The sequence below is a fragment of the Sander vitreus genome, chromosome 1, assembly GCF_031162955.1.
Source record: "Sander vitreus isolate 19-12246 chromosome 1, sanVit1, whole genome shotgun sequence".
Classification (NCBI taxonomy): Eukaryota; Metazoa; Chordata; class Actinopteri; order Perciformes; family Percidae; genus Sander; species Sander vitreus.
In genome coordinates this window covers 10,676,668-10,748,421 of record NC_135855.1, presented here as the reverse complement: position 1 = coordinate 10,748,421, position 71,754 = coordinate 10,676,668, and the positions used below count along the sequence as shown (strand labels likewise).

Genomic DNA, 71,754 nt, shown 5'->3' with positions numbered 1-71,754 from the left:
TGTTAGCAGGTACCAGGGACTTTTTTTCGTAATGGAAAACCAAAAACCGGACTGGTATCAAATGGGATATCGGATGAAGCCCATGTTGAGTTCCGATGTTGAGGGCGAAGAACGTGCATCGACTGTAGAATTGGAAGATCAAAACTTATCTGTTAAGGAGTGGAAAAAAGTTGGATGACGAAAAGCTTTATCAGTTGTTATCACTATCAAAGATATGTTGCAGTAGGGCCCCACTCTACCTCCTAGTTGGCTCAGCAGACCGTAATCATCCATCAGTAAATTGGATCACCCATCCGTGTCAATATACTGATGCTCAGAGCAACTGCTCGACCACAGCGCTGTAAGATGACGTGTACGAGCGCCAATGTCTAGGAGTAGTATTAAAAAGACCAAAACTCTGCATAAGACTTTAACCCAGGAGTGCGTGGTTTGAGACCCGTGTAAAACCTATATGTAAACATCAAGATTTTTTAAGTTACGTAGGCTGCGTAAGTTTGGTTTCTTATATAGCGTTCTTAACTAACGCACAAACGTTAGTATAAATAAGGATTATAAATGGAAGCCATAACACTTTCACTATTCTTGTAGAGATGAATGGGACTATTTTATAACACAAACGCTCCATTTTATGCACGCACGTGAATACACAGACACTGAGAATATACAGGAAACATTCAGAGGCTTCTCCACTTTCCATTTTCACATTGATTTGTTGTTGTTTCGCAGTAAACTTTTGAACTCCCAGAGAATTATCTTGAGAGTTTGAGCACAATCCTACATTTTTAGATCTAAGTTTTACCTCTGGCAATGAGGTTATGCTTCTACCCATTTAATTAGTCTCCATCTGTCAATATACTATCTCCAAAACATTTGACTTCTATTCAGTGACATTTGGCAGACATGTAGGCCTTTGGGTGAGAAACAACTCATTAAAGTATATTATTTTTTGGGGCTTTTCCCTTTATTATAGTGACAGTGGATAGACAGGAAAGGGGGAGAGAGATGGGTGATGACACACAGCAAAGGGCTGCAGGTTGGATTTGAACCCAGGCTGCTGTAGGACTCAGCCAACATGGGGTGCACACTCTACTGGGTGAGCTAGAGGCCGCCCCAACTCATTCACGTTTGGTGTTAATCTGTGATTTCTGCCATTAGACAAAAAAATATATAAAACTATGAGTGACTAACACAGATAAAAAACAATGACATGATTCTAAATCCTGAGGGGGCGTTTCAGGAGAAGAAATCAATTTAACTGAGATGTTGTTTTTCAGTGTAACAGCATGTTAGGATATTGTCCAGCACCGGCCAATGTTTCTGCTGTAGTGCTTTTTAGTTTGATTTGTCTTTCTGTAGCCTCCTCCACATACCTATGGGTGTTTTTTTCCTACTTTAGCTCAACAGTGCTGCTGGGATCAAACTGTATAAATGATTCAGGTTTTTTCTATAGCTCTCAATCCAAACCCTGCTTCTTATTCCCACAACACCCTTTGCACAAAAAACAGCTTCATAAAAACACTCTCAGGCACTCATGAACACACAGCACTACCCAAAATAACTGCATTCACTATTTAGAAGGTACCAAAGGTGCTTGCATGCCTTTGTAGAACATGAAATACTGTCCCAAAATGGAAGTGGCTTTAAAGCAAGAATGTGGAGAAAACTTCATAATCTTAATCTATTTTTGTTGTTGTTGTTGTTGTTGTTGTTGTTGGAACCTACTGAGTTTTTGCAATGTGGGTCAACAGTTCCTTTACTAAAATGGAGAACCAAGTTACTGTTTTTTATGTATTACTGTACCTAAATTCAAAGTTCTACAAACAAAATCTAGAAATGTTTTTGGTAAAGCATTTGAGCAAATACCGTGTAACCTTTCTTCTGTAACTACTTTCTAATGAACATATCTCCCTGATCCATTACTTATAAAGACACATTCTGTGCACATTCATTCTCCCTTGAGAAAGAAACCCATTGCTTTTTGAAACCCCATGACCTTTCTTCCACCGTAAGCCCACACTTTGACTGTTTTGGTATAGCTATTTTGTGATATAGTTGACAGTAAATGTAATGGCGAACTGGGAGACTATTACAGTTTTTGCCAATTGCTTACACACTGAAATCAAAAGTATTACACAATTATCAAAACCTTACTCTCAATTGGCCAAAGCACTCAATTGGCCAAAGCAAGCAAAACACTGGCCCAGATGTGCACCACTATAAGCACAATGTCAGCCTCACACTTTTTGCACACTTTTTTTCTTCAACCAAAATGAAAGGAGTCAGAAGAAGAGGGAGGATGAAAGGGGGAATCCACAGAGTAGGAGAAGGAGGTAGAGGAAGAGGTAACCCTCATTCAGGCCATGGAGGACGCCTGTGAACAGGTTGACTTGCAGCTGTGCAAGGATGGATTCGACATTCAAGACGGTAATTCCCACGTTGTCTTGCCAATGAGGATATATCGCCTGTGATGTTGATGAAATTCTCTTGCCAGATCCAGCTAGGCGGAGAGATAATGTCTAGTATTTTCTGTAATTGTAACCTGTACTGGATATATTATTTTATGTTTGTCTGTTGTTTGCTGAGCTAACAGTGTTATGCACACTACTGTAGTAGCTGTATGAAAACTGGGACATGTTTTGTTGTGATTCTCTATGTTGACATGTTGACTGATTTTGGTATATGGAGAGAAATTAATTGTATTTTCCTTTAATCGTATAGTCTGCAGCATTGGTCTTGTGTAGTGTTTGGTGAACTTATTGTATATTTGCACGTTCTCTGTGTACTTCATTTACAGTACTCTAATCACTAAGAAGTAGAACTGCTAAAAGTGTTTTAGGTGAGCAACAGCAGTGTGTGACTGGTTCAAACAGAATTAAGTCATATGAAACGCGTGTGTTTCATATGGTAACAAAATATGTTTTTTTAGAAATTAGTGTATAGTTTTTGCAAGAGTGTTTCATTTTGCAAAGGGTCTGAGGTGTTCTGCTAATTGGGTGTGTGGTTGTGCTAATTGTGTTTAGTGTTTTGAAAAACCGGTCTCTCTTTTCAAAATAGTGCTTTAGCAAAAACTGTAAGCATTGATGAAAGTCTAAACCCGACTGAGTGTTTCTATGAATCAGCCTATAATCTATACAGTCAAACATTTTCTTTTGTAACCTAGAAATGGTAAAAAAAAAAAAATGTAATGTGGGAAATTACCTAAGACATCTCAGGGGAACACAAGTTTCCATAAAACCTGTAGTGTATTATGTGTATTGTTCAATGTCAGCCATTCTGACTTCTGGTCATTGCACATGAGAAATGGGAATGTGATAGAATGGGGGAAGGACCCAGGGGCCTATGTTGTGAAACCAGCAGGATAATTCATCTGTACCTGTTGTTGGGATATTTTAGATTGGTTTGTGTTTGTGTGTGTGTGTGTGTGTGTGTGTGCGTGCGTGCGTGCGTGCGTGCGTGCGTGCGTGCGTGCGTGTGTGTGTCACTTAGAAAAGAATAAGGGAGCATTAGTTCCATGTGTTGACAGAATGTTGTGCGGAGAGAAATTATAAATCAATATGTCCTCCTATCATCCATGCTGTTCTTCCTTCCCTTTCATCACAAGCAGTGGTGACCATTGACCTCTAGAAACTGTTCATCATGAGATGCCAGGGAGAAAAAGTCCCAAGAAACACTGAATCGACCTTGATATTTTTTTTTTTCTTTTTTTTTTTTTTTACATTAGATGATGGATGGAACTGGCCATTAACTGAGAAATTGTATTAATCACAATAGAACTCAAACCAATAATCAACAGTTTCATAATCCCAGGTTTGAACCAGGGAGGTTAAAACACCTGTTCTTTGTCATTTCAGGATGTCTGTTTCAAGGATGATTAGTGTAAAGGGGATTAAATGATCTTCTATACAGTTATGTAATACAAAAGAGGATTTGGGTTGTCTCTCACAGTGGAAACTTTCTGTACTGTATAATGATGAAGGCACTCCGACTGTTGCACAAGAACTCCACAACAATCTGACAGCCTCAAAGATCTGATATAGAAATTCCTCATATACTATGGCTTGGCTTCACAAAGTTGAAATGGCTTTTGCCTTTTTTACATCTTCATGATGACACCTTGAGCCACTTAGTCTTACCCGGGCCCAGACTGGCCATCTGGTGCACCGGAGGAATTCCCCTCAGGCCTAGTCAGCTGATTGGCCTGGAGTGTCAGACCAGTGTTAACCCTTAGAAACCTGTGGGGCCGCTAGCGATTTCGACTGACATTACTGTCCCACGAGACTGCAATTGGGTATGACTGGAAACCTGACAATCTACAGACCAAGGGCATTCAGAGGATGTATTGCTTTGCTATGCTATTCTTGCAGACATATCCAAATGTTAAAGGTTTTTTAAACAAAATCCCAGCATGCGTGGTGTTCCTTGAGGTCTTGGTGTCTTAATGTGATATTTTGTAGGGATGTCTGACCTTTTTTAATTCAAGTGATAAAAATTTTTTTTTAAAGTCTGCATCATATGTGTGTAACAACTTAAAAGACACAATTGAGCATGAGAATGGCTATCATATAAACAGAAAAAAAGTAAACAGAAAAAAGTAACAGCAGGCTACGTAAATGTGTGGGTACTGGCCTTGACTGCGGTTACGTTCCTGGCCTGAATTATTATCTCTGTGCAGCCCTAGTCGGATCTGCTGCCTTTTTTACTGCCACCATTTTGTTCTGGATTCACTGACTTTAAGTTACCTCATCAATATTAATTTTGTGCAATTTTGAGTTTGTTTTGAGTATACCGTTTTATTGCATTTACAACATCTGTGTAGGTACAGTATGTGCAGGGTGCGAAATCCCCCTTCCAATATCACGGGTATAGTCGATCGGCCATGCCAAAACACTTATGCACTTTAATAGTCAATGGAAAAATAATCTCAAAATGAAATACCACAACGTGATGTTGACATAAAACACAGTGTGTTCAAGCTAGAGCTGAATATCTCTGCCCGAATCCAACGGGGACCCGACGGGTTCGGTCGGGTTCGGTCTTAATTTCTATCATTTTACACGGGCTCAGGCCGGGCTTGGGCTTGCGCTCCGTGGTGCGCGGTAAATGAGCGGTCAGGTGATGCGTTTCGATTAGTGTGTAAATGGATGCTGAGGAGGTGAAACAGACGCTGGCCTCTGTAGGACTTATTTTATTTCTTTGTTCCAACTTCCAAGTGGCCTATAGCCTACGTTAGTCATGAATAAATTATGTTAAAGAATGTATAAATGACTCATTCTTGATGAAAGACAAAAGAGCTGTGTGCGTGCGGCGCAGTCTCTTTTTTCTTTCTCTCCCCTTTCCGCCGAGGGGTGCGTGTGCCCGCCAGCGGTGTAAAGGGCGTCTCCGCGCTATTCTCCGACATGGACTCTAATCACTGCTGATAGACGGTCTTTTGTACAGTCGGGCTGTAAACAGGTTCGGGCTTTTAAAAAGCTGTCAATCAAAATGTACTTGTCGGGCTCGGGCCGAATTCTGTCGGGCTCGGTCCTCTTCGGTGCGAACTTTTAAGGCCCGATTACAGCTCTAGTTCAAGCCGGGGGAGCGGAGTTTACTAAAGGCGGCGAAAACGAAATTCTTTCACCCAGGAAACTCTCGTTCGTACCTCGGGAGTGTTTCAATCCAAATCCGATCTATTTCCTAAACTTAGCTAGTCATTTTGGTGCCTAAACTTAACTGTCAGAGCCGCATGACGCTCACTTTTTCTGCCGAAACTCCACTACCACGGCCCCTGAAAGGACTGTCATCTGGCGGTGTCTGTAGCCGACTCACAGTCACCTGTTGGCGGCTGAACAACTGCCGCTGGTAGCCGGCGTCCCGGAACTCTGTAGCAGCTAAATACAACTAGCAACTGCTGCTCGGATTGTATCGTTCTATGGCACTATGTTCACATTACGAGATTTACTTAGTTTAAAATTCTTCTATTTTAGGTATATAATTAACATATGGTCTAGGCTATAGGTGAAGTAGCATTGATCACTTTGCGGGGGGGATATATTTAGTCCCCACCGGGATAATTTTAAGATGCATAGGTAGGGAATGATAACAGTAAATTGCTCAACATATTGAAGGCTTGTTTTAAAAAAATGCAGCATTTATTATATTTGTTATCTAAACCTCTGAAAGAAAAAAAACCCGCATCCCTACAGTATATTAAGTACAAAAAGCTCTAATAGGTTTTTAGTAATAGATTAAAAAATATATATGATCAATGGAGCTTTGGTGGTGCCATTGATGTGATCTTCTGTCATCACCCAGTGGACATTCAAGTGCAGACAACATGAAATATGCATGAAAATATTGGCAAGCACAATGATTTGGTTCTGTGATCAAAGTCCGGAATTTAACAACAGCATTATGCAAAAAGCCTTTCAAGTCTTCAACTGAGTCTTTGTAGGTGTCACTGCATTCTTCAGCATTTAGATTTTTGTTTTTATAAATATTTATTAATGTACTGTATTTGTCCCCTTTCATAATCCTGTTATTTTACTTGATTTACTTGACATTTCTCACATGGTGATGCAACACATGCATCACCATGTGAGAAATGTCAGCACCCCGAGCAGTTAGGGGTTCGTTGCCTTGCTCATGGGCACCTAAGCAGTGCCCATGTGGTGAACTGGCATCTCTCCAGCTACCAGTCCACACTTCATACTTGAACCGGCTACTCTCTGGTTCACAAGCTAGGTCTCCCACAGACTGAGCTACTGCGGCCCCAAACAGCTGCAAAAAATTTTACTTCTTAACATGTCGTTCCTGCTCACAAAATGATTGTGTATCAAATATCGCTGTTATTACGTCACCGAAGTTTCATACTAATAATAAAGTATGGCAACTAAGCAATCCTCATCAACTGAGAAAGCCTGTAGAAAGTGGTTGAAAGCTTCTAAAAAAGCTAGTTAGTGGACCTTGTGGTACAGTTTTTTAAGCAGCTTTACATATATTTCAAATAGAGTTAGTATTCAGAATAATGGCAGTAGATTTGAAATGCAAAAGGCATTGTTGCAACTCTAGGGTTTGCTGTATTCATTAAACATGCAGTGAGTGATCATCGCATAGCGTGTGTGATTCTGTGAAATCTGTATGATCGGTATGAATATGTATCTTGCAAAAATGATTTTGGTGCAAGTGAAAGGAGGACATGAAAAATGCAACATAGATGTTATTTTTTTATCATCATCAATGACTAAAACAATGCAGTGGGAAAACAATGACACTGCAGAATGTATCAATATGGTTGTCCTTAAAGTAACACTAAGTAACAGTTGATTACAACATGCTCCAATATTTTGCAATGATCATGTTGATAAATTCATTTAAGTGACCATAACTGATACAATTTAATTAGTATTTTGTGTGAAAGCAACTAGAACATGTACAACTCATGCTGTAAGTATTTTCAGATGAACTCATTGTGAAAATGTATGTCAACATTTGATTTGGTGACTCTTGGGATGCTTGTATTTGGAAAGTTGTGATGTATTATTTGTTTATTTTATAATAGTTTCCCTATAACCTGTATCATGTAAATCATACTGCAACCCACAGTGTGCAGTCCAAAAGCTCCAGCTCCAGCTCCAGCTCCAGCAGTGAACCAGTGTCATCTAGTGGACATATTCTGACATGGCACATATGTAGTATTTTTAAAATTCCTATAAACTGATTAGGTTGTGCAGGTATACCTAATAAAGTGGCCACTGAGTGTAGTTACATGATGGGTTACTGTCCAATGCTGATGCTATGAATGATATGCTCTGATACCGGTAACACTTTATTTAGATAGTCAATCTGTAGATGCTCTACAAATGTATCAACAGATTATCAGTACATTTCTCAACTGAATGTTTGCAGTTTTTTAACAATTAATCTGTAGATGGTCTACAAACTATCAACAAAATATTGTACCTTCATAACTGAATGTCTGTAGACATTCTCAACTGAATATCTGCAGACATTCGAAAAACAATTTTCATTGTGATAATCTATAATATATCTATAGATATAAAACAGCACATTTGTAGTTCATCAGTAACATTAATATATATGTATAGGTCTCAACAACTTTGCTACAACACATTTGTAGCTTATCAGTAGTGTCTCGAAAGTATTTTTACCATTTACATCTACCACAAATCGCTAAAAGTCTATTAGCAGCATCACTAATGCATCTGTAACACTTTTACAACACATGTGATGTGTCATTTAAGTAACTATCTGTAGGTATGCTTTGTGACTATCCAAAAAAAGTGAAACATATGAAACTTAGTGGACTGTTTATGGCTTATCTACTTCAAATTAACAAAATATATATTGATCAACATGTTCAGTGCATTCAAAAACTCTAGAAATAATCTATAGATTTGCCTTATGACTATGCAAATAAAGTGAAACACAAGTGAAGCTTGGTTGACTGTCTACTGCTTGTGTACATTTAATTACAGTATGTGCAACTGGGTCACTAGGGTAAATACATTAAAATCAACTATTCAAATTATTGTGTGGTTGTAATGAACAGCATTGTATAAATCTTATACAAAAATCAGAGCCTCGTATACAAATGACACAGCTCTTCCACAACATTGCTGAACATGATTTAAAGCTATAGTGCGTAGTTTCTGTTGGCCCCATGAGGAATTCTAACTAATGACAACAAAACTGTTGCCGTGTCCACATGATACAAGCCTTCCGTGACCTGAAATAGTGTCAAAAAACGTTAGCTGACGTTGTTGTTCAGTAGCTAGTTCAGAGATTATCGGCTAATGAAATTACTGCAGGGGGCGGGTTAACACCTTTGCAAGGCAATGTATCCGTGTCACATTCTCATTAGGGGCTGAGCCCCCCTAAAGGTCTGATCCTAGAATCGCCCCTGCTTTCCATCAGTGTGTATTCATGTCCCAGTAATGCATGTTACTAACTTAGCCACCGTGTGTGATTGTGTGTGTGCGCGCGTCGCGGGGGGAACTTAGCAACCCCGCCCACTGCAGAGAGCCGACAGGATTGAAACAGCAGCAGCTTTCAGCAACTTTAGAGGGAAAAAACGTAACAGCGTACATTTATGTTAAAATGTATACAGGTTGGCAGGACGGTCTGAAATGTTTTGCATGGTCTTTCGCTGTACGTTTTGCTGGTAAATGTGAGATGTTCAAGTCAGTCACACATGTCTTGTCTTCATCAGAAACAAGGAAATGATCAACCCGTGGCCGTTCTCGCTCCCGCTTCCGCTCGGTCATTGGCTCTCAGAGTCACATAATGACGGCACGTGGCACTGCTGGGATTGGGTGAAGTCACGGGAAACTTGAGGTTATTGGTCAAATTTGCAGAAAAGTTGCGGTGATTGGTCAAAATTGCGAGTCGCACTAAATTCTCGGTGATTGGTTGAATTTGCGTGAATTGGCGCGATCGCGGCATCGCGAAATCCTGGAGGGACTGTTAAATAGTATAATCTTCAACTTTATCTGTAAGGCTTGTTTGGATCTAATATATAGTTCTGTTAAATCTTATCATATAGGTCTGGTATATCAAAGCTGTTCCCGAGTGCCGTAATGCCTACCGTTTTGGACTCATTATAGGTAGTCTATAGATCAGGTTTTCCTACACTGTGCGAGAACAAGCCGCCAGTCGTCATGATTCGGCATAATGAAAGAACAACTGCCAGGGTCATTAACGTACTGATCAGCATTCATTAGGAGCTTTGCATTGACTATTTATGGTTAGAAATTGCCATGTACAGGGCGGGATAAGAGGCTGATTCACGTACGCACACTTGTGGGTAATCTGTGATTTATGAAGGGAACATTGCTTACAGATGTACCGGTACGTGTCCACGGTTTTATAAATCAGAATTTTTTTTTTTGCCGTACGTACAATTTTATTAAGGATCCTACGCACAGTTTTATAAATCAGACCCCAGAACTGTGGAGCTGAACTGCAGAGTCGGGGATAATTCTGTCATCATGAGCAACCTCTTTCACATTACATGTTGTCATTTGATCCATTGATATTGATTGAGCAGGTTTACATAACTTTAAATGTCTTATTGATTAGATTTTTATAGAGATAATTAAAAATAAAGACACCCGCAGAGCTTTTAGAAAGGTGCATAATAAAACTATTGCTTTTACGAAAGAAAAATAATTGTGATTTCCTTTAAAAACAATGTTGATGGGTCCAAAATACACTACTCATAAAAAGTGAGCGATATCTGGCTTTCGGGTGAAATTCATGGAAAATGTAAAAAGTTCAAGCTACGGTGGTATAATATCATAAAAGTAGGGCATTTAAGTAGAAGCATGCAATGGTGATTTCCTCATCTCAAAAAAAGTATTGAAACAAAAGCCAACAACAGTGGTGGGTATAACGCAACACATGTGCCCTTGAGCATCAATTACAGCTTTACAACGTCTCATGATGTCCACAAGTCGAGTTATTGTCTGCTGAGGCATGGCATCCCACTCTTCTTGAAGGGCAGCCCTCAGGTCAGTGAGGTTCTGGGGTACAGAGTTACGGGCCTCAACACGGCGACTCAGCTGATCCCATAGGTTTTCTAGAGGATTCAGGTCTGGACAAAGTGCGGGCCACTCCATTTGAGGTACCCCAGTCTCCAGCAGCCGTTCCCTAATGATGCAACCTCGATGAGCTGGAGCATTGTCGTCCATGAAGATGAAATTAGGCCTGTGTTGTTCATGCAGGGGCACAATGACTGGATTAATGATGTTATTCAGGTAATATGGGCTTGTCACTGTACCATTCACAAAGTGTAGGGCAGCTCTGTATTGACTAGACACACCTGCCCACACTGTAACACCACCACCACCAGCGGCTGATGCATAGCGTTCTCATAGCACACCCCCTGCTGGCAGGAGCTGGATTTTATATTTTTTAAATAATTACTAATTCGCTGTCTGACATTATTTATATTTTTGTATATCAAAGAATGAGCAAACAAGGGTTATGGATAGGTTTGAATATAGACTACTAAAAAATTAACTGTTATAGCTGCTATAGAGGTCAAAGTGAAAGTGAGTCAAGTGACGTGACTCGCTGAGAAGCGACCAGGCTGAGACTAGTTGACTGGAACGTTAGTTGTAGAGAAGAATTTGTCGCAGAAAAGGATACAAGAGTATTTCTTCCAAGATAGTAAAGCTAAAATTAGCAAGATTTCATCTGTAGATGTTACAGTTGATGTTTCCTCGTCCACCGCCGAGGCAAACTCTGTCTGGGCAGCTGAAGAGCCTGAGTCTGAAATAACATTAGCAACCAACTCAGCTAACTTTAGCAGCACCATCATAGCATCGCACGATAACTTTACAGAAGGATTCGAAAAGCCCAGTCAGCCAAGCAACTTCAGTTATCCTGGAAGGAGGTTTGGGACAGAAATTTTTCAACGGTCTTTTCAGCTGAGAGGAGAATGAACGATAAGCCGTTTCTTGTGTCATTTGTTGCGTTAGAGTGCCATCTACTGAGCACAATTGGTAATTATCCTGAAATACGGGAATATGTTCAGCTTACTTCCTGTTCATGTGTGGAAAAGAACTACGGTTTACATGCTGGTTCAGTGTCTCCTGAAACTTTGGTTATTCTGCAAAAAATAAGTTGCTTTAAAGATAATTCTGTTCCCTGTGATGCCTGTAAGTACGATTGTTTTCATCGCATACGTTTTGTGTAACAGAAACCGCTGTGACGTGGTTAGGACACATTTGCTGTGGAGAAGGCACAAGTTAGGAAGTTGTTGGCGAGGTCATTGCAGCCTGATTATTAGCATATATTTTCAAGCCAAACATCTCTGGTGTGGTTTTGACGATCAGAAAAGTAATTTACCGTAGCTATATACTGAAACAGGCTAACGATGTGCGCTTCTGTGGGGTTGGGGTGCACGCAGTGGAGTCGGAGTGGCGAGTGCTGTCGCATAATTGTGGAACAGTGGAATTTGTGGCTGCACAGGACTTTTCTAAAACTTCTCACTCTCACCCATACACTGCGCTAAAATGACGTATTTAGCTGTCAAAATCCGAAACATTTCCTGGGGGGAGAAATCCTCAGACATCCATTATTTTGTTATTCAGCACCCCTGGTCAAAAATAGGTTCCCGCGCACCTGACTCTGTGACACTCTAAACTCAGTGGCCACTTCCGTCTGAGAACATCCTGTTTGAAGCCTCGCAATGGCGAGGTACTGTTGATCAATTGTTAGGTGTCGTCTTGGTCTCATGATGTCAAAATGTGAACAGCACAATGAGGAGGACTGTTTAAATACCAATTCTAATTGAACCAGGAAATGTATTGGTCGATTCATGGATCAAACACCTGTTGTGAATTTTGCCGTTAAGCTCCTTGTTAGAGAACAGCGAGTTGTGCAGAAAGTACTGAAACATTGAACTGTTGGACACGCACATTCAAAAGTTTAGAGGTGGTCACATTAAGTTCACCTGTAAAGGTAATAGTGGATTTTAGGTTCATCCTGAAATGTCACCCGAAAGCCGAATATCCCTGACTTTTTGTGAGTAGTGTAATGGTTTTGTTTATGTCGGATGTCTGCTTCCAGCTTCTAACAAGGCTTGTGAGCCAATAGTATAAGTGACTGTAAGTAGTTGCATAGAAGGGGGAGGGGGAGTGAAACATCTAGGGGCTAAATGCGATCAATTGCACCTAAATATGACCAATGGGTCTGGACTTGGTGGTAAGACAGTTTGTTCTACTGTAGTGAAAGAAATGAAGGGAACACACGTTTGCAGCACATTCTGCTATTCCTCCTTGATTGTACATGACATTAGCAGATTTCAACATTCATCTGCTAGAAAGTGACATAAAACCAAAAGAAAATGTTTCACAGTGTAAAGCATGTTTGCATTATCTCTTATACAAAGACACAGGACATCATGTATTCTACAAGCGTTCAGAAGCAGAGAAAGAAAAGTGATCAGTTATCACTACAGGAGCATTTGGAGCTCTGAATGAACCCCCAGGCTGTAGTTGTAGTGGACTTGGACCTATGACTGATTTTCAGCTTGCCAAAACAGAACAGGAAAGTGTTTTTTAGTGGCTGAGGCTTTGGCAGTTCAACAGATGGACTGATTCATGAAGACACTGCTCACAGGCACAACATGTAACCTTAGGACAGAACCACATTTCTAACAGCGCCCCACTGTGACACGAGTGGAAATAACAACTGCACATGTGACATTTTAAAATAACTGTATTCAAAAACAACAACCCTGATATATGTCTCCATAACCAGTGTTCATCTTTCTGTCAACAGGAAAACATGTTAAGCACAATATATATTACACATAGAAATTAACACTTGAGGCAAACAGTTCAGGCAGTTTATGAGTGCAACGATTATCAAATTCATTCCACATAAGGCAAAGTGTCATAGTTTTTTTAAAGCAAAGCAGCCAAGTACAATCCATGTACAGGTCATTATCAAAATATTGCTTCATCTGTTAAATAAAAATATTTTCAGTTGACTCGCTGATTGACTGTTGAGGTCCATAAAAAAAATTGAAGAAAGTCCTGTGAAATGCTGAAGAGTGAGAGAAAGTGTTGAAGTGTGGTGTCATTGGTCGGTGTCAGATCCCTGCTCCTGCACCTCCAGCTCCTCAGCACTCACCATGGCAGGACTGATGGCAGCGTATCTCGTCCCGTGGAACTGACGCAGGTGAATCTGTGCAGGAAAACACAAGCAGCATCATAAAGAGAAGGAGGGACTGAGGAAAGCCGTCCACAAACTCCTGGGCAGTTCAGTGCTTGTGTTTTAAAACCGTCTTGTGGCAGAGATAGAGGCAGCGATGTTACGCGTTATGTACGGGACTCTCACACCGCCTCAAAAGACAGCGGCGTTGGTGCGTGATCACGGAAGTCTTGTATCATGTGGATGCGCTGACAGTTTTGTTGTCATTACTTAGAATTCCTCATGGGGGAGACAGAAACTACACAATATAGCTTTAAGAGTATTTATTTATTTAGCTTAATCTTGCCTTTTCTTAAAGTGGAATACTTTGGGTCTTTATATTTTAAGTTTGTTTAAATTACATTTTTTGTATGTTGTTCGAAATAAAACTATTCACTCATTCATTCATGGTCATTCATTCGCATGGTGAAAAGTAGTGAATATCACCAACTCTACTAAAACAACAGCTGTTGAATTTTGGCAGCTTTTCCCTTTGATTCTTCGACTCTCTTTAAATAAAATGCCAGCTCACTACGGACTGAATCCATCTGGGATTGTTCACCTGGAGGATCAACATGTGTCCTCTGCAGACAGCAGCTGATAGTTGATAGTAAAAGAGAAACCAGAGCACACCTGTATGTAGAGGTTGACCTCAGCACTCCTGCACAGGTACGGGAAGTTGCCTCCTGTTTTCAGATGAGCCCGTCTGGCGTTAGGATACAGTTTATACATCTCCTCCTTGGCCTCCAGTGACAGAGCACTCTGATCAAACACCTCCACAGAGAAAGCATGTCTTTCAGGTTATGGCAGTAGACACATACATGGATGTAATCGACACTGGTATACCTGATGGAGAGAGATGGTTCAACACTTACATCTATAATGGTCACAGCAACATCTTTGATTTTGTGCGGCTCCACGTAAGAGTTCTGACAGTTGAGTGTTAGCCGCGATGCTAACTCACTTTGGTTCAGACTCTCCAACTACAGCACATGGAGGGCAGAGGTAACATTTAAACAAGGAGACATACCAATCAATCAATCAATCAATCAATCAATCAAGCTTTATTTGTCATTGCATGAATACAGTGTATTAACGAAATTCAAAGTGGCGCTCCAGATCAGTGCTTTTAAAAAGATAAATTAGTAAAATATCTAACAAACACCCCCCATCCCCTACATACATTCCACTCTCTCTTTTCTCTCTCCCACACACACTCACCCACCCACAATTGACTGACACCCTCCCATCCCTCCCAGACAACACACACCCCCCTGCACACATATGCATAAGATAGCATCAGGTTTCAGCATAAGAAGAGAAGAAAAGTTTGCAGATGGTAGGTAGTGAGGTTGGTCATGACAGGGGATGGGAGATGGCTTGGGGTGGGAAATGGCCATTTATTGCACAGGGTTATTGTTTGTTCAGTGTACGTATGGCCCAGGGGAAAAAGCTGTTTGTTAGTCTGGCGGTGCGTGCTTTCATTGACCTATGGCGCCTGCCAGAGGGAAGCAGGTTGAACAGGTGGTGAGCAGGGTGGGCAGTGTCTTTGAGAATGGATCTGGTTCTGTTGAGGCAGCGTGACGGACATTACATATGTATACTTAAAAAGGAACAAAGTGGTCACCTGGTTGGACAGAGTAGTTTAACATTTTGGGAAACACATTTATTTGATACATTTCCAAGACAGAGTTTCTGCAGGTTTCACCAAGTGAAATTTAAGACCTTTATCACAACGTCAACTAAGCCCTAAGTTCAGTTTTTTTAAGTATCGCTAAAGAATAAAAACGGTTTAATGTCTGTGGTAAGCTATAATCCGAAAGAGACTCGCGCCAATAAGCCGATTGGCTGCAATATAAGTTGCATGTGGGTCTCATTTGTAGTCGTAATACAGCGAAATTATATTTGGACTAGCGAAAGAAAGACCTACAACACCACGGAATTAAAAAAAAGAGCATAAGAGTTAGCGTTGCATGGACGTAGGAAAATTAAGACCTGTTAAAATTATTTAATACCTAGAACACAAAATAGCGAATTTGAGACTTTTTAAAGACCCAAAATTTTGATTTTGAAATTTGTGACCGTTTAAGAGTTTGTCTAAAATGTCAACACATTTCTTTGACTCATTTCTTCACTTCACGTCCTTTCCTCACATCTTAGCCCCTCCCACTGAAGATGTGAGGCGAGAGAAAAGACATATCACAGGCAATGACCCCCAACAGCTGTCCACGAACGCCCCCTCGCTCTGACATCGCTCCATTAATAGTGCCTTCCATTTGTACTCGGGAGTCAGACTTTCCGAGGTCAAACTCGGACAACCACCGCGTACGCCGAGCTCAAAATCCGACATGGCTGCCCCGTGCATCAACACCAGTGAAAGCTGTAGTAACACACAGTTATTAGCACTTCTGTCTGATTTGTGTCTCACTAAATCAGTTGTACACAGTCCTGTCCAACTTCCTCCCGGGTCTCAGCATCAGTTTGAGTGATGCAGGAGTTATTTTCCAGATGTGTTAGGGCCGTGGAGATGGTGGGTAGTGGAGTTCCCTTGGTCTGAGATGGGTTAACTTGGCTCTTATCCCTGATCGCTAACCTATCTTCCTGCACATGCTTCTGTTGTAGTGTGATCATCACACTCACATGCAACACTGTGAATGCACTTCTGATAGCATATCATTTAGCATTACTGATACTAATATTTAGCTTCACGACAAATCCAATCAAGATAAGTAAGTAATTAAAATGTATTCATATAGTGCTTTTCACAAATAAAAATCACAAAGTGCATTACAGAAAACATACAATAACAGTGCACAATTGAAATCACAAAGTAATATATAACAAAAAAATTTTTATAATAAGTTTGGACAGGTCAACCAAACGCCTGTTTAAAAAAGTAGGTCTTTTCACTGATGTCTCCACAGAGACAGCAGATCATATTAGAGGAGGCAGAGCGTTCCAAACGTCTCTGTGCTACCAACTGGAAGGCTCTGTCACCACGAGTCCTAAGCCGGGTGCGAGGAACAGTTAATACATTTGACATAGTATACCTTAGAGGGCGCGCTGTCAAATGAGGTTCCAGTAGGTCGGCCACATATGCAGGAAATGGCACAGTCCGTGCAATGATCTGTATGTTAATTAGGGGTGCACGATACTGAGAAAATGTGATATTGCGATATCGATAATGAATATTGCGATATCGATATTAATTTCGATATTTTTAAACATATGTAAAATTACCAAAGTTATGGGAAAACGTATCAAAATAGATTTATAACAAATAAAACAAGTTTTCTTACAACACAAGGTTTATTTCAACTGACGGTCATATTGGACTGGTACAACACGTGTCTACAGAACAGGACATGTTGTACTGGTTGGACAGTATAAAAAAAATAAATAAAGAGCATGTCTATAGAACAGGACATGTTGTACTGGTTATATATACACACACTACAGTATAAAAAACAATGCAATGCACATCTGTTGGCTTAAAGCCAAAGTATTTCCAAGCTACCGAGGAGGAGGCATTACCCTACAGTCACATTAGCTACAAGAGACAGAGACAAAGTGACAGGCTACCATTCATTTTCAATGGGAGTGGCCAGAGCCATACAGATATAAATGTCAGAGATTATAAATATATAATGTCTTTCTCTATCACTCTGGGAGTGGCCATTTGGCCACGAGCGACTGCCAATCAGAGTGAAGGCAGCGTGAGGGCAGCGTGACGTATGTCAGAGGCTCGAGCGAGTCGAAGAAAATAATTCAAGATGGCGGAAAACGCTTCAGGACATCGTGTTTATGTATATATCTGATATGTTTGGCATTTAATCTCATATATTGTGTTACTTTTATCGAGAAATAAATACTTTTAAATCCAAAAACATCGTTCTTGTGACTTAACAATACCTCTGAAGTAACGTTTAAGACGTGGTTTAAGGTAGCACCGGAGAATTTCTGTTTACTGTTGCCAAGCAGCCAGGGGTAGGCTAGGCACGCCCAGGAGCGCCCATAAGCGAGTGCGTGTCGCTCTCTTTTATAGCTAATGTGACTGTAGGGTTACTTTTGGCCTCTAAAGTTTCCTTTCAATCTCTGTTATTTCGTCGTCTCCCAGAGCAACACTCATTTTCTCACTTTTGTGTTCTTTTTGCTCCACTCTTCGCTCTCTCTCTTTAGCTCCTTTCTTTTCTGTCGCTTCGTTTTACGGTTCTGCGGAGGCGCCACGCAGCTGATGTTTATACGTGCTCTGGTGTGTGCGTCGAGCCGGCATGTGTGTGTGTGCGTGGTAGAGCGAGGAAGAAGAGAGAGAGTGACGCCGATTAGCTTCGGAGTGAGTTGCGACTCTAGAGTCCTAGTGAGAGAAACAAAGGGTCTCCCCTGTTCTTTCTGACCACGGTGGGAAACCTGGAGCAGGAAAAGTTAACCCTCTCCTTGATTTCATGTTGTTTATGGAGAAGGAGAACCAGGAAATGAGTCGGGGGAAATACAACGCTACCAAGTGATGTGTATTTTTCGAGAGGTGCATCAAAGAGTATAGACGTAACAAGAGGGGAAACTCAATGGAACTGCAGCTCCGCTCAACGTTCTATTGAGATTCGCCTCTTGTTACTTCTATACTTCTATACTCTTTGGGTACACGTCGGGTGGGATGCAACGCAAACAAAATATTGCGTAATTATCGCGAGACTTTCGGTATATCGCGCAACGTGATATCGCGATAACGATATTGAGTCGATATATCGTGCACCCCTAATGTTAATGCGAGACTCTTAAATGGAATCCTATATTTGACAGGGAGCCAGTGCAGAGACTTGAGTACAGGGGTGATGTGAGACTGTCTAGTTGACCTTGTCTCACACACACACACACACACACACACACACACACACTTACCCTGTCAACCATGAAGTCGATTGCATCTGCCATTTTAGGGTCCACAGGTCCTTTAGCAAAGTTCCCCAAAACAATCTTCTTCAACATGAAAGCTGGCATCAACCAGAAACTGAGAATGGAAGATGGAAAGGAAACATTATTGAGGAATGTAAACATTGAGAGGACAGTCTGTGATGGAATCATTAAAAAGCACCTGTTGGCTGTCCACGTCTGATTAAAGATGGAGGTATCACTGAAGGAATTACACAGTATCAGCGAGTGCACTCTGGGAGACTTGTGTGTGCACTCTGCAAACTTCTGAGCCAAGAATCCCCCCAGGGATGCACCGAACAGATGGACCTGGAAGTTCAAGTAACAGAGGATCATCATTTGATAAGAGAAAAAAGGGTGATCAGGCCCACAGTGCAATTCTTTCACTGTCCCAGGGGAGTTTGTATTGGCTAGTAAGCAGCCAGTGCAGAAACAAAACTTGCAGTTGTTTGTCTCCATGTCTGTCCAAACTCATAAAATAAACAGTTAAGACCAGTGTTGGGTGTAACGCGTTACTTTGTAACGTAACTACTTTTTGCGGGTAAAAAGTAGTGTAACGCGCTACTACTGAACATTTGGTAACGAAATGTAGTTCCTTTTTCAATTCGCCGCAACATTACTTTTCCCAGGGACAGATTTGACAGCGACAATGCCTTCTCAGCTGCGCGCTCACAAGCTCCACACGGGACGTGACAGAGGCTGGTAGCAGAGCAATCATGGCAAGCGAGAAGCAGCCAAAGCTAACTTTTGAGAGCGTTTTAAGCTTCGTGGCTTTTTGCTGGACGGCGCTCTGAGTCAGGCAGACACAAAGCTGACAACCTCACAGATGGATGCGGTGGAGATGGCCTCATACATACACGCAGCGGACACGCAAGGATTTCCAGAAAAGAGGCTGCGTGTGTCTACGACAATGCACGGACCATCGTGGCTGCGCGACCGGTACAAGTCGATACAGACATTACATAGTATACACTAACACAGTGTAACGCCGATGACCTGCTGGTGTGCATTCAACCCGCGCTGGACTCGTTCGTACACTCTGTGAGTAGAGAATCCAGTCTGCAGTGTAGTTCAGACACTTCACTGATCAACCATAGATTGGCTTTATGGTCAAAGATAGTTTTCGTATAATTAACTTCAGTCTCTGCCAGAGACGCCTGCTTTTAAAAGTAACATAAAAGTAACAAGTAAAAAGTTACTTTCCATAGGGGGTAACTAAGTAAAGTAACGGATTACTTTTTTAAGAAGTAACGAGTAACGAGCAAACACTACTTTTTAAAAGTAACTTCCCCAACACTAGTTAAGACTGAGGAAATAAAAAATTTAAAAAAAAAAGGTATTAAGTGTATTTTTTGGCGAAATGTGGATGCTTCACCCACATCTTCAACCCGGCAGCACAGAAGATCTTAACAACCACCACAGTTTCACTATCCGACAAAAAGTCTCCCCTTCTGTTCCGGAGTTAAGGTCTCAAATTCAGTTCCGGTACCCAACAGTGCCCTTTTTCTGTACTTTCTCTCTGCAATAACAAAAAATTATTTCAGCTGTAAAAATAACTCCAAACCTTTTTATCCCATTTACTTAGACCAACTTGTTATTTATTTAGAACATTTTACACTCCACACAAAACAACACACCTCCCGCTTTCCTCCCAAACCCGACCCTATAAACTATTAAATCAAATAATTAGTCATTTCTTACACTGCACTGGAACTTTTATTCTTGTATTTGAATATTATCTCTTTTTAATTGCTCTTTAATGTTTTATGTAAAGCACTTTGAATTGCCTTGTTGCTGAAATGTGCTATAGAAATAAAGTTAAATACAGGGCCAGTATAATAGTAATAATTAAGGTGGATTCATCATCAAATTGCTTAATCTGAATGAATTTTCATGACCTTTAAGTGTTTTTTGTGATTTTTCCTTTGGATTATTAATAAGAATTTGCATACGCTTGTATACATTTGTTGTGTTAATACTGTATCTTACAGCCTTTTTATACAGCTTGCCGTTGTTTCATTTTCTGTGTGTGTGTGTGTGTGTGTGTGTGTGTGTGTGTTGCTGGCTGCTGCCGGGCCTGGCTGTCACGTGACGGTACAACATCAAATCACAAGAGGGGGGGAGGAGCAAAGTGTGCCTGCTCTGCGCTGTGACAGGAGCTGCACAGACACAGACAGCCAGGTCGCCTCTTTGATGAAACTGCAGCGGCGCATACTGGAGACAAACTGAAACTAAAGTATCGACTAGTATGTCGTATTGACTACACTGGTATTGATCAATATCAATACCAACGTAGGGTTGGGCGATGTCCCCTAAATTGGCAGTTGACGAGTTTACAGTAAAACATCGCGATGGACGATGATATCGTCATATATTTACTATAATAGTTAAAACTAATCAAAATAACAATTGAAATTCGAATGGTATTATAGGCGTGTGGGTGCTCCGGAGCTGCAGCACCCACGGAAAATACTGAGCATCCACATGTGCCAGACTGCCAGTAGGCTACATTCATTTAAAATTAAACATTGCAGTTGTTGCTAACGTGCCTGTTAAACTTCTCATCTCCAGTCCTATCTGTATTTGTGAGAAGTGGCGCTGTCCTGAGTTGAAAGATAGCCTGCTTTACGGCTTTATTATCGAGTTAATAGGCGTGTGTGTTCGTGTCGGCCGCTGTCCATTTCCTAAGGTTCTGAAATGCAAACATTTTTTGACTACTTTTTTTGGGGGCGTGCGCCCGTGAGCACCTACGGAGGAAAACATAAATTGGTACCTATGAGAGAGGAAGACTGACAGCTCTAATATAGATATTATAATTTATTTACAAGACTGTCAAAGGGAGACGGGTATCTCTCTGCCCTGTCACACGCTGCTCTCCCACGCCTCTGCCTGCTCCGTGGCCGGTGTGTGTGACAGCCCGGTCAGCGAGCTCGTTACGTTACGCCCGCACTCTCTTGTGGTGCATTATAACTTCGAAAAACCACAGGTTCCAGTTAATCTTATAATGGATAGGTGTGTTGTATTATTTAAACAAACGATCAGGGAACTAAACGCCTCTTGTCCGCGAGTCTCCTGATAGAGCTCCAGCCAGCTCACAGCGGGTCTGTGAAGGTGGACAGGCCGCCCGGCAGGCACCGGCTGGCTGTCACGTCAAACTGTGGAGCTTCTGAAATCCAACACAGTCGGACCAAATTTGCAATTGGCCATACATTTTCGTAAAACGGCCCATATTTGAGCCGTACATAGTTGATTTATCGCATAAAAAAAGTCTCAGAAGATAATTTAGTGATGAAATAGCAGACGAACAATGTATAAAGTTTCCAGTTGTTGGCCACAACAGCAATCCATGGTTGTTGTGATTGTTGCGGCGCTTTGCACATCAACACATTTGACTTTGAATTTCTGATTGGGCGGGCCAGCTGTCAGTGTGGGCGGGCCCAGGACCGCCCACTAGGGGTGTGTAATTCAAGCTCTACCGATTCAAAATCAATTCATACAAATTTCAAAAATCGATTCATTCATTTTAAAAAAAAATTTTTTAATTGTATGTCTACTGCAATCACATGGGGAAAGTAACTACATTTACATACTGTGAATATTTTTCTTTTTTTTTAAGTTTTTGAATCAAAAATCAATTTTGAATTGAATCTTGAGCCTAAAAATCGATATTGAATCGTGACATTTTCTGAATCGTGCACCCCTACCACCCACAGCTCCGCACCTGCCTGCAAAGTTTTTAGGTTAGCTATAGAAGAGACTAGGATTATTGTGTGTCTGACAAGGTGGAGGGCCCCCCACCGTCCACCCCCATCGTCCATCGGCACAACCCTATACCAACGGTGGTATCGATATTATTGATATTTGGATCGATCGGCCCACCACTACGCGCCACGGCTGCTTTCAGCTCGCCATTATATTATATCGCAGTGAACGCCGTCTGCGTGGAGTTTTGAAAACTCTAACCACACTTGCAGCTGCATTTGGTCTGTAGCCAACCCCAATGGCCACAAACATTATGTCGTCACAGTGAAGTTGACCTTTGACCGTTTTGGGTGTACACGTCATCATTTCATCCTGTTAGACATTTCTGTGAAATAGTGTCTTTTTTTCAATTCAAAACAAACACCACAGTATATACAGAGCAGTTGCAGTGTAGAAGACAGTGGACATGTATGGTCATGTAACTCGTCAGTCCGTTAAGCAGCGTGAGAGTCCCAGGAAACATCGCTGCCATAAACAAGTTAAAAAAGAAAACACAAGCACTCAACTGCCAAGGAGTTTGGGTAACAACAGGTGACTGTTTACTGCAACAAGCAAGCAAAGAGACTTCTCTTTTCTCTCTCTCTGTGACATGAAGCTGTGGTCGGAAATGTTGAACACCAATGCTTACAGTAGGATTTACAAATGTATTTTAGGATTTATACACAAAAATATTTGTCAATGCACAGAAAAATAGTTATTGTTGTACGAATGTGAAACAAATAAAATATGGTTCACAAATGTATTTAGGACAAAAATGATTTCTTTGTTGGTGTGGTTGTTTATCATCATTAACTTAATACATTTGCGCGTATGCGTGCGTGTGTGTGTGTACTGTACTTTTTCAACAGGAAGTATCTGTAGCCAATCAGATGTCTCCTTCTGTTTCTAGTAAGCATAGATAATATGTTTTGATTTGAATGCTATGATTTAATGGAATCACATAACGTCTGCGCAGTCTGCAGTAATGACCTCACTCTGTATATACAGGAAATGTGAGCGTGCATGATTACATATGTCTGAGGGGTCAATGTGTCACTCCCAAAGCTTTTTACTCATTGTGGTTTGCTTCCCTCTGTTACTGTATAATATAATAATAATAATACAGATTGCGGTTACGTGCATGTGTGTAATTCCTGGGAGTACTTTTAGATGTTAAGTTGGCCACTCATGGGGGAAGAAAACACTGCATGCTCAGCTCTGAAGCAAAAGGGAAAAAAAACGCACACACTTACTTTATCCAACTGCAGGTGATCGAGAAGCTTCCTGAAGCCGTCGCAGAACTCCATGAGATCCCAGTACACCGGATACTGCAGCTGGAAACCACACATTGACCCTGGAATCAGGCTAGGCTTCTACTCAGGCCAATATGCTAGTTAAGTAATGGATTAATCAATGGGTCTATTAGCAGAAACTCGTGATTTGATAAGCACCAGTCTCCGGTGGTGTCTATCACAGGAAACAGAACAAGACGCCACCTTGAGCTCTGAGAAACTGAAGGTAGGCATGTTAAGCTTTCAAACATTTTTTTAGAGAAAACTTATAACAGTAACAATATGAACAGAGAAAGGCAGATTAATCCAGAATTAAAATAAGCGTTAGCTGCAGCCCTATTCAACCTGAAGCAGTAGAAACAGAAGATGTGACACGCTGAAGCTGCAGTGTGTCTGCAGTGTCGAGCTCACCGAGATGACTCGGTAGCCCCATCCCGTCAGAGCCAGCACCTGCTGGAAGAACACCTCGGCTGTCCCACTGACTGGAGGGAGCAAGATGATGGGGCAGCGGATGCTCTTTGGGCCGGCGTCGTACAGCGACCACACCTTACTGTCATCGTCATCAACAATAATCTGGCGGAGACAAAAACACAACGTGAGAAAACAGCATCCTGCAAACTAATCATGGCCCTGAAGTTTCTTTCACACTGGATTTCCAAACAGGCCGCGGGGCGCATATGGAACTATTTGACCTGAAGACTGAAATACACGCGTAACAAGTTCAAGGAGTTCTTTATATGCATTTAATAATGGAGACCAAACATGCAATGGTTGCGGCAAAGCTTTCCAGGAGAGACGTAATCAAACCAACTGTTAAAGTCTTGAAACTTTAATAAAGTCTAGGACACACACACACACACACACACACACACACACACACACACACACACACACACACACACACCTTTTACTCCCTTCTAGGCATGACAGAAAATGAACCAGTAAAGGTTTAGATAATCAAGTTAAGTCTAACAGAAGTTACTGTTTCCAGACAAGTACAAATCAGAAAACAGAGTGACTGAAAGAGGATGGGATACTGGACAACAACTTAGAGTTTAGGCAAGAGTGCAGAAAAAAAGAACACACAAAAATGGCCAAAACACATATAGGCTGTTCATCTACTTTATCACATTACATCTGACCGCCTCATGTTTCGTGATCGAAGAAGCCAATTATCTTGTGGCCTGCGTATTCACAACGAGTACAAATAGCAATGCAGATTAAGACTAGACGATTTCCTAGGCAGATATTGACTTGGGACTATATTGGGTGGAAGTAGGCCACAGCCGAGGCACTGCTATTCGGGTGCAGAGATGTCACGCAGCACCTGAAAATCCCCAACTTCCGTCAACATACCGGCGTGAATATTAGCTGGCTATTTTTCCTACAGTAGACAGTGAATGGCAATGAACACGGCGGATTTTGTGAGAGACGAAGAGGATGACTTCTCAGACAGACAAGATCCAGAAGCAAACCTCTACGAACCAGAGTTTTCAGAAGAGGAGCGGCGTGCTTTGGAAATAGAACGACAGGAGGAGGAGGTTGCGATCGCTCAACAGCCCGACGACGTGAGGATGAGAGCCACCATGCTCTGGTGGTGCGAGTGTGGGGGAATATGCCAACATATGCCAACTGAAATGAGCGTGCCTGCAGTTGTGTCACAGCTACCAAGGATTTTTCGTTAATCCATCCTACAGTCCTCTACTTTTTTTATTTCGGTGCGATAAAGTCAACTGGAAAAAAACGCCGAATGGACCCAATAAACAGCTGTAAGTGATTATTGTAAACATGATGCATGGTTATTTTACGGGATAGATCGACCCTTTTTAGACCTGTACTCACACAGAGTTGCTGCGTGATATATCTGCACCCGAGTAGCAGTGCTTCGGCTGTGGCCTACTTCCACCCAATATAGTCCCAAGTCAATATCTGCCTAGGAAATCGTCTAGTCTTAATCTGCATTGCTTTTTGTACTCGTGAATATGCAGGCCAGAAGAAGTAATTAGGTTTTGTTTTTGTTGTTGGGTCACTTTTACTTACGACATGCTAACCGGCAACATAGGATTCCATTCACTACGCTAAGCTAAGCTAGCGGTGGCGTTGCCGGACTAAGACAATGAATGCACTGAGACAAAAATGTGTTTGCCCACCTGTATAAATGTAGAGGAGACGATGAATAACCCTATTTTAACAAACGGTGGCGTATTCCTTTAACTGATAAACAGAATTTGACCATAATCCTACAAACTATATCATAAAAAAAGAAATAAAAAAAACTGTTGGTTGCATGGTAGTCTCGCATTGCCAGACCTTCCTTCACAGCGCTGCAGAGGAGGGTCTGGCTAGTCCACACAGCATTCCTGGATGGGAGAAAAGCGTGCTCTGGTTTATTGGCATTTCTTTAAACCAATCACAATTGTCTTGGGCGGCGCTGGGCAATGGGAAAAGTGGCGGAGCCGCTGCAAAATACCCTCGGGAACTTACATTGTAGCTTGGTTCGCCGCTGCTGACTGCAGCGATCTCGCTTAATACTGGACCAATGTCAAAGATTGGTGTTCCCATTAGTCACTAATGGCGTTTTTCCATTACATGGTACCTGCTCGACTCGACTCTACTCGCCTTTTTTGGTTTTCCATTATGAAAAAAAGTCCCTGGTACCTGCCAACAGGTACTTTTTTTAGTATAACCTCGGTTGAGGTTCCAAGCGAGCTGAGGTGACGTGAAAACCAGCAGACTACCGATTGGTCGGAGAGAATTGTCACTAATCACTGCGTCATCATTGCTAGCGACAGACGGGGGTGTCCTGAACAAACCCGCCGTTTTTAAATAGTTTAGCCAGCGGTGTTTTTTTTTGCTGCCTCCAGCTTCTTTTGAATCTAAATTTGTCTTCTGAGAAGCAAAAATAACACACCTTCGACGTTCTGTGTGTGTGTGTGTGTGTGTGTGTGTGTGTGTGTGTGTGTGTGTGTGTGTGTGTCGCGTTAGGTCACGGCAGTTTCCTGCGGCCTCGCTATGACGACCAGCCACGCTCGCCTCATGCATGAGGCAGTACTAAATCTGTAATGGAAAAAGGAGGACAAGGCAACGCGGGCGAGTCGAGTAGAGCTGGTAAAACGTAGGAAAATAGGATCCAGGTTGAAAAAAAAACAGTAGTTGCCCTTTAAGAGCCTCCATTTGACTCTGGCTTTTTGTTTACACAGTAGGTACCAATAATACTGACTACAGCCTGCTTTAATCTAGCCCTGTTTTTCTATTTGTCCTTTTTTCAGAAATTATTTTTACTAACTCGCAAAACTGCTTTGTAATGAACCTTATGCTGTTAGAAGCTAACTAGTCACTGGTTAGTAGTAGGGTTGCCCTGGCCTAGTGGGCCGGCTGGTATTTACTGGCCTGATGTTTGTTGGAGCCTGTGTCATTTAAGCAGGTTTCAGTGGTATACCTCTTTCACACCACCTACCAGGGTTGGGCTAGGGGTGTCTGATCAGGGTTCAACCCTTCTTTTGGAAATTCAAACCAAGCCAGTCTACATGGGTATATCTCTGGTCATGACATCAGAGATCACCTGGGTCAACCTGGGAGCACTGCATAACAATTACCTTAAGTTCTAGAAATGGGCGGGGCTTTACACGTCATAGTCAGTGAGCAGCTAACATCACATACTCCCGTCCATGCTGTATACCAGCAGAACTAATGTGTTTTGCAGCTGATATAGTTTATTTTATATAAAAAAAGAGAAAGTTCTCTGCGCTTCTGCAGACCACAACAATCCGGTGCAACCAAGGTAGGACAAAAACGGTATAAAGTAACAGAAAATAGCCGGTGCAACACAGATCTCTTCATACTTGATCATTTTATTACTTAAGTGAGTTAAGAGTTACATCTTCATCAGAGTCCTTGAACTCTGGAGGAAGTCCAGGACTCTGATGAAGATGTAACTCTACATCGAAACGTTAGTCAGTGTTTTGCACCTTAAGTAATAAAATGATCAAGTAAGAAGACATCTGTGTTGCACCGGCTATTTTCTGTTACTTTATAGTTTATTTTATAATTGTTTCACAGTGCTTACGTTCTAAAGCACAAAAAAATAACCATCAAACACTTCTCAGATGATTTTGTGGAGTGTGATTTCTCCTCCTCTGCATATTTACTGCAGCAGCTGGAAAAGGAAGTAGGTTGGTCTAGTATCGATGTTTGACTATTTTAAGACGAGGGGAGAACATTTCTCTTCGTTTGATTTCATTAAAAGTAAAGCTGGGCTTTGCTGTTGGCTTCACGACTTATTTTTATAAAAAGACAGAGAGAAAAAAAGAGAGAGACTCGCACTTACCAGCAGCCGCACTAAACTGCAGTCTGCAGACAGGTGTCTGTCTCGTAAGAGCGGCGGTGCCGAGAGAATTAAATTGAACTTATTTTCATACGTTCACATTGAAACGCTGGGCTTCGCTGACGCTCTGGAAAGGTTGACTCGCGGAGTCACCTTGGGCCTCACTGCCAACGGACTGTTCTCATAGGAAATGAATGGACCTTTTTCACAGCAGACATTTTGACTTGTCATAGTAGCAAAAGCACAGCTGAAATTGATAACCTTAACGATGGCTCAATTCCATCATGTGTCCTAGTAAGCTATTTCAGTGAGTCAGCATGCACAATACCAGGGCCTCTCCTAAGTGGAATGCAGCACGCCATTAATGGTTTTGAATACACCTGTGCTTTTCCTACTACGTCTGCCATGAAAAAGGTCTATTGAACCGCTCCGCTCTGCTGTTGTTAAAGCTGCCTGTGAAAATCCAGCGTGAAGCACAGTGAGACAATATCTGTGTTGTTGTTGTTGTTTTTCCAAAGTGTGCAGCGACCGGTGACTGCCCCACTCTCATATCCAACCAATCACATACCGTCTGGTAGCGACCTAGGTCAAGCGCAATTGACATTGAAATCAACCCTAGTCCTACCCTGATCTAACCCACCTCGCTACCTGGGTCACGATGCCAATTAGATAGGGGGGGGTAATCCCATTCAAACACACAGTCGACCTGGGTATAACCCTGGTTGAGCCCTGGATGTGAAAGGGGTATTAGTTACAGGCATAATAAACATAACATTTCTCAAAAGCAATTTTTTAAGGGGACACAAATAATATAGCCAAAATTGCACAGCTATGTAAGATAGGTGTAGTTGTGGAACTCCAGTAAGCAGGCTGGGAAGGCTATTTTATTAATATATGTTTTGTATATGTTAAAGATGAGCTATTATATGTTTGTAACATATGTATGTTCAGGTTCATACTTGTGTTTTGTGTTTGTGCTATAACATGTTTATATGCTTTAATTTTCAAAACACACTATAGCAGCACTTTCTACAGTCAAAGAATTTCGGTTATTTTTTACTACATAACCGGAAACGTTTCTGCTAATGTCCAATAAAGTGCTGTTTTTGCTTGTTTCGTCCATTTACTTATTGCTCTCAACAGCATAACAGCATGGCTACTACGGTCACAGCCTCCTGGCACACAACAACGGCAATGTAATTACTATGTCTGTAATTACGTTATCTAGGCATATAGCTATGTACAGTGTTACCATTCTCCTAATACACCCATGCTAGCTACCGCTGATGTTAGCTACTAGCCGATAGCCCCGTCAGTTTGGGAAACGCTAATGACGTTACATCCACGTTACAGGCTTTACAGCATACATACATACATCCATCCATACATCCCATGGATGTATCACAAGATACTACCATGGATGTATTAATAGAACACATGGTGAATAACAACCATTAGCTATATCCATTATTACAGCTACAGGACCTCAGGAGAACCACCACCATACGAGCATGCGCAGTGCAGGGCGACATGGGCGGGCGCAGTCCCGCGGGTCTGCTCGCGTTCATTACGCGCGTTCATCATGCCTAGTTTAATAACTCTGGATTCGGCTACTAGTGAATGTTAAAAATGTTAAAAACGTGACATTTTAAACAAGGACCCTTTAAGTGTTCGGGCTGGTAAGTTGATGTACCCCAAAAAAATATTGTCCGCTGAAATTTATAAGTTTCTTTCGCCATGCAAAGTCTCTGGGAAAAGTCTTTCTGGGCCAGAGGGGTGCAGTTTCACCATTGGCCACTAAGCCCATGGTTGCTTTAAAAAGGTACAATGTGTAATATGTTTATCTGCAATAAAATGTCTAAAAACGACCATACCTATGTTATATATTTTTTTGAGTTGTGTAGTTACACTATCCCAAATGTTTCCACCAAATGTCAAACCCAGAGAAATCTGTTATTTTATTTTCAGACACGTCACGTTTCATTTAGTTGCCCGTCAGTGGCGTCATATAACCTTTCACCATCTAGTTACTCGTAACTTTCGTCAAAACACTGGCACCCAGATGCAACTTTCGAGAGCAATTGTAAATCATACAATGTCACAGAAAGAAATACTGGTAACGCTGCTTTTTCTGCATAATTTTGTGATTAATTACATGCCACTTTGCAACACAGTAATACAGCAGAAACCTTATTTACTGATACATATCAATATTAATTTAATTAATCCATCTTAAAGTTACTACAATGTATGTGTTGGTTGACAAGTAACTAATGTTAATGCTAGCTAATGCTTGGTGGATAACATTATAGGGTTACAGCATTGTTGAACACGCTCATAAAGTTATTAGTAGTATGACTGTTTTGACTATGAATAAAAGCAGCACTGCGCTAACCCACGAATAAGTTCACTAGTAACGTTAACTGTATAAATAGACGATTAATCTAATGCTAATTTAGCCAGCAAGCACACCCCGCACTGCCTGCCTCACTCCCCCGGCACAAAGAGACTTCATTCGGGATGATAGCTGACAACACAGATGTGACATGTAGCAATAGCTAGTTACTGTTAGCCCCAGTCGGTGCCGGGTGCTTACGATGCTAACGGCAGTTTAATGAAGCGTCGGGAAACAGAGAATAGCAGACCCAGGCATCCTAGGCACAACATTGGCCATCCATAATGTTAGCTACCGGCGTTTTTACCGAAAATCTCCTCCCTGCCGAATTTCTCCCCCCTTCGCATTTAGCTGTCTTTACAGTTAGCTAGCTAAATTAACCAGACAAAAGGTGGGTTAAGCACCAAAACGAATAGTTAAGATTACAGAAAAGTGAAGGGGGAGATCGGGCAGCTGGGAGATGTTCTCCTGCTGCTGACAACGGCAATCAAACTATCATTAGCCAGCGGCAATCAGCAATCATTAGCCAGCAGCTAAAACCTGCTAACGCTAGCCGCTAATGTTAGCTTGCTGGCTTACTAGCTAACTGGTCAGCTAGATACCATTACAGCTATTTTATTAGCATGACATGAATAAACATTACTAAACGTAACGTGAATAAACTTGAAAGGGTAAACTCGTCCGTGAACAGATGCATTCTAATCGAGGATAGTTTTAGCAATAAAAACTCCCGTAATTCCACGCAACTTCCCAACATCATCAAATGTCTGGGTTTACAATCCATTGTTTTGGTTGAGAGACCCCTAGCGGCAGAAAGTTACATATTGTACGTTTAAGACATGGCGCTGTTCCTCAGGGCTTGTTCCAGGGATGATCTCGTTGATGGAGACAGACGTGGTGTGCACGGAGTGGAGGGGCTCTGTGTGTGTGTGTGTGAGAGAGAGAGAGAGAGAGAGAGAGAGAGAGAGAAGCGTGAGAGACAGAGAGCAGGGAAAGGACATGCAGCTGAAGGAATACGTTTTAAATAACGTTAAAAAAGAATAACGAAACGCAATATGTGGCGGCCAGTGTTGATTCTGTAGCGTACCACCACAAATTAGTCTGTGTGGGAAACACTGGTCCTTTGTCCAGATTTTGCAATGTCCATCTCAGATCACATTTTCACTATGACCACTACTACGGTCATTGCTAAACATTGTGCCAAAATATGAACAATAACGTTGCCGTCAGTGGGCTTATTTGCCAACGTTAGCAGCAGCAACAATTTAGTAATGGCGGACCGCCGCTAAGAAATGTATATAGCGGAAACACTGAACCATAACATGCACTTAATGGCTGCTGTGCTAATCTAATATAATCTAATGATGTTACTGACGTAAAACCTTTACTGTTGCACTAATGACCAAGCTCTACGTGTGTCTGTTCACTGAAGAAAATCAGCATCAGTCTGCTCACTACAGACTTTATGTGTATCACAGTACGGCAGTATACATTAATGCTGGACAAAAACACCTTTCCTAAATGGAAATAAAAAATGAAATTGGGCAGGTTTGAAGCTGTGATTCGACTACTTGGCATCAGTGAAATGTGGCAACACTGGACTCACACGTCCTGGGACAGACACATACATGATGTTATCAGACAGATATGCAAATGTAATCATGCTGCATGACAATGATCAACCAGTTACAGTATGTGTTTGAAACAAATCAGGCCAAATAATAATAATGACTTGTCTTGTCTATTTACTTGGGCATATTGCTTTTTTGGGTAATGCTAATTTCCATATTTCTACGCGTTTGTAAAATCATTATTACACGTTATGTGTTCATGTGCAGTGGTCATGGATTAGCATCACAGATTACAAGTCATGAGGTACTTACTCTTTTGAGCGGCACTGTGCTTCTGAACCAGTTATAGTCAGGAGACACTTTAATCTCGTCCATCTGGGGACACACACATTATACAGTTATTTTCAGGAGACACTTTAATCTGTCCATATGAGGACACAGACCGTTAGGAAATGCAATGACTTAAACAGCTAACATCTAAACTAATTCCGCTGTGAGCGTTAGAGGAAGACAAACACCTGGCGCTGCTATATTAGCTGAACTGCTAGCTGTTGGTGTGCGTTGGTCACATTGAAGATACAAATCAACAGTATGTGGCCGTTAACACTCGTTACGGTGAGAACTCAATGACCCAATATAGCTAAAGTTATTGACTGTGCCTAAATATGATTTATGGCTATTGTTACCGTGTTCGTTGTGGATGTTAGTCACCGTGTCCGAGGAATTTCATCCATATCTAGGTAGCATTTCCTCCGGTTGCCTGCCTGGTCATATGACTACAGCTTCACACACTTCCGCAAATCTGCCACCGCCTACCTAAAACGCACAACACACAGCTGCCTGCCTGCCTGTCTGTCTGTATGTCTGTCACACACACACACAAGCTAGCACACTACACCATGAAGGTTAACTAGCTACATTAAGAGACGGTTTAGAACCTCTTTGCTACAATGTACAGAGCTGTAGCATTTTGTAACGGTTTGCAGTCATGCTGTATAGGCTACGTTTACGCATGCGCACACTCAGTAGTTGTTATCCATGATGTGTTAGAATTCTGTTTAGCATGGGATATGGAATATCTCTGTGTGCTTAATGATCATGTGTCTTTAACAGTCTCCGTCAGTATCAGACTTGTACTTATGATAATTAACACATTTACCAGCCATTATATTATACATCTTACAGTACAAACGGTATACGTGCTGTTTAGTGTCCCAAATTCCCCATACAATGTCCTTAATTAATTATGAACCTGCTAAACCACCTGTGCTACCCTAACCCTAACCCTACCCTGTCTCAAATAAGACCCTCGTCATTTGGGACACTCAGTTTTTGGAAAATAATTTGGGACACTAAACTGCACGTATACCGTACAAACTGTGTCTGCTGCAGGCACGTGCATATGGTTTGCCGTTTTATTCAATATATGAATAATAAATGAATACATAAATAAATTAATAAATACATGAATAAAATAAATAAATATGCCTTTGAAATACATCATGAAATAAATAAATGAGGCATTAAATACATAAATAATTTTATATTAAAAGGTTTTACTTTTAATTATTTCATGGTACTTTTATTTCGTAAGTCCACGGCCTTAGAATCTCCAAATAGGAGGTACGCTTTCCGGATGCTCGCTTCCCCCCTTGATAATAACCACTGCTGCAGTACCATCTTCCGCCACAGCTGGTTGTTGATGATGTAACGTACTAAAGGTATAAAAGCTGCCGAAAACAGGAAGAACGAAGAAACGACAAAACAATACCGTGATGGGAAGAAGGTGGGGTTTTAAACGTAGGGAACAAAATATCACCACTCCTCTCAGAATCGGTTATATTCTCAATTATTCATGATATAAAAGAGGCAAACACCCAACTGGAAAATGCACACACTGTAACCAGACGGAAACAGTTGAACACATAATACCAAACCCAGGGAAAGAAAGCACCTTACAGACACTTCAGAGGGAAAGCCACCACCGCAGCAGCCAAGGCATGTCACAACATTATTAAGTTTTTAAGAGAAATTGAATAGTAAAGAGAATCCCGTTTTTTTGTGTTTTCTGTTTGTTTATTCTGCATTTAGCTCTCGTTCACGCTCCAGTCCAGTTGGTGGCGGTAATGCACCTATATTTGGTTTGCCAACCGCCAATAAACCATGAAGGAGAAGAAACAGCAGAGACGACGGCAGCTTAATATTACTCCTGTGAAGAGTTAAGAGAAAGAGTAAGCTGTTTAGTATTGTACATAACGCAGATTCGGTGTAGCCTTGTACGCGCCATGGACAACATGTATCAGCCCGCCTCGTCAGACACCCAGCCGCCTCCTGTCTATAGTGGCGGCTACAGCGCGAACAGAGCCCCGCCGAGCAGCACTCAGCCGGGCCACACTGCTCCACCGTGGACTCCTTCCCAGGGGTATGACGCTCACCCGTACGGGTTTAGGTGCGATTTTCCAGCACCGTCTCCTGGAGGAGGAAGTTTCGGAGGGTCGGGCTTGGCCCTTCCTTATGGATTTGACCCCTCTGTCCCCCCGCCTCCTTTCGGCTGTCCGCCGCCCGGACACTTCCCTAACATGGTTCCCAGCGCTGCGGTAAACATATACAGCAGCAGGGGAGCGTTTCCCCAGCAGCTTAGACCCTGTCCTCAGGCTACAGGCTATGTTTCGGACTGTAGTCAGAAACAACAGCACCAGTATGAGGATTTCTCTGCGAGTGGAGCTCGGTTTCCTCCGCAGGGTAAAGATGACAGGATTCCTGAGGATGAAACAGTACTTCAGAGGAGGCAGGATCAACAGTGGCTCGGACGCTTCCTACAAGACAGAGAACACAAATCCAAGAGCCTACAGGCCCGGCACAAGACGCCCCACAGCTCTGCCCCGGAGCAGAGAGCGGCTCCGTTCAGCTCTGTCTCGGAGCTGAGAGCGGCTCTGTACGGGGCAGTTCACATTGTCTCCAAGCTGGCAGAGTCCTGTGAAACTCTGAGGAACAACGTGGAGAATGAGTGTGTTTGGGCCAACTCTTATTTAAAGGCTTTACAGGTGAAGAGAGAGCTACAGGACAGACTGGCAGTCCTCGGTGCCAGTGAGTGTTTAGAGAGTTTGAAAACTAAAGTATCCCGTGTTACTAAGAGGAGGGCCCGGCGCCGGAGGGCCAGGAGGGAGCTCCAGATGGAGCAGACCCAGAGAGAGGAGCGCATCGCGGACAAAGAGGCTGCCATAAACACATGGAGGATGCAGCAGATCCGCCTAGTGGAGGAAAGGAAGAAGGTTAGTACGGATGTGTCAGAGATGTGTCATCCAAGTCCTACAATTAAAACCAATGCCTATACATATGCTGTGACTTCTCCTTCATTTGGCCATGCTACAACGTGTGTGTGTGTGTGTGTGTGTGTGTGTGTGTGTGTGTGTCAGGAGCTGGAGCTGAAGCTGGCTGCAGACTCGGTTCTCTGCGAGGTGAGGAAGAAGCAGGCAGACGTAAAGAGGATGCAGGAAGTCCTGAGGTCTCTGGAGAAACTGCGCAGACTGAGGAAAGAGGCAGCATCAAGAAAAGGTGAGAGTGACAGCGAAAAACACACTGACGTTCACACCTGACGTGCATTTCTCCAGGAGGTCACAAAGATCCTTCTCCTCTCCACTCTACAGAACGTCTCTCTCTCTCTCTCTCTCCATAATGTCATCTCTGTGTGTGTGTGGCAGGTGTGGTGACGGAGCAAGCGTGTGTGTGTGTGTTTGTTGCAGGTATGGTGACGGCGCAAGCGTGTAACTGTGTGTGTGTGCTGCAGGTATCGTGACGGAGCGTTCCTGTGACGAGGCGTTCAGCAGCCGCCTGCAGCAGCTGATCACTGTGATGAAGAGGAGGACGGCGGTGTACTCGGCCGAGGAGAAGGCTCTGATGGTGATGCTGGAGGGAGAGCAGGAGGAGGAAAGGAGGAGAGAGCAGGAGAAACGAGGGAAGAAGGAGCGGGAGAGACAGCTGCAGAGGAAACGCAGAGTGGAAGCCATGCTGTTTGGAGGTAACAGTCCCTGGTTTAACAGCAGTATGATTCAATCCTATATATATGTGTGTGTGTGTGTGTGTGTGTGTATGTGTATGTTTTATATTGTTTGTTTCTCAGATGAGCTTCCTGCCGACTCTGTGCTGCAGCCCTTCAGACAGTATTACACCGAGGCCGAGCACTCTCTGCACGCTCTGCTACATATCAGGTTGGTTTTCATCTTCACTTCACTGTGGCATAATAACAATCATGAGACAGAGTTATGGTAGCCCAAACAGGACAGAGCAACAGTTCCCAGAAAGGGCTGGATTCATCAGGTTAAAGTGCTTCTGCTTTCCTTCTGTAACTAAATAAAATCATGTGGGGAAAATGGCATGACTTGCCTTTTAATGATAACAGTGCAGGGATAGACGCTAATTAGTTTAAACACTGGCCCCAAGCCCCTAAATCTGGTGGCCAAAGTACATTTTTTGGTGGCCCAAATGTAAACTTAAACAGTAAAAACGATCCAAGTTCTTTCGTAAACCTACTCTTTCAGTGTCTTTGTTTTTATTCCAAGTATCTAACAGCCAGTGTGGGAAAGGTTGAGAGATGAGTGAGCCAAAGGAATGAAACACTGATGTATGATTGCAGACATGAGAACTCCGAGAGAACTCACTGAGTCCTGCTACAGTAGTAATTTAAACAGGGGTCCCTAGTAGTCGCTTGCTTAGACCACTGCGGGTTATAAAGCAATTGTACTTTGGGTAACGTTATTGATCTTATAAGTGAGTGTGAGTTTGCTTGTAACGTTAGTATCCAGCGGGCAAGGTTTTAGTTTCCAGATAGACGCCGGTAGCCCGCTGCAGCTACACGGCTTTCCCCAGACTTTAAGTTGGGCTTTTATTGTGAAGGGTAGAAACAGAAGAAGTGAAGCTAGCATTAGGCTGGCTGCAGTATAGGTCATAAGCCACGCCCCTCCATGTTGGCAGATGGGGCATTGACCACACTAAAAAATTCATTCATTCAACTTTTATTCATACTCAACAGATCATCAAGGCCCTCATTTACAATGACGTCGAGTTACAAAGACAAAAAAAAACAGCACAGAAAAGGAAGCAACACCATCATAAGAACATGGAAAGACAAACTAAAACTTTTTGAATTGGAAAAATTATTTGATAAATTAGGATATTTAGGATGCAAAATAAATACAACTATGTTAAGCAATTACAAGTAGAAGGTTGTTCCCATTTCTAAATTGTCCAATAGGCACAAGTGAGTTGATTTTAAGAAAGGACATAATAACTGGTAGTATGTTCTTCTTTCAGGAGACAGTGGGATGCTTTTGTGGTTCCTGCGGATCATCCAGACGGTTCTCCGGTTCCTCAGGGTTGGGTCCTGCCCGAGGCCCCATCAGACCAGGCCTGGGCCTCTGCTCTGCACACGGCCCACTCCGAGTGACACGGCCCACTACGGGTGACACGGCCCACTCTGATCCGAGTGACACGGCCCCCTCCAAGTGACACGGCCCACTCCGAGTGACTGTGACAACAGCCAGCAGCTGGCACACAGCTGGAAGGAGAAATCCAGCTGAAGAAGATATGGAAATAATGGCGTTTTTCCACTACATGGTACCTGCTCGACTCGGCTCGGGCCCCTTTTTCCATTGCAGATTTAGTACAGCCTCATGCGTGAGGCAAGCGTGGCTGGTCGTCATAGCGACGCCGCAGGAAACTGCCGCGACCTAACGGCGACACACACACAGAACGTCGAATGTGTGTTGTTTTTGCCACAGCCAGAAGACAAATTTAGTTCAGGACACCCCCAGTCTGTCGCTAGCAATGACGACGCAGTGATCAGTGACGATTCTCTCCGACCAATCAGTAGTCTGCAGGATTTCACGTCACCTTTTGGTACCGCCTCAGCTCGCTTGGAACCTTGATGGAGGTTATACTAAAAAAAAGTACCTGTTGGCAGGTACCAGGGACTTTTTTTCATAATGGAAAACCAAAAAAGGCGAGTCGAGCAGGTACCATGTAGTGGAAAAACGCCATAAGACTTTAATCAGTAGAGAAGTTAATAGAGGTTTGTTTGTTCCAAACCGTCTGTGAACTTGAATAAGAAAATGAGATAATAAACATGTGATGTGTTATTGTCTTGGAGCTGTCAGACTCTTTATGTCAGATCTAATATATGAAGACTGTCGGGTCAGAACTGCAGTTGGGGAGAAACAGTCAAAAACGAAGTACTGCTCCATTGATTTGCCGGTACAGTCAGAGAAACTGAGGGAAAATGTTGCAGTTATTTTAAAACCCTAAAAGATTTGGGGCTCCGCCCCCGCTATCCACATCAATCATGTAATGACGTACTCTTGTAAAAAGGCTAAATGATAAAAGGCAGATTTAGATTTTAAAAAAACAGGATGGTGATAAATAATGTTCATTCTCTTTCTGTTCTGGTTCATACGCTTTTATTGAATCTCACATGAACAGCATAGCTTCAGGTTGGCTTCATTTCCTTTTAGAAAGTACTTTTGTGGTGGTGTTTTGTAAGTAGCAATGATACATTTAAAATCCAGCAATTGTTTGCTGTTTATGGAGTTTTTTGAATGTACATTTTCAACTTTATTCAAAGCCCTATTCACACAGTATTACCTGGTGACCTCTAGATGAATACGGTGGTTGTCTGTGATCTTAATCCCGTGTGAATCGCCCATGTCTGTAATTTGTAAAATAAAAATTCCCTCGCAAATGACCTACCATATTCCACCGAACACAGAGGTCCTATGATAATATTAGTCCTGTGCGAAACGACATGTCTGTAATTTGGAGGGGTTGTATATACTTTTTTCATGGTTTGTTTCCTGTGCGCCTTTTTATCCCTCTCGCAAATACGGGTATGGGATGGTGGGGAGCTGTGGGCACCACCTTAATGATCTACCTAATCTGAAACACAGCCCAACGTAGACCTCCATCCCCGAGTCGACGCACTCCCTTTGGCTTCGTCCGAGGGCTGACGCTGATGCTGTGTGCTGTATGGCGTGGATCACAGGGGATGTGCCTCTGGTAACCTCTACCAGGCCTGGCCCAAAAAGATACGCAACCCAGACCCAAGTGCGGTGCAGCGGACTCGCCCTGGCTGTCCTCTGCGGGCCTCCAGTAGCCAACTCTGACAGATAAGTCAGTAAATTTGAGTAAAAGCAGGCTTTGCTTATCCCGTGCAAAATGCTCCACATGAAACTGTGTGGGGGTGTAATTACTACATCAAACAAGGTCCCCAGATGATACTAATCCCGTGATAATAGTGCTGTCATAGAAAAGGCGTCTGATGAGCACAAAGTGTTGGGTTAACCTCCCATTGTCACGGCATTGAAGAAAGTCACCAATGGGAGAGAAATTTGTCCAGTCGTCAAATGGGAGAAATTTGTCCAGTCATGTTCTGGACAAATGGATCAGCTCACGCCCTGCTGAAAGTCACACATAAAATATGATTGTTATGTTTTCATCATGTTTTCTGTGCATGCTGTGGCATGCAATGTGGTTCATTATCCAATAGAACCTAACGTTGGCCTGTGTCCTGCTGTCACACAATACTAACGGGTTGGAAGCCTTTCTCAGCCAGCAGAAGAAGCAGCTCCATGGTCCAAATCAAAGCCGCAAAGACACAAAACATCAGCTGGTTTCATTCCGTCTAAAACAGGAGCGAGACCAATCGCACACCTCTTTCATGATCGCCGTGGATACAGCATCCCAATAATCAACAGATTTGAATGAAGCGTGGTACGCACTCTTAGCTCTTTGCGTTAGATGTCTCTTCCAAAATGGTTGATGATTGGACCAACTGTTCATGAACTTATGTATGACTTATATTAGCGAAGGTCCATCATGGCGGATGATTCTGTTTTTTTTTTTTTTAGAGCCTCCATGTGGCTGGTGGGGCTTAACTTTCGTGTGAAGCCTTTGCACACTATTGCTGGTAATTTGGCATTAGACAACAAATAATACCACTAATAATAATAATAATAATAATAATAAACGGCACAAACTCAATAGAGTTCTACCCCTTCAGGGTTTGAACCCTAATAAGTAATCAAAGAATGTTGCCACAGTGTTTGACTCCAGCCAGCCTTACATCACTTCCTGTATTCAGCCGTGGGACCTTCTGCTCTCTTTGTTGACTTCCTGTGTGGATCAGCTGATGGAGGTTACTGGGAGTCAGTAGATTACTGGCTCTCTAATCTGACCTGCAGTCAGTCTGAGCTCCACACACCGCTGAGAGGAAACTAACACTCTGACGGCAGCAACAACACTACACTACGCAGGTGAGCGTACATTTGTTTTATTACAACATTCAAATCTACATGTCTACAACTTACTGGAACACAAAGGTTACTGAACAATTAGGCTGTGCTATACATTATATTTTATTTCAAAAGGCGCACACACACAATGTAACAGAGGTTCACAAAGGCAAACCTAAAGTCAGCACCACAATTAAAAAATAAATAGAATGAAATACCCCAAATACAATAACAGAAAACACAAACAACAGTGCAACTTTAATCATTTTAAAGTACAATACAGCTTTCTTTTTTGTTTTAGGAAATCATTTAGTTTTTGGTTTATTGCAGGACTTGCTGTATAAAATGGGGATATCGGTGAAGAATATCTAGTGTTTGTGTCTTCCATGTGTTGCTTTCCGTTAGTGAAGTTGTGCTTGCCAAACTGGGAGTGGTCACATGCATTTCATGTTGTTTGTGCAGCTTCTCTTTTGCACGTCAGAGACAACACGATGAGCTTATCTGTCCTCTGTGCTGTGGGACGTCCCGGACCATCTGGCCTGGTGCTGTTGTGGTGTTCAATGAGCCAACATGTGATAAGCTTTCTCAGGACACTAAACACCTGATTCATCCCCATCACACAGCATACAGTAGCCTTCTGGTTTACACACACATGTTCCCTGCACACACACACATGTTCCCTGCACACACATCTCAGCATTGTGTAACCCACTGGACCAATATAGAAGGCCAGCGTATGAGCAGACAGGCTTTATGGGAAAGTAAGTCTGATTTAGCTTTCAGCTTTTCTCAGCGTGCACAAAGTCAATAATACCTGGTGTACTGTATGTGATTGGACGGTTCCTTTATCTTCTACTCATGTTGTCAGCTGAGCTCTTCTTCAGTGGTGTGTGGAGGACTAGTGGATAAGGACAGTTTGAAGCTGCAGAGGACATCAAAGAGGGATCATGCTGATTGGTTGTTTCAGTGCCAAACAGTGGAAACCTTTCTGTTGTTATTCACATTTCCATCCTTCCTTCACCATGTTAGACTCATAATTACACTAAAAACAGTAGCTGCTCGCTCTAAAACTGTTTACAGTCTGTGATGATCTGATATATAGTAATATTTTCATTATAATATTTATTTATTCCCAGCATCGAGAACACAACATTCAGTCTTCTGCGGTTACAGCGTACAGGACGGAAATGTAATGTGACTCTACTTTTAGGGTGGAATTCTGCTTCGCATGACACACTGGTGGAGTTGGAGTAAAATAGCATTAAAAGTGTCTTCTGGATGGCCTGCATGGTGGCCCAGTGGAGACACTGCTGTAACGGATTCCCTACCTGTTAGAGAACTTCCTGTGCACCCCCTCATGCAGCTGGAGCCCCGCCCCTCAGACAGCTGAGTCTGCCTCGGTCACTGTTGCTACACTCATAAACAGGTCCAGAGGAATGGAGTGACCACTTCTTGTGCATGCTCAATGGCTGATCAGCTGTTTAAATGGGAGCAGTGATGAGGGACAGGAACTGGAGGTCGTCGGTTCAATCCCCTCACCGGCAGGGTAAATCTGGGTGGGGAAAGTGAAAGAGCAGCACTTGTCCCTCCCTCAGTACCACCACTGAGGTGCCTTTTTATTTTCTCTAATAAAGTTCATTGTTATGCACCAAAATGGCAATTCCTTTCATGTGGAAACATACTGGCAATGAATGTAATTCTGTAATATTCATATTTTCAACAGGAGAGAACACTAAATAAGTGTCAGTGCTCTTTTTCTTTATATTCTGATTCTTGCTTAAAAAAATACATGTCATAAATGCATTTGTGGATAAAAATTGATACTGTGATAACCTGCCAACAATGTAATAAAAATGTAAAGCAGATAATACAATAACAATTTGCCAGTAGTGTTATAAGTCAAATCATTTTGTGCTGGCTAATGCATTATGATTTTTAATGAAACGCGTAACAATATATGTTTCATTTCAGAATCAGATTCAGTTTTATTGCCAAAATGAGTGCACTTACGTTGAATTTGCCTTGGTTAAAGGTACAAACATAAACGAACATATACATAATACAAATATATACATACGAAATAACAGTTGCATAAGGAAAAATAGGCTGAATGGGTTGAGTGCAGAATGTCCAAAGAATATAAAGTATATGCAATAGGAGTATGTATAGTCCAGGATAAAGGTTAGTGCAAAGTGTAGTGACTAGGGATGGGGGGGGTGGTGGATGGGGGGGGGCAGTGGCCTTGTTGGTGAGGCTGACTGCAGAGGGGAAGAAACTGTATTTATGGCGTGAGGTTTGATCCTGATGGACCGCAGCCTCCTGCCAGAGGGTGGGGTTCAAACTGTTTGTGTCCGGGGTGAGAGGGATCGGCTACAATCTTTCCTGCCCGCCTCAGGGTCCTGGTGGCGTACAGGTCCTGGAGAGACGGCAGATTGCAGCCAATCACCTTCTCAGCAGAGCGGATGATACGCTGCAGTCTGCCCTTGTCCTTAGCAGTGTTCAGTCCTCTACAGACTAAAAAGTGGACCAACAGAAAAAGGATTTGGTTATTTTGCGTTGACATTGTAAGTTAATTTCAAAGATGACTCAGTTGTGGTATTTGGTTAAACTAGCCCACCGAGAGTGCAAACTAAAGTATAATTGTTCAGATCACATTTGAACACAAAAAGAACGGTTTGTTTGGGAATATATGAGCGCAGCCATCACATTCAGATGCTGGGAAAAACAAGCACACAAAGATTACCAAGAAAGGTTGGTCTTGGCTTGCTTCTAATCCAATCCGTTTGCAGCAACCAAGCAACTCAAACAACTGACTCACAACTGTAGTGGTCCATCGTGCTGGGTAACTGTGATGGGTCCATCGTGCTGGGTAACTGTGATGGGTCCATTGTGCTGGGTACCTATATTGGATCCATTGTGCTGGTAGTGAGGAGCAGATGTAACCCTTGACCAGTCGTTGAAAGCATTATAGAGGTGAGTGCCACTGGGCGGCAGTCATCCAGGTGGCTAGTCTGGTTTTTCCTGATACAGGAATGGTGTTGGACATTTTGAAGCCTGTGGGTATGATGGACTGAGCCAGTGACAGGTTGTATCATAGTGAACACTAGCGCTGTTTGGTCAGCACACAGTTTGAGGTCCCACCCACTGATACTGTCTGTTCCTGCTACTTTCTCTGTGTTCAAGAATCAAAAGTCAAACGGTGTGTGTGTGTGTGTGTGTGTGTGTGTGTGTGTGTGTGTGTGTGTGTGTGTGTGTGTGCGTGTGTGTGTGCATGTGCGTGCGTGGGAGCAGGATGGACGGTGTCCCTCTGAAGATGCCACAGAGTGTCTCACAGGAAGTCAAAGAAGACGTGGAAGTTATTGTCCCTGATTATCTGAGCACACTGCAGGATACAGAGGTGAGTGTGGTCTGAATGTGTACAGTAGGTGTGTATGTGTACATACAGTATGTGACACACAGACTCACTGATGATCTCTCTTACAAACACACACACTTGCTATTATTATCTGCTTTACAGGCAGAAACAAATAACTTTGCTTTTCAAATTAATTTGTGTGTGTATGATTGACTGCAAACTTCAGACAGGTGAATTCACTGGACCAGACCCCTTAAAGCTTCACAATTGATCTAATTATTATGTGTAATATGAAAGGATTGCACATAGTGATGAACCCAGAAAACCCTCACAGAGCTTTATAGTATCAACGCATTGTTCAACTCACAGCTTCTGTTCTGGTTCACTCTCACCGCTCTCATAGCGTTGTCTCCAGCAGCAGCAGCTGTTTTCAGGAATAAAGCCTCTGTACTCTACCTGCTCAGCAATATGGTTCCGACATTCATGTTCCCCTCAGGATGAATTTTATTAACTTTGGTGATCCTCTGACTTTCCATCTAGACATCTGTCATCATAAACAGATGTTGACAGAGATACATCACTTCAGACCATAGACTGTAAAATAATGGAGGAAGCTTCCAGGTCCGAGAAGTGAAGCCAAAGCTGAAGCTCCTTAAAGCTGCATTCTCTGTAACTCCAACAGGGGGAGACTCCACTGGCTCCAAAAAGAAGTCTGTTTCTATAGAAGTCTATGAGAAAATGAATCTACTTCTCATTTGATTTAGTTTAAAATCTTCTTCAACACAGCATGATGTTCATTCAGTAAATGATGGTCCCATTTATTTTAAAATAGATGATAAAGCAGGGGATGCTTTAGGACCTGTCAATCAGGACAGAGGCTTAGTAATGCTAACAATGCTAACACTATGGACATTAAAATACACCTCAACTTGTTTTTGGCTGTTGTCCGTGTTCTCATCTTAACCTTTGACCCTCTCACTGTGTGTTTTCACTTAAGCAAAGTTCATCGGAACATTTGGTCGCCTCGAAATGTCTTGGCTCAAGGCTGGCTAGCTAGCACTAGGGTTGGCTGGTAACTTAAAGCCATAGTGCATGGTTTCTGTTGATGCCGCACCCCCACCCCTCGTACACACAGTTGCCAGTAGTGTTTAATCTGTCAAATAAAGGAGGACGCAGAGGATTAATAAACAGGATGGACTCTTCAGAAGAGATAGCTGAACGCTACTGTTTCCTCTCTTAGCGGTGACGTAAAAAGCATCACTCAAGCTTCTGCCCGCAAATGTTGCCGGACTACACCATTTAGCAAACATAGCCATACTGAGAAATACAGAGAGAGTTTTGTGGAGTTGATTAATTAATGTGAATTGACTTAATTAGCTTTGCATCAACTTATTTGGATGGACGTTCATTAATATAAAATAGTTGCGCATTATAGCTGTAAGAAAAAGTCTGCAGATTTTCTGTTCTGCCGTACATGCAGATGAATGTCTCCAGTACCCGGAGGTCTGTGTTTACCCACCAATGAATCTCCGCTGGCTAAACGCTTCAGACGGGTTGAAAATCAGCAACTTTCCCTCTTTAGCATTTAGCTTAGCACAGCGCCATGAAACCATTAACGACACTGGCTTGGCTGCATCACGCTCCCCAGCTCCACCCTCTCGTCAAAACTCATCACATCTGGTTGGAAAAAAACAAGATGGCAACCCCCTATCGCCAAATTCAAGGCTTCAAAACGGCAGTCCACAAACCAATGGGTGACACCACCTACATACACAATTGTTACAGTCTATGCTTCAGTGCAGAACTCGACCAACAGACTTAGTGAGATTCCTGGAGTGGAGCCATTAAGGCTAATGTCGCAAAGCATGTTGAAATATTGATATTTGACGAGAGAAAAAAGAAAGCTACAAGGTAGTAGGCTTGGCAGAACAGTTTGTGTCACTAACATGTTGTTTGTCCATGTGACAGTACGAGTTCCATCTGGAGAACTGGGTACTAACTGGGCTACAGAGCGGCTTCAGCAGCCAGCTTCGGCCGCAGCTCTCCTCATCAGGACTGCAGCCATCTTGTCCGCCGTACTGGATGATGTTCAGCAGCCCGCAGCAGAGCCGCCTGGCCAGCCGCCACTGCTCCGACTACTGGGAGCCCAATCCTCGCCAGCGCTCCCACAGCCTCAACCCCGCCGTCCTGCGCACTACGCTGGCCATCTCGGACTCGGAGGATGATGGAGAGAGCGCTGCAGAGAAAGCCAAGATCCGTTTGTTAGTGAAAGGCGGCTCTGGTGGGGAGCGTCCTGCTGCTTTATGTCAGCGTGCTCAGAGGAGAGCACAGAGAGCCTTCATCCCAGACCTCCTGCACCCCCCGGCCTGCCTCAGCAGCCTGCCACACCAGCGCAGGAAGAACCTACGACAGTGCTCCCTGTCGGGGCTGGACACGTCCCGACAACATGATCCCAACACATACAGCCAATCCAAGAGCCCGTCCTCACACAGGACCCCCACTACCAGAGCCAATACCATCGACGGGCTGCCCAGTACCTACAGCAACGCCATAGCACGCACGGTAAGAGCCAAACATTTAAACATAAGGGAGCAATGGAGCTACGGTTTCATTCGCTCATTTCAAATAGCAGTCTGACTATTGAGGAAGAGAGTTCCAGCATGTGTTTAAGTTTCACTAACACACTTGAATCAAGGATGGTGCTGGACCAAGGAAGGGTCTGATGAAAAGAAATAGGTCTGTGCTTTGTGTGTGCCTTTGATATTTCTACTGCGAAACATCTCACACCATGTGTTTGATGTCATCATATTGTAGATTATAGAAATACATGTTTCAATGATTTGATTCTGTCCTCTTGGAGGTCTCAGGATGCACCCAAACATTAAAACGATGCTATATAATATATCTCAGCAATATTACAGTGCAGACATATGGTTTAAATGCATTGACATATATAAAATGGACCAACAGATCCCGTTGCTCTGGACGGAGACCAGTGAAGGATATTAGAAGCACTTTTCTGGTGATGGCTGAGAGTTATTGCGCAGCCTCCAACTGAGGTCAAAGACGTAGATGTGACGTGAGCAACCTGTCTGAAAGTTGTAAGTCTCCTGGTAGCTGTGCCAAGAGAAATCTCAATCATTCCGAATCTTGCAGAGACGGAGAGCGTAGGTATATGTTAGGAGATAACATGGACACAGGCTAATTATTGCTAACTAAAATGCTAGTTAACATTAGTAATTAAACTTAAACATCTAATGTGAGTCGAAACTGCCTGCGAGCTTCTCCTGTACTGTACGGTAATTTCTCTACTGTGCGACAGTAAGTCGCGTGGTTATGACACAATCATTAGCCTATTTTTACAAAAACGCCTGCTATGTGAGATACAAGGTAATGGAGCCTTTTATACATTGTCATGTTTCTTTGGAAATAAACAATGGACAAATAGAGTTTTTAAACGCTTCAGATGTAAAGTTATTCGCTGTCAAAGTGGCGCCAAAATGAATGGCAGTCAATGGAATGCTAACGGGAGGTGATGGCTTGTTAGCATGAAAATGGCGCCATAGGAGCTACGCGTTCCGAGGAGAAGCTTACCCCCTTGTTTGAATGTCTCCGCAATCGGCGGAACCTTGGCTTCCGGGTCATTTTTATTGCGAGGTCATACATCACCTACACGGCCAATAAGGAGACAGAGAAGAGTGTGTGTCATCAGCCTCTCTTTTTAAGTATAATTGGTTGACTTGCTTGTCCGTCGCCATTTTCTGTAGAACTAACCAGGAAATCATCTACCACCATTTTAAATCTTGGCTGGGTTCATCTTGACTTCAAACTAACATCTTTGGCAAAGTGGAAAACGAGGAAGAGTTAAAGCGACTTGGGCCAAAAAGCGACAGAGTGGAGATAATTCTGAGGCTGTCTGGTTTTATGCGTTCGACAAAGATGAATATTGCAACAATAAAGATCCATTTGAAGACAGGTAAGTTTATTTTTTTTACAAAAAATTATGCATAAATGTGACGATCTTTGCTAGATGTTGCTTCTGTGCGCAACGCATAGACTGGATTTGATACTCGTTACCTTACATTTGTTTGACAACAGTTTGTAAAGGTTTTGTTGTGTAAAAATGAGCTTCACTTACAAATAGTATAGCTGAAAAGATATATTTTGGCCACTGTTTTATCAAACTGTTCTGTGCACATGAGACATCTTTCATAGAATTGTATTTACATAGGCTACATACAACACATGTACACGTGCTGTATGTGTGATTGTTATGTGTAGATTTAGAGGAAGGGAGAAAAGTAGTGAGACTGAGAACAATGAATTGTCTCCTTTTGTATTTATTTGATAGATGATTGACAGCTGCCAGTGCTCATTGATCTTCATGCTTATCTCTCCATCTCCATCCTGCCTGCACCAGGTAACCTACAGATCCCCAGCCATCCCCACCAGGTAACCTACAGATCCCCAGCCATCATCACCAGGTAACCTACAGAACCCCAGTCATCATCACCAGGTAACCTACAGATCCCCAGCCATCAGCACCAGGTAACCTACAGCTCCCCAGCAATCAGCACCAGGTAACCTACAGATCCCCAGCCATCAGCACCAGGTAACCTACAGATCCCCAGCCATCAGCACCAGGTAACCTACAGATCCCCAGCAATCAGCACCAGGTAACCTACAGATCCCCAGCAATCAGCACTAGGTATCCTACATATCCCTCAGCCATCAGTACCAGGTAACCTACATATCCCCAGCCATCCCCACCATGTAGCATCTTTCCAGCAGTCACCACCTCCATCTCTGCCCAGATTTATGTAAATATTGTACATTTTCTGTGTTTTTCATATAGAATAAATATTTGGTTTGAAAAAGAAACCTGTAGTAACTAATTTTTCATGTGCACACATCCTATGAAGCTTGATATACAGGATGAAGTCATTATTGAGTCATTCTATGGTGAAAGTAGAATGACAGACAACACTTCTACTTTAATATTTCATTTAAGACATATAGTATACATTTATCTACTATCTTATTTATATATTACACTACTTTATGACTTTGGTAAACTTATTTCAAGCACCAAAACAGTTGGATCACATGAGCAAAGGTATTTAGCGTTGTACTTTATTGTGAGGTGTTTACATCCACAGTGTCTTCGTAGAAGAAGTCTGAGCCTGTCAGTGGCAAAAACAATCACTTTTAGTGGACAGAAATCAAGGGTGCACAATTTCCCGCCTGTTACTGCATTCTCGCTCAATACTGGACCAATTTAAAGACTTTTGTACACATCAGTCTATTAGACACACATGCATGGGGAAATAGTTCAGGTTTAAAAAAAAAAAAAATGAAATGACCCTTTAAAACATAGGGCAGGAATAAAAGTAATAGAAACACCAGACAGTTGTTCTCTTTTTAGTTGTGTTCTGGTGCTGTAAATCAATCTTCTTGGCAGAGCCTGTCCCGGGACCCCTGGAGGTCTGGTCTGAGCCCTGGATGTTTACAACATCTGGTTCTGCCCCTGGCGAGCACCTTATCATTATAGTTATTGTATAATTTCAAATCTATTGTGCTGTATACAATGAAAAATGTTCCTGTCCTAATGATGCTGACTGCACTGTAAAAAAAACAACCAGCTGTCATATTGACGGGATATGACAGCCTGAAGCTCAGGGTATTACTATACCTGTCCACACAGACAGGAACAGACACTGAGACAACTGCCCGACACCAGGATTACTTTGACTGTTTGTAAGTCATTCTTCAAATTCCTTAACAGGGATAGCTGGTTGTATGATCCACAGTCAGTGTGTTAGCTACAGTAGATGGCGGTGGGCGCGCCCCCAGTTTGGAGCAGCAGGTAGGAGGACCGACATAGAGCTAAGCCAATGTCCTGCTGTGGATGGAGGCAGCAGCTAAACACATTTTAGACAAGCCGCTATCTCTGCTCTTTTTAAAGCCACCAGACTCCATTGACAGAAATATTTTACCCTGCAGAAAGTAAAGGGCTGTCTGACAATAAGTTTAAGCGCTGAAAATATTCACTTCACTTAACTGCTATAGATTATGAATGCCAACACTGTTATCTGGAAGATGAAATCCTAACCATGTCTTTTCAATTGACCTTTCCAAAATAATTTCAGGGGTCTGAACTGTAAAAATAGCCTGTGTAAATTCTGCTCCCTAAATGCAGCCAGGTTCTAAGATCTTCATGAGGATTAGCAGGAGGAAGTCCTCTGAAAGTGTCTCTCAGCCAAGCTGCTGTCTAACCTCGTGAGACCGTCCTGATCTCGCGAGCTCCAGTTTTCCACTCGCAGATCAGTCTGGCATCTTGAGATAGAGAAAATTTGGAGCCGTTCGCCAAACGACCGACCAATCAGCGTTGGTTTTGAGGCGGGTTTAGGTGTGACGCAACGAGAAGCGACTGTTCAGTCTAAACAACATGGCTTCCACGGCTTCCACGGATGAGATGAGCGTAGCTATCGCGCAAGTTTGATCCGAATTAGAAAGTATTCCTTCATTTTTGCTCTTCTCCCGACTGGTTTCGGCAAGAGTTTGATATATCAACTGGCTCCGCTAGTCGTGAAGAAAATTAGCCTCATGAGACCGTCCTGGTCTCGCAAGCTATCTGGTGGAGTCAAGTTAGTGATAGACGGATGGTTTATCCAATCAGCTAACCAGTATTTTCGCCGCTTCCCAAAAGTTCTCCAATGGAAAGTTCCCAGATGGATATGCCGAGCAAATGCGAAGTAATCCATCTGGGGGAGTCGGGTTAGCGGCTGTCAGCATTACAGGAACAATCTGAGACATGTACCACACCAGCCGTTTTTGAAACTGCATACTATACTAGCAGTGTGTACTGATTTGGCCAAAATCTAGCATGCAGTAATGTATGTAAACAAAAGCTAAATCTGCAGTATGCCAAAAATTCCTGGATGTCGGAGTGATTCGGAGAAAATCTCCAGTATGCCTCGGTTTTTTTCAGTTTTGCCTACATTATCCCACAATGCAAAGTGCCGCAACAATCGCAACAACTGCTTGCTGATATAGCCAACAACTGGAAACTTTTTACAATTTTCATCTGCTATTTCATCACTAAATTCACTTTTTTTATGCAAGAAATCAATTGTGTAGAGCTCGAAGGTGGGCAGTTTTCGAAAATTGATGGCTATTGCAAATTTGGTCCGATGTTTTAGGAGTTGAGAAGTTCCACAGTCTGACGTGACAGCCAGCTAGTGCCTGCTGGGGTCGCTGGCTGGCCGCCTGGCCTGTCCACCCTCACAGACCCAAGAGACTCACGGACAAATATTGATTATAAGATTAACGTGAACCTGTGGTTATCTGCCTTTTCTGAGTTAAAAAGCTCCACAAGCAATTGCGGGCGTAACTGCATACTGCATCCTGCTTACTGTGTTTGTCTGTAGTATATAGTAGGCAATTTCAAAAACGGCCACAGTGGTGCTCACCACCTGTTTCTTCTCTGTTTCCTTACAGCCTCTGGGCCCAGACTGCTGTAGTACCTCCCCTGCAGGCCTCCGCCCCCTGGATCTCAGCTCCCATGGTTCCGACTCATCAGCAGAGCTGCTGTCAGCTCTGAGCCCCGAGGAGAGAGAGCTGCTGGCGGCCATCACTGCCCGGGGTTACCCCCTCCGTACTGCCATCATCGCCCTGCAGAGGGCAGGCCAGAGCCAGGACCAGGTCAGTCATTGATACATAACAGTACAGACCAGCAGAGTCCAGATCAGGTCTCTGACACATACAGTGCAGGCCAGCAGAGTCCGGACCAGGTCAGTCACAGACACATACAGTACAGGCCAGTAGCGCACCTTTCCTTTATACATCACAGTCAACGTGGAATTGAGCACACGTGAATGAGCGCCGACCCCGCCTTGCCTTGTCCCATAAATGACTATGCAAATGACTATAAATGCGCCCCTAAAGTCATCTTTGTCCAATCATAGCGACTAATCCTGCTGCAGAGCTTCTCGCTGCTCTTGTGGTATTTGCACAAATTTAAATGAGGTATTAAAAATAAAATAATGTGCATACATGTAGTGTAGAATTCTATCTTTGGATTGGGTTTTAGGAGTTGAGCATCGCCATGGTACATCGGCAAGAATGTATGAAGGACAACAGGTGGTTCCGTTTAAGCCATTTATTTACACTGCACAAATTCAGGGCAGAAGCAGATGATGAGGCTTGACGGTTATGTGTTTTTTTTCTATAAATGATAAACAGAAAAGACACAAAGTACAATACAGTTAATCAACATATAACATCAACAAACTTAACAATTGGATACCTAAACAAACAATACGTATAAGTACTCTTACACGAGGGGGTGAGGGGTAGGCCTAGTAGTACTATATACTACTATATGTACCATATAACAGACAAACATTAATTGGACAATTACATAAGACATTGAACTAAATCAGGTTAAGGATACTTATATTTCCTAAAGGCTACAATTAACAAATCATGTGCACGGCGCACTTACACACAATATTATTCCTGTAGTCTCAAGGCAAACAGGCAAGATGACAATTCAGCATTTGAGACACACACACACACACACACGTGTGTGTGCGTGTGTGTGGTGTGTGTGTGTGTGTGTGTGTGTAAAACAGGCCAATGCATAACAATCAGTGCTAGAAGCCACATGCAGTTACAGTGAAATTATTGGCGTCTTCAGAGAGTTGGTGGTGATGATGCGTAGTTAAAAGTCCACTTCAGATCATTCCATTTTCTTCTACAGTCTGATGGTGTGCGTTTAAAAAAAAAAGACAGCACTGGAAGGAGAAAGGAGGAGACTTTACACGCCATCAAAATGAGACCAAAGTCCATATGTTGTCATTTTAATTCTCTTTTTAACTTCCTTGGCGACTCCGTTACATGCCCTAGATAGGTGCTCTATTTCTAGCTAAAAATATCCTAATGTAGTGACTACTGAGATTCTGAGTTTCTGAAAACAGTGGTGGAAAAAGACATCATATATTGTTCATACGTGTAAAAACAAAACATCTACTGACTGCAATGACATCTTTAACCTATAATTTCAAACCGGTAAATTCCCAAACAAAATGAAACCAGCAAAATTCATACCCTTGTAAAAAACTGGAGACAAACACCACTTCACAAATTGCAGGCCTGTTTCTCTGCTCCCACAACTTTTCAAAATTCTAGAAAAAATTTTCAATGAAAAGTTAGAAAACTTCATAGACAAACACAAATTACTCACAGATAGTCAATATGGATTCAGAACAAACCGCTCATCATCTATGGCATTAATTGAATTAACAGAAGAAATCATAAATTCCATTGACCAGAAAAATCATGCAGTTTGCATTTGATACAATAAATCATGACGTATTAATCAATACACTTGAAAGGTATGGGATCAGAGGAATAGTGTTGAATTGGGTAAGGAGCTATATAATAAACGGGCAACAATTTGTGAAGATTGGAGAATATAAATCTGAATGTTTGGACATTTCTTGTGGTGTCCCCCAGGGGTCAGTGTTGGGGCCTAAGTTATTCATAATGTACATTAATGATATATGTAAAGTTTCAGAAGCATTCAAATGTGTCATATTTGCAGATAAGACAAATATTTTTGGTTGTGGGGACAATTTACAGAAACATTTGGACTTGATTACTTCAGAACTTATCAAAATAAAAATAAAATGCTTTAACAAAAACAAGTTATCATTAAATCTGAGCAAAACACCAATCATGTTGTTTGGAAACAGCTACAGATTGATGGAACTATATTTTTTAGGTGTGAGACACATACAGTCCAAACTATCAAGAAGCATTACAGTTCTGGCTAAAGCAAAACATGCACTGGATCATAAATCACTCCACATCCTATACTGTTCATTAATATTGCCATATTTAAATTACTGTGTAGAGATTAGGGGAAACATACTAGTAGTACACTACAACCACTATTTATACTTCAGAAAAGAGCCACAAGAAGAGTGCACAGTGTCAGATTTCGTACTAATATATAAGTCAAAAATGCTAAAATTCTTCGATCTGGTCAAATTTCAAACAGTTTAGGTAATGTATAAAGCTATATATAATCTACTGTACTACCAGAAAATATTCAGAATTTTTTCTATGAAAGAGAGAGAGGCTATAATTTTAGGGGGAAATTAAATCTAAAAACAAACAAAAGTGTTCAACAACTATAATAACATGTTCGTCAATTTATCTCAATTTGTTGAGTGAAATTGTGGAACAGTCTGCATGTCCAAACATTATCCAGTTTAGGCAAAATTATAAAGATATGATCCTCACTAAATGCAGGGACGAAGAATCTTTGATCACTAGATGTATGTAGGTATGTGTATATGTATATGCATGTATTCAAGACAATTAAGATTTAATGTATATAGCTGTGTAATTATGTAGTGTATTTAACTGTAATTAGGTTACTATGGGTGTGATAAGTGCCATGTATGTCAAACTATAATTATATTAAGTTTTGGTAAATAATGATTTAATTATGAAAGGATTAAAGGATTAAAGGATTAAATTATACTTCTTCCTACTCCCTTTCTCGCATGTAAATCAACGAAATGCGCTAATGAAATTAGTTATTTTCTCTCTTTTTAACTTTTTTGTTCTACTTTGTTGGATATGTTTTCAACTACTGCTGTTGCAACAGCACTGACACTGCATATTAAAGGTGACAAAGCAGCACTGCCAACAAGTTAGGCTATTAATAACTTACATATATTGTCCACTCTCTTTTCTCTCTCTCTCTCTCTCTCTCTCTCTCTCTCTCTCTCTCACTCTCTCACACACACACACACACACACACACACACACACACACACACACACACACACACACACACACACAGTGAGCCTGTCCTCATGAATCATTGGTACATATGAAGCTCAGTTTAAGTTCATTCAGGAAGACTTCTATGCTTCACATTTCTCTCTATCCCAACCTCATCAGCTGCATTGTGATCAGCTGATTGTGGGCGAGCACTCTTTCAGTTAAACCAACCAGATTTTGCCAGAATCTCTGTGAGCAATCGTGTTGCTTTCAAACTTTAAATCTGTTCTACTCTTTGCTGCTATCAGTTGTCATTTAAGGCAAAATGGATGCAACCCCTTGAGTGTTTTAATCCAAACCATGATCCTTTTCTAATCTTAACTAGTCGTTTTGGTGTCTTAACTTACCTTAAGTGCTGGTCCCAGGGTGAGAGAGCATTGAAGGCATTGATATATATATATATATATATATATATATATATATACATATATATATATATAACTGTACCAACTCGCCAACTCGAGGTGGAAATGAAACTAAACGACAGTATACTAAGCCACTTTAAGCCAGTGTAAAAATAGACAGTTTCCACAGCCTGCTCTGTGTTTTCCCATAACCCTGCTTCACCTCTGCTTAGAGTAAATCCCAAAGCCACATGGCAGGGTCGATGGGTAAGAGAAGATTCTGATACATTTTAACCCCTTAAATACATTCCACCTAACTTAAGTAGTTTTCCGCCACACCAGGGGCGATCTAGGATCAGACCTTTAGGGAGGCTCAGCCCCTAATGAGAACGTGACACAGATACAGTGCCTGTCAAAAGTGTTAAACCTTTCCTTGACTGGGTTACAGGTGCATAGCATCGGCGACAGACACACAGGATATTAAACCTGTTTCAAGCCCTATGAACCTGTAACTGTTTGTCCTCTGTCACTAACAGACAAGTTTGCAAACTCTAACTTAAAGCACTAAAATTTATTTAAAAAAATCTGATTTTGCTGCACCATGCACTCATCAGACCCAGGGACAGCAGTAGTGTGGCTGTGTTGTTCCATGAAGCAGTCTGTCTGAGGTTAGGATCATACAGCTGCGTTCAGCTTCGCAGGGCTTTGTGACAAAGGTGAACTGGTTTGTTATTGAAGAAACGTATAAACATGATGAAGATATTCATTCTCCACAGACTTGAACTTTTATAGTAAGCCCACGATGTGACAGATTTAACATGTAGGTTGAGTATTTTCATTTCATGCAACTTTCTACTTGTACTCTGCTACATTTCAGAGGGAAACTACATGTATGTGACTGCTGCAGTTATTAGGGACTTTACAATAAAGAGGGCTTTGCCTAAAACATATCAACCAGTTTATAAAATATGATACTTTCCTATAAATTAAGCTACATAAGAGTAGAAATATAATTAGAGCAACAAATCTTAAAGTTAATTAATTGATCAGTTGATTGATATAAAATGAATAGATAAGTCTTTTTTCATGTGAAAACATTTCATGGTTTGAGCTTCTTCAAATGTGAGCTTTTCCTTGTCATTATTTTTACATTTAATTTATTTGTGATAATTTGAAGGTTTGGAAAAAATCGAACTTAGAAAAATAGTGTTAACTATTAGTGTGTCAGCACTGATGTACCTGTTGGGACACAGATGTTGTCCCTACCGTTACCTGTTGGGACACAGATGTTGTCCGTACCGTTACCTGTTGGGACACAGATGTTGTCCGTACCGTTACCTGTTGGGACACAGATGTTGTCCGTACCGTTGCCTGTTGGGACACAGATGTTGTCCGTACCGTTACTTGTTGGGACACAGATGTTGTCTGTACCGTTACCTGTTGGGCCACAGATGTTGTCCGTACCGTTACCTGTTGGGACACAGATGTTGTCCGTACCGTCTCTGGTTCTGGCTCTGACCACAGGAACAGTGACGGGACAGCTTGTTTCAACGCAGGGAAATGGGAGTATGTCCATCTCGCAAATGTATCCGCAGTCATCTCAACCATCAAATTCCAGCAACAGGAAATAATATTCAGACTTTTTTCTGTGCCGAAATGTTTCGCAGTGTTGGTGAATTCTTAAAAAAACAAAACAGCTCATATTCAAACCCTGCAATGTTTTTGGAAGGCTGTAAATTAGAATAAAAAATAACTTCTTCTTCATGTAACGGTTTGAGGCAATTAACAACACTCCTGCGAGAAAAACTGTTCCTCATCCAAATGAGCAGGCACTCAGTCTTGACACAGCTGACGTCCGGATGGCCCTGAAGAAAGTGCTTGGAAGGCAGCAGGCCCTGATAACATCCCAGGATGGGTGCTTAAAGAATGCGCTGACCAGCTAGCTCCTGTCCTGACAGACCTCTTCAACACCTCACTGAACCAAGCTGTTATTATAATACCAGTGCCCAAAAAACCCACAATTACATGCCTCAATGATTACCGTCCTGTAGCACTCACTCAAATAATGATGAAGTGCTTCGAGAGGCTGGTAAAGGACCACATCATCTCAAAACTCCCCCACACGTTTGACCCTTCCCAGTTTGCTTATCGCCCCAACCGCTCCACAGAGGCACCATCTCCTCTGTACTCCACCTGAGCCTGGCACATCTGGAGGAGAAGAACACACATGTGCTTTTTTGTGGACTTTAGCTCGGCGTTCAACACAATCATCCCCCAGCCTCTGGTAAGTAAACTGGGACCCCCCTGTGTAACTGGCTACTGGACTTTCTAACAAACAGACCTCAATCTGTAAGGGCTGGTAATAACATCTCCAGCGTCATCACCGGCTCCCCTCAGGGCTGCGTCCTGAGTCCATTACTGTTCACCATGATGACCCACGACTGCCGTGCTAGGTTCAGTACAAACCACATTGTAAAATATGCGGACGACACGACAGTGGTGGGCCTCATCCAGGACAACAATGAACAGGCCTACACGGAGGAGGTGAGACTGGTGCATGAGAAACAACCTGCTCCTGAATGTGGATCAAACTAAGGAGATCATCGTTGTCTTCAGGAGAAACCAGTACAGTCACACACCACTTCTAGTCAACAACAACAACACCGTCGTGGTGGAATTAGCCAGCAGCACCAAGTTCCTAGGGGTGCCGATCACAGACAGTCTGTCATGGTCCCTCAACACCACCTCTCATGTGAAGAGAGCACAGCAGCGTCTTCACTTTCTGCGCCGGATAGGAAGAGCACACCTTCCCCCTCCCATCCTTAACCCTTTCTACAGAGGCACTATAGAGAGCATACTGACCAGCTGTATCTCTGTCTGGTTTGGGGACTGCAGAGCCTCAGACTGGATGAGTGTAGGGAGAGTGGTGAAGACAGCGGCCAGGACCTTGCACCCAAACAATGTCTGACCCGGGCCCAAAACATCACAGACAAAACAGACCTCACCCATCGTCATAAAGACTGTTTTCTCTGCTGCCCTCTGGCAAGAGGTTTGGCAGCATACAGTACAGATTCTGCAAGAGCTTCTTCCCACAAGCCATCAGACTCCTGAACTCAAAATTACCCCTCATAATAATCCCCTGCAGTGGGCCTCATGTGGACTATGACACTGCATTATAAACATGCAATAACAGTATCTATTATTTTAAACGTGCAATAACTGTTTTTATCTGCTTCAATATTAATAATTTTTTTAGTGTCATATTTTAATGTAAAACTAACACTCTGGGAATTTGTATTTATTTTATATTATATATATATAATAATATATTTTATATTCATTTCATTTTTTAACTTTTGTTTTTAGTTTAAGCAGTATTTATGAGCAAATGGAACAAAATCTTGTTCATATGTGCACTCTGTATGTACAGTTGAATGACAATAAAGCTATCTATCTATTTAATGGTGATGTGATTTATAGACATGCATCATCTTCAACTATTAAATCTCTGGACCCAGTCTATCACTCTGCCTTGAGATTCATAACCCGTCATGTCTATGGTACACATCATTCTTTGTGTGGCGCCTTTTCTGTGTATTTGTTTTCTTTTTTGTCTTCCTAATTGACTCGATGTGAGGGCCGCCCCTTGATGATCTTGAGTATAAATAAAGGTTGAATGAATGAATGAATGAACGCTACAACAGTGAACTCATGTTTTTATGTTAATGCATGAGTGATAATCAGATAATATAATAGTATGACAGTCACAGGGGACATTTTTCTGCATGAGAACTTTTAAATATTTGATCAATTTGATACCACCATAGTAGGGCTGATAACGAACAATGAGTCAGCCTACAGTGAGGAGATTCGGCATTTTATAAAATGGTGTTCTCACAATAACCTGGACTTAAACACCACAAAAACTAAGGAGGTAATTGTGGTTTTCAGAAGATGCAAGTGCACCGAGCACTCTGCCCTCTACGTTCACGAGGAGAAGGTACAGAGAGTGGAAAGCTTCCACTTCCTTGGTGTGCACCTCTCGGCTGACTCGGCTGACTCACCTGGACCACACAAATCTCCCATCAGGTGGGGGAGGCCCAACAGAGCCTTTACTTCCTCAGAAAGCTAAGGCACGCTCACCTCCCTCAACACCTGCTGACCAACTTCTATCGGTCACCAATAGAGAGCCTCCTAACCTACTGCTGCACGGTGTGGTTCTCCAGCTGCACAGAGGAGAACAGGAAGGACCTGCAGCGGGTGGTGAAGGCAGCAGAGCGTGTCATCGGGACAACACTACCCACCCTCAGAGACATATACACTGGCCGACTCCAAAAGAAAGCCAGCTGTATCATAAAGGACTCACCCTGGGCATCACACGTTCTCCCCTCTGCCCTCTGGAAAAAGATACAGGACAATCAGATCCAGAACCAACAGACTAAAACAGCTTTTTCCCACAGGCAGTCAAAAGCACAAACCCTTCTCTCCACCTCCTTCTTCTATAAAGACTTGTGTGCAATAAACCCCACAACTGGAAGTGCAATAATGTATATACTGTATGCGCCACCTTAAATTTTGTATTTTGTTGTTATTTTATATTTTACTATTTAAATGTTTTATTTGTCTGCGATTTAACTGTCATATTGACAGCTGCAAAACTGTGTTTCGTTGTTGAAAACAATGACAATAAAGATCTATTTTATTCTATTCTATTCTAAACTGAGAGGACATTTTCCTGATTTTACCATATAATCCATTGCGGGACATTTCCTTTTTTACTTTAATGACAACATTGATTTGAACACTCTTTTCCTTTTGGATTCTGAACCTATTTGACCCACATGGTGTTGCTGTGTCCTACATGAATGGATGTTTCTGTGTGTGTTTGCAGGTCTTGAGCTACCTGGTGGCATGTGACCATCTGTGTCAGCTGGGTTATGACATGGCTCTGGTAGAAGAGGCTCTGGAGATGTTTCAAAACTGTGAAACGAAGGTAAGACATGCAAGACGTCTTTCTTCTTCATAGAGACAACGATACTTTACACTTTTCCTTTGATGCAGTCACTTTTATTGATACTATTGTATAAAAAAACACAATGGTGTGTTTCTCTTGAGGCAAAGGAGTTCCTTCATCTGTTGAGTCAGTTCAATGAGATGGGCTTCCAGCAGAACGCCATCAAAGAAGTGCTGCTGGTGCATGAAAACCACAGAGAGCGTGCGCTGGAGGAGCTGATGATGCGTGTGGCGTGATAGATCAGCACACACACGCACGCACACACACACAGAGCTAACGTGTTATTTACTGTAGGAGAATATGAACAGCCTGTTGATAAGGCACAGAGAGAGAGTAAACACATTAATATTATTAGAGCTGGAGATGGACGTGGCCTTCACTCAGGGAAAGTATTTTGTTGATATATTACATTATATGGATGATGATGTGCCACAGTGCACAGTTTGGTTCCTGTTTGTCAACAATGTGTGAAAGTGGCTGAACTTGTGTGATCTGTGTATCTGAGTAGTTGTAATTGTGACAGATTTATTAAACACATGTCATGAAAATCCACCACGGCAGTGTTTTTCTTTAATTATCATTCACGTGACAGCTTGAATGCTATTTGCAGCTTTCTGTTTTATCCTCCTCTGTGTTCTGGCCTTATATAACCTCCTCTCCTGGGATGAACCCGTCTGTGAAACCCATCCAAGACTGGTTTCCTGAGAAAAACAGGAGCAGTGTCCATCAGGGATCTAGTTCCCACAAACAGAAAGCTTCCATAAACATCAACATATTGTTATGTATTCACTTTAACATCACCCAAACTGATCCACTGTTTTTTAAAGGATTTTTCCACCTGATCACAAGTTGGCTGCTATTTTTTTTTTGTTTTGTCCATAATTTTCTATATATCTCAGTTTACAGAACTGAGATATCTGTGATATCTGAGTCAGACTTCACATTTTACTGTCAACAGACAAACAAAATACCAACATTTAGTAAAACATACAATATGTATATAATTATGTTTGTCTTGTTTCTATTAGTCGTCTATACAGCTAAAGATAACTTTATGAGCATGTAGAACAATGTTGTAACCTTACAACGTTAAGGTACGGTTCAGCCACCAAGCGCCAGCCTGACCCCAAGTCTTTTCAACGTAGCACATTGTAGTAAACTGGACCATATCGATATATCATATCAATAAATTAGGTATTTGCTGTATTTTTGTTACCGAATATAATTCTGAGACATTGTATGATTTACAATTACTCTCGAACGAATCATCCATTGTTTGCCGTATTTTGACCAATGTTAGAGTAACTAGAGGGGTCAGGTTACATGACACCTGACAGGCGACCAAACGGAACGCTCTGTCATTGGTTAAAATGACAGATTTCTCTAGATTTGAACATTGTTGGAAACATTTGGGATAATGTAAGTACACAACTCAATATAGGCACAACATATAGAACGTAGGTATAGTCGTTAGGTAGGTCGACAGGTAGCCTATAGAAATATTACAATCATATCTTTAAATGACAGCTCGTTAAAGGGGGTTTGAAGCCACTTCGCACTTGTGTGTATGTGTGAGCTTGTCTGGGTGCATGGTAGTAGCGTTGAAACATGAAAACGTGGAACGGTGTTTATTGATTTGGGCATTCCCTCAATAAGCAAGCGGAATAGATTTGATACTGAAGTACTGACACAGAGCTCTAAAGAGTTTTAAGACCGATGCACTGATTTTTCACAAGTGTATGGGGGGGGTAAGGTAATAACTTTTAAAAGTATATGATGCTGCACCTATTTGTCTGGGTCGCTAAGAATGTAGTAGAAATACTTTGATGATTTTAAAACAGCTCTGTGTCATCTGAGTATGGACAGTATGTGCAGATGAACGTTTTTTTGCTTCTCATTTTGCATCATCCAGCAGATCTCAGTGGACCTCCACTGCTCTGCCCTGCTCCACGGAGAACTCCATGCACTTGTGCCACGGAGGAAACCCAAAAAACTTTCATTGGAACACACTGCCCACACTCAGATGACACAGAGCTGGATCAGTATCTCTAACTCTTCAAAAGTTCTTTACATTTTCATGCCAAAAACACATTCCAGACAGTGTCCTGGCTGTGCGTCTCCTCTGCCATTGTCGTCTGGTGTGTGGTGCAGGTGCACTGCGCACACACAAGTAATCTATTTTAAAGACAGTAACTGTATTCAGAATACCACCAATTTAAACTGTAACGGAATACAGTTACTCATAGTTCGTATTTTAAATACGTAATGCTGTTACTTCTTTCAGCAGCTCTTACAGGTTATCAGAGCATTGTGGGGAGTATGTGGGACAGTCTCTGAGGTTTTTGTCCCGAGTCAGATCTGGAAAATGTCCTATAGGGGAGACAGTGGCTTTAGGCAGCCTCATCAGAAATGTATATATGGATCCAATCCTGCCAAAACCACACATCTCACGCTTTACTCTCCATTGGTAATCCTCTACAGTATACTCTGTGGTCACCTGACGGCTGAGTGTGAACACGGAGTCTCCTCTGACCACAGCAGTGAGTAGAGAGCCTTTACTGTTCCCGTACTGGCCGCACACTGCCGTCCACTGGCCTGAACTTAGGTTGTAGCAGTCCATCACACACAGTAAGAAGTCATCACAGGGCCCATTGCGCATCACATACAGATTGTCCTTATGGGCTACCATATAAAGACCATAGCTGTGCGTACGGATGAGCGTGGTGACCAGAAGCCACTGGTCTCGTTTAGACACATACTCGTGTATATCTGTGGCCCCCTTACCTTTCCAGAGACAGATGAAGATCCTGTTCATGGCTACAGCCGACACCACTGAGGCTGCAGGGGATGGAAGGGGGGAGACAAAACCCCAGCTTCCATTAGACACCCTGTATCTCTCCACAGACGACAGGGCCTTCCTGTTGTACTCACCTCCGAGAGCGTAGAGGCAGCCCTCGTGACCTATCAGAGTGAAGTTGTAGCGCAGCTGCTGGGAGCCACAGATGGTGGACCATGTGTTGGCTGCAGGGTTGTAACAGAAACCCGTCTCTACTACCTTCTTGCTTACATCATACACTCCTCCGATGATGTAAAGGTTGTTGTCCAAGACGGCCACGCCTGCCATGGTGGTGCTGGTGCTGGCAGGTAGATGTGTCAGAACCTTCCACTGTCCACTGTCTTCGTCCAGGTAGCAGACGCTCCTCTGGATGTCCTGCAGCAGCTCAGTGGTTGGCGAGTGGCTGCACACTGCCATGTAGCTGCTCGGGAGAAGGGACTCTATGTATTCTAGCAGCTTTCTGGGTAAGGTGTGGACATCCTCCTTCAAGTCAGTGTACATATCTCTGATGAATAAGGCGGACCTGTGGGAGAGCTCACACACACCGTAGGTGGCAGCTGTGTGGTACATGAGTAGGCAGTTTTCAGAATTGACGGTATTGATCAAGTGCTCAGTGAGAGCCGGCACCTGCAGAAAAGCCGTACACTGGATGGCTTCCACGATCTGGTCGCTGCTCAGCACAGGTTGCTCCCCGCCCAGGACCCGCAGCAGGACCACAAAGCCCAGAAGCCCTACACATTGCAGCTGGATCTCTCCCTGTTGGCACTCTCTCATTCCTGACTGGAACAATGCTCTGAAGTACTCACAGTTCTCAGCCAAAAGGCTTTTCTCTACAATGAACGAGCTGTCGTCAATGTTGACCCTCAGGCTTTCCGCTGACTTCCAGTGTCCTGGCTGTGGACAGCTGTTGGACTCCATCACTTCCCTGCTCTGGATCTTCATGACATCCCAGCTGAACTGCTCACTCACAACAAGAAAGCTGTGACCCAGATCAGAATACTGCACATCGGGGTGTTTCACCACATACTGCCCGTGAGACTGAGTAGCTCCTGTCCAGAGCTGATGCTAGTTGACAGCACAGCTCTGAGAACACACTCTATACATAGTAGGCGGACGTGTGACACAGTTCAAATACATTATGATGACATGCAGCCAGAGGAGAAAGAGGAGCCGGATAATGGCAGGGAGCTGTAAATGTGCTGAGGATTCATATCGCTCTTTGTTTGTGGAGCAGCTGAAGATTTGTCCTTGAGTGGCAGGACAAGTGTAACAATAGTTGTTTCCCTAGGTCACAAAGTGTTCGTGCCACTATTTCAGCACTCATTGAAAGGTTGAGTGCAGGATATGCAGGCCTAACCTTAACCCTTTGAAAATAAATAATAATAATACTCTTTATTTATATAGCACTTTTTAATATCCAGGTTACAAAGTGCTTTACAAAGGCAGCAAAATAAAACAGACAAGTCATTAAAACATCAGGTTAAGAACCCCCAGATAATAACAATTTGGTGTATAAAAAGCAATCAAGTTTAGGAAAAAGTAAGAATGGGGAAAACAAACATCTCTAAAAAATGTTTGTTTTACTCACATAAAATCAGGGAAGCTCACCTGGTAGAGCGCACGCCCATAAACAGCTCATTCCTCAACACAGTGGTCACAGGTTCAGTTCTGACCTGTGGCCCTTTGCTGCATGTCATCCCCCCTCTCTCTCCTCTTTCAAGTCTAAATATGTCCTGTCCAAAATAAAAGGCCTAAATTTCACAAAAAAAGTGATCAGTAAAATCTTAAATTAAGTTAAAGGTGCTTTGACGTGTTTTTTAGGCTACATCATTTTTTTTCACATACAGCAAACATCTCCTCACTATCCCCTATCTAGAGCTGTAATCGGGCCTTAAAAGTTCGGCCCAAAAAGGCCCGAGCCCGACAGAATTCGGCCCGAGCCCGACAAGTACATTTTGATTGACAGCTTTTTAAAAGCCTGAACCCGTTTACAGCCCGATTGTACAAAAGGCTGTCTATCCAACCCAGTCTCACGGCAGTTCGTGTAAATGTCACGTTATTTTTAATCTATTGATACGTGTTCACGGGCACGTTTTTCTCGTTTGTTACGTGTAAATGTTACGTTATTTTTACGTGTTCACAGGCACGTTTTTTTTACCGGGAGACAGCCGAAATGGACGCCCCATATGCTGGGAGGCGACTGGAAAGCGGCCACTGGGGACGCAGGCGGGAGACGGCCAGGAGACGGCCGAAAAGGACGCCGCATATGCTGGGAGGCAGCCCCAAGGTGGCCGCTGGAGACGCAGGCGGGAGACGGCCAGGAGACGGCCGAAAAGGACGCCGCATATGCCTGGAAGCGTCCGCAAGACGCCCGCGGGGGACGTGCGACAATAACGGGACGGTTGTGATTAAGAAGACTACGGGAAACAAAACGCCACACGCAGGACACGAACCCTGCTCGCCCGGGTGAAAGTCCTGTGTTGTTTCCAGCATATGGGGCGTCCTTTTCGGCCGTCTCCCGGCTGTCTCCCGGTAAAAAAACGTGCCCGTGAACACGTAAAAATAACGTGACATTTACTAAAACTGATGGCGCGTCCACATGATACAAGCCTTCCGTGATCGCGCATAACCGCCCCTCCTCCACACAGTTGCTAGTAACTAAGGAGGACACGGAGGATTAAAAAAACATGGACTCATCAGAGGAGGTAATTATAATAACATACTTAGAAATACAGAGAGAGTTGTGTAGCTGATAGTCTTAATTAGCTTTGTATCAACTCATTTGGCAATGGCTTGAATGTAACAGACGTTCATTAATATCAAAAAGTTACACACTAAAGCTTTAAGGGTTATTTTAATGGGCAGAAATAATTTCTGAAATGTATTGTGCTCTTGCATCCTTAATCATATTGATACCCTGTAATAATTGCTCCTTTGTAATATTATAATGTGCTTGAAAATAAGATTTTTCCATCTGCACTCTACTTTCCTACATTCTCTTTTACAGCCGTGAACACTATCCAAGGCTGCTTTCTTCTTGAGCATTTAGACCTAACCCTACAACCCAGTCTCACGGCAGTTTGTGAAATGGTCACTATTTAATCTATTGATTCGTGTACACGGACACGTTTTTTGTTGTTTATTTCGTGGTGGTCAGCATGTATTTTAAAGTAATGTATTTCAATTGAAGCATCTTTCGTGATCAATTCAATTCAATTCAATTGTATTTATAGTATCAAATCATAACAAGAGTTATCTCAGGACACTTTACAGATCTCTAGATACAATATAATTTACAAAGACCCAACAATTCTAGTAATTCCCCCAAGAGCAAGCATTTAGTGTGACAGTGGCGAGGAACCTCGGACAGACCCAGGCTCTTGGTAGGCGGTGTCTGACGGTGCCGGTTGGGGGTATGATGAACAATGGCAATAATAGTCACAATAAAGATAATAGAACAATGACCAGAAATAGTAGTTGTAGTAGTTCATGGCATAGTAGGGCACTGCAGGGCGTTACAGGACGTAGCAGGGCACGGCAGAGCATGGCAGGGCGTAGCAGGACGTGGCAGGACACAGCAGGACATAGCAGGGCACTGCAGAGCATAGCAGGGTGTAACAGGGCATAGCAGGGCAGGACCACCAGGACAGCTGCAACCATGATTTAGGTGCCACCCTCATCCAAGGAAACATGGTGAAAAAAAATCAATAATTTCTAGGGTACACACAGATGGAAAGAGAGAGTAGAGAGAAGCTCAGTGTGTCAAAGGAAGTCCCCCGGCAGTCTAAAACTATAACAGCATAATTAAGGGCTAGAACGCTCCCCTGCCGGATCGGGCTGTACTGGCCTGCTTCCCTCTACTTTGATTATATCATTGATTATATGGTAAATTAATCTGACAACTATGAAGAGAAGCAGAGAAGAGAAGGGGTGCTGCATCTGCAAAAGGATTTTAAATTCAACCCTGGATTTTACAGGAAGCCAATGTAGAGAAGCTAAACCAGGAGAAATATGATCTCTTTTCTTAGTTCTTGTCAGAACATATGCTGCAGCATTCTGGAGCAGCTGGAGAGTCTTAAGGGACTTATATGGGCAACCTGACAGTAAGGAATTACAGTAGTCCAGCTTGGAAGTAACGAATGCATGGACTAGTTTTTCAGCATCGTTTTGAGACAGGATGTGCCTAATTTTGGCAATGTTACGAAGATGAAAAAAGGCTGCAGGATCACAGCACGACTACGGTAGTGATTAGTATGAAATGCCGAAAATGGGAGGTTGGTCGGGGTAGTGGATGGGTCAAACAACACTTTCACCCCGGAGACCGGGGATTGTGTCCCGCGTGTGACGTTAACTTTCCCCATTCTTCTTTTCCTAAACACAACTTCCGTATAGATGCTTCCCATTACGTTTCCCCGTTCTTCTTTTCCTAAACCCAACCTCCGTATAGATGCTTCCCATTACGTGCTGACTACCACAAAATAAACAAGATAAACGTGTCCGTGTACACAAATCAATAGATTAAAAATAACGTGTAATATACTTCTGGCCTAGTGACAAACTTTCTAATGCCTCGTTTCAGCAGTTGACCCAGCACCAGGGGTTTGATCACCATGATCTGATCCCAAACCACCCCGACTTCATGAAATAAAAGTCCCATGAAATAAATAAAAGTAGTCATTTGAAAAAAGGCCTTTTTAAAATGAAAATCTATTTATTTATTTATTGTATAACCCCCCCCCCCCTCCCCCTGTTAAAGATGGGTGGGGGAATGGTGGGGTGATGTATTTCCCCAGTCCCAGAAAAGTTTGCACTATGGAACAAAAGGAGAAACAGCAGCAGGCCTTATATGCAGAATCCCAGCCATCCTCGTTTGAGCTCAGGGATTGGCCTCAGTAAAGTTACAGTTCAGATTTTACAAGCTTGGTTTGAAGTCTTCTTCCTGAAATGGAGAGGTCAATGCATGAGTGGCCCACCCCTCCTCAGGAGCAGAAGACTCCCACTGACCACAGCACATCGTCTGGCACTATCAGTCCACTTGGATCTGGAGAGGACTTTTCAGCCACAGCCGTCTGTACAGACATTTGTTTTATTGAAGAAAGCATTGGGGGGGAATAAGTGGCATTATATGAAGAACTTTGTCGGACCATCATCATGTCGCTGATGTTTGGGAAGGTGAAGCCACTTGCAGCTGCTGACAGAAGTCCAGCCCATTGTAACCTGGTGCTGCTTGGTGTGACGGGCTCCGGGAAATCAGGTCTGCCTTTAACTTAGGTATTTATATTCAAACATTTCAAGAAACCTTAGCCTTACCTTCAAACTGTAGCTGGACTGAATGTAGTTCATACTGAGTGAGCTGAATTAGTAGCTAAACAACTGTATTCTTCCTGTTGATGTTTTAGACATTTCTGTTTATTTATCAAAGTCATAATTTTCGATAAAGTAAGCAGCTGACTGCATTCACACAAACCAGTAAAATTACTTATTTCTGTTAAAAAATACATTATTAAATGAGAATTTACAGGCTGTATCTTTACTTCAGTTCTAAGCTTTGAAGCTATAAACTACTGACACTTCTTTATTTTCTTCAGTTTGAGTGGAAGCTGTTGTCAAAGGTCAGACACAGAAAGCCCCGACCCTCTGTGTGCTGTTTATTTTCAGTCAACACGGCCCAGAGTTTCATTTGAAAGTGAATGTTGGTTCTCCCAGGGCCCTCAGTGACCCCGGGCCCCTGAGGTTCCACATTAACCTTGCTTGTCTCTGTTTTACAGCACTGACTGTCAAATTCCTCACAAAGCGCTTCATCAGTGAATATGACCCTCATCTAGGTGAGATCTCTCTGCTTTCATTTAAACAAGGCGATACATAACTCCTGTACTGTACCGCAGTACAATATTGAGGTACTTGTACTTTACCTGCAGAAAGCATGAGGAGAGGCAAATCCAAACAATGCAATAGAGCTCTATAGTTACCACCCACTTTTTTTAATGGCTCTGGTTCCGGAAGTGTTATTCCCATTCAATTGTTTCTTTGACGTTTCAAAATGTGCTGATAGAAAGAGTTTTAAGTCTGGAACCAAGCCAACCAGCTACGAGGGGACTCGTGACCGTAAAACATTGATTTGGCGCAAAAGAACATTTTGAAAACGGAAACTTCAGAAACATTCATTGGTAGCAGCTCGCTCTAGCCATTCGCAGGTTTGCAGGTATGGTAAACATTTCCATGGTAACATGCGAATTGGACCAATCAGAGACTTGTGGGAAGTGTAGTACCTCTCCATAAGATCCCGAATAAAACTTGTTATTCTTAAAACCTGGTTGATTTCATTCATACTTCTAGCTTCTACAGGAACAGAAACTTTAGTTTCACAACCTCACAGCTCGAGGTCAGTCTACCTCGGATGGTTTAGACTTCATGGCTGATAATCTAAAACGTTATGGAGAAAATGAACAGAATTTTTACTTCCAGAACCACACTGTTGAGCTTTATTCAATCTCCTGTAGCAGAACCTGTTTTCTTCTTCCCTTTCTTCATCGCCAGTAATCATCTCCTTCTCCAGTACCTTACTGCTGGTACTTCTAGGTACTTTGCCTAGAATACTTCTTTACTTTGACCTAAGTAGCATTTTGAATGCAGGACTTGTAATGGAGTATTTGTACATGGTGGTATTGGTAGCTTTAGTTAAAGATCTCCTGTAGACATATTTTAAGATATAACATACTGTAAAAACAGAATACAGGAAGTTTGGCTGATGTGCTTCAGACAACCACAGAAAACCTCAGCCCATACAATAGATTAAAAACTATTTTAGTGCAGGAGAGGAAGGAAGCCTAAAGACTCATTCAGAGTCTTCCCCTTATACAAAGAGAAAAAAAACAACTAATACTCAACAAAAACCAAACATGCAATACAACACACAAACAAACAGGGAAATATAAAGCACAGACACACACACAATATATACAGCAAAAAGACAAACGCAAATAGAAAAACCAACTCTTGCAGCATATAGCCACATATCTAACCCACCAACCCACTTCATCAGCGTCTCAAAAGGTTTGCCAGGCCACTGAGGTAGGCTTCTAGCAACATGTGTGCCACACAGGGCGCTACAACCACAACATGGCCATACACACATACTGACCAAAGACATGTCAAGTTACAATAAGACTGATGATTACAACAAGTGATTAACAAAAGGGGAAACTATACCCATTCCTAAAAATACCAAACAAATACAAATATATAATATACATACATATATACACATGTACTTAGAGAAGCCCCCCACAACTGCCTGAGAAGACTTTTCAGATGCTGATGAAGGCCTGAGTGAATACATGTTGCTGGGTTAGATTGCCCATATGCTGGAGGAATACATTTATAATATCACCTAAACATGGAGTGCCTTGGTTTTTTTCCCCAATGGTTGTCTGCACCACTTACTATGGAGCCTGACTTCCTGTTTCCTGTTTGTAGCACTGATGAGCAGCTGTGGGATTAGCCATGCAGCGCTCCTTCGTCCACTGAAGACAGAAATACTCTGCTTGGAATAATAATGAGTGTCTTATATGGGGTTTCCACAATAAGTTACAAAAGTTAAAGGACCTAGTTATAAATGAAATATTGATTTGTACAGTTTAACATCTGGACATTATGTTGTGAGCTGGGCGCTCCCCCCTCCACAGCACCCTGTACTGTAGGTTCAGTCTGAAGCCAGCTGTGATGTCACGGATCCTGCTGTGAAACCTCCAGCTGCTGAATGTGAAAACTAACATGTTTGTGCAACATAGCTTGGAGTGGAGACAGTGCAGAAACACATGGAGCTGTATGTGCGAAAACAGTCTCTTCTCTGTGTGATTGGCTGCCTTGTAGAGGATATCTACTCATCAGAAGAGACGGTGGACCAGCAGCCTGTCACAGTGAGAGTGATGGACACCTGTGATCAGGTATGTGTTGGAGACTCTACTGCTACTTCCATTAAAGATAGAAAAAAGAAATAAAAATCAAATCACAGATTCACCCCCATATCTACTCTGCTATATAGTGTGTATTTTTACGTTAAAGACCACAAATAACATATATGTTATCATCCAAAACAAACACAATAATAATAATAATAATAATCAGTTTTAAAAGCAATGGTGTGTTATTAATAGTCCACCCATGTCAGTATACCTACCCTGATATTCCTGAGCTGCTGTGAGGGCCTCTCCTGTCCGTACGGAGCTTATGGTGGCGTTAACCTTCACTAACCTTCATTAACTTTCACTAACCTCTAACAGACGTCATGACAATACAACAGCAGAACATGGGTCCCTATAGAGATTAATGTCCTGACTTTTGTTTGATCGTTTGGACTCAAGGAAGGTGTTTTTTTTTGTGCATCAAAGATCATAGAAGTAATAAAAACCTTGAGGAGAACCAAGGCTCAGAGGCAGTTGTGAGCAAGGCCTGCCACCTGCAGGTGAAACACAGACACTGCTGTCTCACAGAAACTCAGCTGCATTCCAGTTCCACTGAGGCAGGGACAGCACATGCAAACCTTTCAGAGAGGACTCATAACTGTCTGAATCCCTTCAAACAGTAGCCTGAGTTTCATGCTATTTAACAAGGACCGCCACGTTATTGGAAGTTTCCTTCCAATAACGTGGCGTATGTAACTCAGAGGCATGCTGGGACTGTGTGCGTCAGACTTAATCATTTATGTTAATATACGTTTTACCCTAAAGTTCATATTCAATATGGGGAGTTGTACACAACTCTCTTCTTCTCTTCACTTATATTGCAAACACCCAAAATGCCATCCAAAGGATGAGTGCAAACAGCGATGGTGGAGCCGCATCCTGCTGCAATCACTTCCTTTAGTGTCTCCCGAGGGCCTTACTGAGTCCTCACCTGGGAGTGTGTGTGTGTGTGTGTGTGTGTGTGTGTGTGTGTGTGTGTGTGTGTGTGTGTGTGTGTGTGTGTGTGTGTGTGTGTGTGTGTGAAGGAGGGTCCAGTGAACAGCGAGCGTTATCTGTCGTGGGCCAGCACCTTCGTCGTCGTCTACAGTATCAACAACATGGAGAGCTTTAAAGGCTGCCAGTTGTACCTGCACACACTCGCCCTGCACA

General features: G+C 42.5%; 5 protein-coding genes across 5 annotated transcripts in view; 3 read left to right on the top strand and 2 right to left on the bottom strand.

The window, feature by feature from the left end:
- Positions 1-13,206: 13,206 nt before the first annotated feature.
- On the bottom strand, positions 13,207-32,757 carry spg21 (SPG21 abhydrolase domain containing, maspardin). Its single transcript, XM_078263297.1, has 9 exons — positions 32,637-32,757; positions 32,263-32,325; positions 24,072-24,233; positions 23,622-23,702; positions 18,791-18,936; positions 18,598-18,706; positions 14,577-14,684; positions 14,335-14,475; positions 13,207-13,695 (listed from the first exon to the last, which is right to left on the bottom strand). Exons 2-9 carry the CDS (start codon positions 32,323-32,325, stop codon positions 13,588-13,590), a joined length of 918 nt encoding a protein of 305 aa, XP_078119423.1. The 5' UTR covers positions 32,637-32,757; the 3' UTR covers positions 13,207-13,587.
- Positions 32,758-33,720: 963 nt separating this feature from the next.
- On the top strand, positions 33,721-38,686 carry pdcd7 (programmed cell death 7). Its single transcript, XM_078263174.1, has 5 exons — positions 33,721-35,222; positions 35,367-35,505; positions 35,738-35,968; positions 36,071-36,158; positions 37,261-38,686. Exons 1-5 carry the CDS (start codon positions 34,236-34,238, stop codon positions 37,391-37,393), a joined length of 1,578 nt encoding a protein of 525 aa, XP_078119300.1. The 5' UTR covers positions 33,721-34,235; the 3' UTR covers positions 37,394-38,686.
- Positions 38,687-40,149: 1,463 nt separating this feature from the next.
- On the top strand, positions 40,150-60,351 carry ubap1lb (ubiquitin associated protein 1-like b). Its single transcript, XM_078256739.1, has 6 exons — positions 40,150-40,253; positions 43,524-43,629; positions 45,556-46,149; positions 51,088-51,291; positions 59,683-59,784; positions 59,907-60,351. The coding sequence occupies exons 2-6, from the start codon at positions 43,525-43,527 to the stop codon at positions 60,039-60,041; spliced, it is 1,140 nt and encodes a 379-aa protein (XP_078112865.1). The 5' UTR covers positions 40,150-40,253; position 43,524; the 3' UTR covers positions 60,042-60,351.
- A 1,744-nt stretch (positions 60,352-62,095) lies between these two features.
- Positions 62,096-63,583, bottom strand: kbtbd13a (kelch repeat and BTB domain containing 13a). The gene has a single exon (XM_078256352.1). The coding sequence runs from the start codon at positions 63,581-63,583 to the stop codon at positions 62,096-62,098; it is 1,488 nt and encodes a 495-aa protein (XP_078112478.1).
- A 4,074-nt stretch (positions 63,584-67,657) lies between these two features.
- rasl12 (RAS-like, family 12) overlaps positions 67,658-71,754 on the top strand; it is a 5,579-nt gene continuing 1,482 nt past the window's right edge. Inside the window, exons 1-4 of the mRNA XM_078256726.1 lie at positions 67,658-67,895; positions 68,410-68,466; positions 70,514-70,587; positions 71,631-71,754. The exon at positions 71,631-71,754 is cut by the window's right edge and continues 56 nt beyond it. Coding sequence (XP_078112852.1) covers positions 67,793-67,895; positions 68,410-68,466; positions 70,514-70,587; positions 71,631-71,754 — 358 coding nt within the window. The 5' untranslated portion in view covers positions 67,658-67,792. The remainder of the gene's footprint in view (positions 67,896-68,409; positions 68,467-70,513; positions 70,588-71,630) is intronic.

What these genes read in the sequence shown, in the direction of transcription:
- spg21 (XM_078263297.1), bottom strand. Translation starts at nt 32,325, where the DNA reads ATGGACGAGATTAAAGTGTCTCCTGACTATAACTGGTTCAGAAGCACA. An exon ending in GGGGCTACCGAGTCATCTCG is followed by an intron (nt 23,703 to 24,071) that starts GTGAGCTCGACA and finishes TGTGGTTTCCAG; the next exon opens with CTGCAGTATCCGGTGTACTG. An exon ending in TTGCTGTGACCATTATAGAT is followed by an intron (nt 14,476 to 14,576) that starts GTAAGTGTTGAA and finishes TTCTCTGTGGAG; the next exon opens with GTGTTTGATCAGAGTGCTCT.
- pdcd7 (XM_078263174.1), top strand. Translation starts at nt 34,236, where the DNA reads ATGGACAACATGTATCAGCCCGCCTCGTCAGACACCCAGCCGCCTCCT. An exon ending in TAGTGGAGGAAAGGAAGAAG is followed by an intron (nt 35,223 to 35,366) that starts GTTAGTACGGAT and finishes TGTGTGTGTCAG; the next exon opens with GAGCTGGAGCTGAAGCTGGC. An exon ending in AGAGGCAGCATCAAGAAAAG is followed by an intron (nt 35,506 to 35,737) that starts GTGAGAGTGACA and finishes TGTGTGCTGCAG; the next exon opens with GTATCGTGACGGAGCGTTCC.
- ubap1lb (XM_078256739.1), top strand. Translation starts at nt 43,525, where the DNA reads ATGGACGGTGTCCCTCTGAAGATGCCACAGAGTGTCTCACAGGAAGTC. An exon ending in GCACACTGCAGGATACAGAG is followed by an intron (nt 43,630 to 45,555) that starts GTGAGTGTGGTC and finishes TCCATGTGACAG; the next exon opens with TACGAGTTCCATCTGGAGAA. An exon ending in TTCAAAACTGTGAAACGAAG is followed by an intron (nt 59,785 to 59,906) that starts GTAAGACATGCA and finishes GTTTCTCTTGAG; the next exon opens with GCAAAGGAGTTCCTTCATCT.
- kbtbd13a (XM_078256352.1), bottom strand. Translation starts at nt 63,583, where the DNA reads ATGAAGATCCAGAGCAGGGAAGTGATGGAGTCCAACAGCTGTCCACAG.